Here is a 71,676-nt window from a genome sequence, read left to right on the forward strand (position 1 = left end):
TGTTACCTCATGTTGGCAATTTGTGTTTCTGCATGCTGCAGTGTGGCAGGAAATAATTAGTAGGGACTGGGCAGGAGACTTACCATAGCTATACCGTTGCTTCGCTGCACACTGGGCACGAGGGACAGCTCTGCTTGCCCTGCACCTGGCATTGCAGGGGCTGTCTAATGCTGCTGGAACGGGAGCGCCTGGCAGTGCAGGGTCTTACCAGCCCTGCTCCCAGACTGTTTTTTTCTTGGCAGGACAGACTTCGTATTGCATGACCCCATTTCACAGTGCAGCAGCTGACCACACCAGTACCAGAGCACTGGAGGAGTAAACCCTCCTGGTGCCCTACAAAGGGACATCCTGCCGTGCTGGAGAGCCTCCCTGCAGCATGGCACCCCGGGGGCTCCCAGTGTTTCAGGAGGTCCGTTCCAGCCCTGCAGCATCCCCTGCGCAAAGGGGCAAGGGCTTCTCTCGACTGAGGCGTGCTGGGGATGCCCATTGCCAGGCCAGGAGTCCTGTGGCTGGTGTGGAGCCATGAGGCTGCGTTACACGGCGCAGGGGGGATTGATGGCCATGTGTGGTTTCCCATGTTTCTTGAAGGATGTGGATGCCGCTGCAGCTCCATCTCCCTGGAGGCCCAGCTGGGAGGTGCTTTCCTGGGCAGGGGCATGGTGGGGGGCAGACAGGGCACAGCTTCTTCCCCTTGACATTGCTTTGCATCCTTTCTTTTCCAGGAGCCACGCAGAGGATCACTTTATTTACCAAGTCTTCTCTATGTGTTTCTGTCAAAACAGGCAAACAAAGATTTCATGAAACAGATGTGCAGTGCTGCTGTGTGTGCCGATGTCTCCTGCTCAGCCTCAGACCTGGCTGCTGCTCTGAGGGACATCCAGACATAGAATGAAAAAATCGCAGCCAAGAACCTGCAGGTAAAATTATACTTTGTCGTATTTGTGAGATGAAATTATCTGTCAGCTCTCGCTGATCTCTTGCCCCCATGCCCCCCTAATAAAACCTGTCACAAACATATTGAATATAGTTAGTAGTCCATCGCTAGATATAAATATACATAGGATAGTTGGATAAATTCCTTTTTTTTTTTTTACAAATAAATGCTTCTTCCAATCCACATGTTATAAATAGCATTTAAAATTATGGAAGGATGATGCACATTCAGGTTTTTTTCATAGGTCCTCCTCCACAATTCCAAATACAATATTTCCTTTAGCCCTTTCTCTTAGTTGCACACAAAAAATAGTCTCTACTAATACTCTCAGCTTTTTTACATGCTTACATATTCATCTAATAACTGAAAACAGTATGTATCTTCTCACAGATCTGACAGTAAGCATTCCTGTTTGCCCTCTTCTGTTTAATATCCCCTCAGGAAATCAATGAGTGGTACAAAACCAGATTTCCTGACTTTAATCAAGCTTCCACGAAACATGTCGAGAATGTGAGACATTTCAGGGAAGGAACGGGGAAAAGAAGTGTAAGTGGAATTGAAAACCCCTTCCAGCTTATGTTATGTCACTTCTAATGGAAGCCTTTGTTATGATTTCACTAAGTTAGGTAATGTGACAGTTGTCTGATATTTTTCCCAATAATGGTGGTCTTTTAGGCTACATTCTGCAATGAGGGAGGTGGATTGGAGGAGTGAGGACTCTGGATGTGACCCCATGTCAAACCAGTAGGAAGTATCCACAAATAATGTTTATCCACAAATAATGTTTATACATATGAAATAAAAATTCAGCTGCTCAGTAGCACATATCTGAACATAAGGATCCTGTTACTCTTGACTGACAATTTCAGGGGAAAATTATTTATATTGGAGAAATTTTTATTTGTAGCACCCTCACCCTTCAACGCACACACAGGAAAAAGACTCTTGCAAAGACAACCATTTAATATTTTACATAGAAGACATTTGGGATAATTTCATTAGGTGAGGGAAAGACTTTAGAATAATGATGGTTCGGTTTACAACACGAAGGTAAACGACAAGAGACAGAGGCGTTATTAAAACCAATCAGCTCTGTTGTGAGAATTCCTTGGCGAGGGTAGCTGGATCAGAAAGATGCTGTCAGCCACCTCCTACCCAACTGCACTTAAAATCATTTTAAAAATCGCCAGCATTCCTGCACAGTAGCCTGTTATTTCAAAGGATTTTCCTTTCTGGGTCACAGACACTCTGGCATTTAACCCCGCTTCCTCTCAGTGAAACATACACAGCAGGAACATATGCAGGACTGAGTATCAAATCAGTGTTATGTTGATTTGATTTTTTTTTTTCTGTGGTCGGCTGGAAACGCATCCTCCGCCCCGATGGCTCAGGGTTTCCGTGCAGGGGGTGGCCCCGGCGTGCGGGGCCGGATCGTGAGTAGCACACCCGGTCCAGGCTGAGACATGGGTTAAACCGTCCTTCAAGCCGCGGGAGCCATGTAGATCAACCTGCGCTCCAGGCACCGGGTGGACCTTCACTCACATGGGGCGTATGTCCCATCAGGGAAGACTTTCCCTCCTGGAAAGACCAAGTTCCCAGCGTGAAATGCAGCCCCCCTGAAAGAGTATTTTGCGGATTGCCCAGCGCTGAGCAGAGTCACGGCTTCTTTCCCTGTGTTGGTGCTGCAAAGGGAAGGTGGCTCGGCTGGGGACCTCCGCGGGAGGGGATTGAAGGTCTCTGAGGTAACCTGCACCTCGCAGAGAGAGTTTACCTCTCTCTCACCTCTTCGCAAACGGTCAGTTAAATAAATATTAAGCCGCTGTGGGCGGTGAAAGGCGTCCTGAGAAGTCAAGAGGCTGCCCAAGGTTGCCGCCTAGCTCAGGGCAGGAGCCCTCTCTACCTGCGCCCCTGGGTGCTTCAGGGGACCCACACACACCCTAAACACCTTCTGGAGAAAGCGAGTCTGTCCCGAAACTGTAGGGTTTTGTGCTGAGCTCTTGGCCCCTCCGGAGGAAAGGATGCTGCTGTAAAATGGAAACGGCCCTCGCTCCCCCACCCACCTGGGTGCCACCCCAGGCTTGCACAGGGCTTTCCCCACCTCCCCAGGACCTTTTTCGCTATTCCTCCAGGTTTTCACTCAAAAACCTGCGTTTGCCCCCCCCGAGAGCAGCTCCTCCGCCTTCAGCCCGAGCCTCCCACGTTTGCAAACTTGTTGTGTCGTTTTTCTTAACTCGAATAAAATTAGGAGCATGTATTTTCTTGCTCGACTCGTCCCCGTTGGACCTCGGGAGCCGGGTTTTCTGCACGACTTCGCGAAGGTATCGGGTAACCTTGAAGCAACCCGGCAGGCAGGAGGGGGGCTGCGGCTCCCCGGTGCGCACGGCGGAGCCTGGCCTGAGGAGAAAACACACACACACACACACATTCCTCGACAAGCCCCTGACATTACCGGAGAGAAATGAGCTGAAAACAGAGAAGCGAGTTAATTAGTTGCATCTTCACCGGATCACGCTTGAAAGACGCTTTTCCGAGGGGAGGCTTCGCTGCCTCGCTCTATGTGGTAGCAAACGGTTTCTCTCCAATACAGAAGCTCGGAGGGGGTTTCTGAAACTAAGTAAGTGAGGAAAAACTATATAACCGAGGAGAGAAAATATATCACTGCCGTGTTGTATATTTCCGTGTCTGTTTTCCCCCGGACAGGTTTCATATACGTGCACACACGTGCACATCTGTATGCACATCTTTTCCACCCAGTTTTGCGGGCTCCCAACGGGAGTTTGAGAAACTGCCGTCTTCCAGCCCCGGGTTTCAACCATCTCCAACAAATCCCCCCCATTCTGGGGCCAGCTCGACGGGGCAGCGGGCCGGGGATGCAGCAGCCCGCCAGCCGACGGCACCGCTCACAGGCTCCGCGCAAGCCTGCGCGGCCGCGCTGCGAGCCCGGCGGATCTCGGCCGGCTTCTCCTCCAGCGGGCAGACTGCGGGGGGAGCGCTGGTAATGTTGATATTTATAGGAATTGAGAGACACGGAGAGCGGGGGTCGCTGTGACCACTGGCACAACGGGGCGGGGTGACAGCTTCAGGTGTGCCGTGATGAAAATCCAGATATTTCCCCTCCTGGGAACTCATCCCAGGGGACAGGCGTATTTTTGCTCTCTTGGAATTAAAAAAAAAAAAAAAAGTTGTTTTTTTTTCTTTGCAAGGTAAAACACTAGTGGAAAATCTCATCACACCGGCTACGGGACGCCCAGGCTGTAGGACGGGGCCGCCTTTTCTCAAATAGAGGCTGTCCAGGGTTGCAGGGTCTTCCCACGGAGCGGGCAGGGCAGCGGGGCTCAGCCCGCAAGCCTGGGGGCGGGGGCAGCGGGTGCGGACAGCTTGGTGCAGCGTTGGGAGCCCAGTACCGGGGGGTGCGGGCACCTCGGGGACTGGCCTGGGTCTCACATTCCCGAGGAAAAGCCGCCTGGAAGGCTCATAGGGAATGTCTGAAAGCCAAGTATTCTCTCCGCATGGGGTTACGTTTGTAGAGGGTGCAATCCCGCATCCATCCGAGAGCAGTTTCTGTACCTGGGGTGAGCCCTAAAGCCCCGGGGGCTGCTCTGTTGAAAACCTCTTCGCAGCGGTAGCTGAATGTGCACGCTCCATTTTTTTCTTTAAATACGACATGGATTTAAACACAACGGTGGCAAGTAATCTTTCTCAGGCAGACGTACCTCTATGGTGGGCATCATAATTTAACTTTAAAACCAGTGACTCAAGTAGAAGGTAGTTTGATATTTTGGTCGCAGCTTAATTCAATCCCGATTTTAAGAAGGGTTCAAATAATTTAAAGACGTCAATTTATTAACAAGACGCGCCCCTCCCCAATACCAAGCCGTGATAGAAATAATAAAAGACAAATAGGATTTTTCCTCCTAGTTTTGGAAAAGCTAACCCTTCTGTATGTGTGTGCCCGAATTGTGCCCTTATTTTTCCTTGTGAGAGACATAGAGTGAGGCAGAAACTTTGAGGTTAATCTGTCTTCTTCTAAACACATATTTGAATATTTAGACTGAAAGATGATGACACTGGGGAAGCTGAGGGCAGCGGTCCACAGGCGATCGGGCAAAAATACTGAATAATTTTATTTAGATTTTATTTTAATAGCACAAACAATGAATAGAAAGAACAACATTAAATCTACAGGCTGTAACGAAAAATTATTTCCGACAGATGACACCTACAAGTTTCTTTGGTTTCATAACTCCGAAGCTGTCAAAAATGATGCATATTTCAGCATCAAAATATGCAATGCCGAAATGAAGAGAAGGGAAAGGGCTGTACTTCGTGGTGTACTTTAAGATAAGTCCTAGATAACGTGGGTTTAACCTCCGTTATTCTTCATATCTAAATCAAATTCTTTCTTCTTTCGAGTATCTTTACTGGGTTAAAAAAGGGAAGAAGAAGAAAAAAAAAGTCAAGTCACAGGAACCAGAGAACCAGAGGAAGACCTTTCAGTTTGTCAAATTCATTAATTAGAGAGCTGCACAGACTAGAAAAAGATGCGTTTTCTTGCCCTGCCTTCCTCCCCCACCAACAATTTCACCATGAGGGGATGTTTACCAGAGTGTAACGAACAGTTTCTGATGGCTGCAGTTGTGCTAAAGTTGGGGTTTTTTTCTTGCTGATAGTCGTATCTTGAAAAGCATAAAATGCTGAAACCCTTTACAACATTATTTGCGCTTATTAGGAAGTCAGCTCTCTTACAGCCCTTACTCCTTGCTGGCAAAACCTATCTCTTTCTCCATTTACATCATGACCAGCCAGCCAGCAAGCTCTGCCCTGCTCTCTGGTGCCACTGCAGAAAGAGATCTTCCTTCCAGCAGCTACCATTTTTTCATCCCTTTCTCTCTCTTCCGTGCCAATGTTTTATTTCCCTGCCTCTCCTCACATCAAGTGCTGGATTCACTGGGAGCTTAGCTGGCGAAATCACCATCGTTTTCACCTCCCGACTCCTGAACCGAGGGCATCCGCAGCGGGAGCGGGTCGGCGCCTTCCGTCCGCCGCGCTCCCGGCTCCCCACTCCCATCCCGGCACCGATGGCACTTGCTTCTCCCGAGGTCCTTGGCACCTACCCATGAACCGCCCTTCCATAAGAGCCAGCTATGTCGTTGCTGTTACTCTACTATAACGCTGTCCCTCGGGGAGATTTACAGAGATTAAGTGCCTGGTTTTACGGCTGCAACTCTTCTGCGAACACAGAGCTGGTTTTAAAAGAGATGAGCGCGTGTCCCGTTCGCCCCATCCCCCCGTAAGCTCTTGGGGAAAACACGATGTAAAAGATTTTTTTCCGCCTTGAGCCGAGCTGAGCACGGCAGAGGGGTCCGAGGAGGAGGAGGGGAGCTCTGCAGGATTTGCGCTGTGCCTCCTTCCTGTGTCGCTGCACGATTTCGTCCCTGGACGAGATTCAGGGTCGGGCTCGGATGCATCGAGCTCTCAGGACGGAGAGAGACAGTCCGTGGAAATGCTCAGAGAAGGGGACTCCCACTGTATTTTAAAAACCCAAACAATTAAAACACAGGCTGAAATAAAAATTCAGTGATAGCTTGCCTGCCTAGAGGTGGAAGGACCATGTGATTTAAGTGGTACAACCACTGTCTTTACAAAGCCCGACTCAGAGGGAGCTCAGATCAGAATATAGCTCTATGAATTGGATTCACGGAGATATTTTTGATGCTGGCGGACAGAGGGGGGAAGCACCCTCTGCTTCTTCACCCTGCTGCTTTCCGCAGTGCACGAACAACTCGGTTCCTCAGCGCCAAGCAGACCTTTGCAGATGCTTCCTAGCGCATTGGTCCGCTATATGTTCGGTAACCTTTGTCTCTGTATGTACAGTATGCTTTTCGGTAAGTCACACCCCTGTCTCTCAGGGATGGCCGGGAGGGAGAGGAAGGGCCTTTCTCCCTGAGCTCCTGTCATGAATCCCATGGAAAAAAAAGGATCGTAGTGACTTCAGCATACCGACTTACGAATAAATTTCTATGTGTGTGTATAGACACAGACGTACCCGGGTGCATATGTACGAACACAAAGGCAAACCCGCATCCCTCGTGCCTCTGAGGTGCCTGTGGATATAGGCGTGATAAAGTATGGATGCTGTAGCCGCAGTCTACGCAGCTCTGCCTGTAACCCGAGGAGCAGCGTCCGGGCAGCGGGGCCTCCCGGGCATCCCTTCCGCGGGCACCCCGGGAGCGGACAGCCGTGGGCCTGCCCCCACGCCCGGCCTCTGCGTGTCCCAGGACCACGCTTCTCTCCTTGGGCTGGGGCGGGAGATTTGGCTCCCAGAGGGGCAAACACGAATCGCCCCGGCTGAGCTCGGGCTGCGCTACCAAACCGGCCGCGTTCCCCCCTCCCGGAAAGCTGGGGCAGCGCTGCCGGCTGGCTCGGGGATGCTCTTTCCTTTTTTATTTAAATATCGCAGCCGTCTGGGGCGAAGGCATGTAAAGACTGCATTTCCCCCGGCCCGTAGCCAGCGCGGTTGAGGCGAAATTATGTCAGGGGCTCATCGGCGGCCACTCGGCGCGACCGCCGTGCCCCGACTCCCGCACACCGCCACGCACGACCGTGGCCGCCGCTCCTCTCGCCGCCGCTCCTTCCTGCTCTTTGTCTTGCAGAAATATGAACGTCGGGTACCCGGCGGTGCGGGAGGAGACGCGAAGGGCCCCGCTTCCCCCTGCCCTGCCCGGCCTGCGCAGCCGCGCCCCGCTCAGGGTCTGTCAGTCTCCTCTAAATCAGATCTTCTTCTTACTGGGGACGGGTTGCAGGGGCAAACCCACGCCAGAGAATGGACTTCAGTCCTTGATCTGAGACTTCAGCAACATTTGCTGTTAAGTCAAGCTCTTCCCAGGCCAGCCGGACTTTGCATGTCGCATCCTTAGCCCAGTTCAGTGCTGGAAAGAGATCACCGTGCCCGGGGCACTGGGCACGCTTCGGCTTGGGTCAGCCCCATGCCCTCTCTCCGACCGGCCAGACCCACGGGTAGGTACCCGCATAAGTGAGCGGCGTTACTGCCTAATCACGGGGCGCGGGCAGGACCCTTCCCACCGCTATGCACCAGCCTACAGATAGTGCCAGGGCGTTTCCCGTGCGGAGGGGACACAGCTCTGTATAGCCGAGGAAAGTTGTGTCCGTATCGCCCTGGGGTTGCCGAGCCCTCCCGGAGGCCCCGCCGGGGCTCTGGGTCCCGGAGCCCGCGGGAACGGCAGCGGGGCGCGGCCCGGGAACGGCCCGACCCTCCGGGACACGGGCTTGCCCGGGACGCGGGCACAAAACCGCCCCGTCGGGGCAATGGGCACTTTGCAGAGGAGCGTAGAGAGCGCAAAAGCAGCAGACGGTCACCAGCTCGCAGCCACCACGCTGGGACAAAGGCCCTGCTAGCAGTACAGGCTCTTCTCCGTCTGATTATGGTGGTTTCCACAGGGATTAAACATCATCTTGTTTGATAACCGAGCACAGAGTTTAAAACCCACTAACCTAAGTAACATTTTTCCCACCACGTTTTGGGCTGCCGCATCCAGATGACTTCACACTCGGATTAGTCACAGTGTGAAGGCCAGGCCTGAGCTTTGAACGTTGCCTCTTGCTACAGCTCCAGCAAGGGCAGACCCTGCAGCGCAGGGTGCTTCACCCTGCCAGGGCCACTTGTGCGGCACGCAGATGGACAGACGGGCAGACAGGGCAATGGATGGATATGGACGTGGAGCAGGTTTGGATTAAAAACATAGACTCATAGAGTAGTTTGTGTTGGAAGGGACCTTTAAAGATCATCTAGTCCAACCCTTGGCCGTGAGCATCTTTCACCGGATCAGGCAGGCCCGGCGCAGGGTCTACAGCCCCCGGCCAGCATCCCCTACCGCGGGGTTCCTTTTCCAAAAACCCCGTTTCCCTGATACCAGTGCTGGGCTGGGCAGGGAGAGGCATTTGCCTGTGACTCACATCTCCCCTCCCTCCCTGGCTCCCTCTCTCCCTGGCTCCCTCCTTCCTCCCCTAAGAGCCTGTTCCTTAGGCTAGAAACACCCGGGGAAAGTTTCTTCATGGGGTTTTTCATTCACATCCCGTATGACCCCCAACCTCGGGATTATGGTTTTGCATACGGTTCTAAGCCTGAATACAAGCCGGGTGTGAGAGTGCCGATGCTTGCTTCCCTCCGAAAGGAAACCCGGCGCCGGGTCCGCTGCCGACCCCGCCTGGCCCCGGCCCCGCCGCCTCGCCGGGTCCCGCCGCTGCCCGTTGCTGTCTCCGGCAGTTGCCGCGCTGGCAGCCCCGCAGAGGGACATTAGCCCGGTCGTTTTCTGCGTCTCCTTTATTTCCTCAGTTTCTCCCTGAAATCTTTATAAATCCCCCTTTTCCAGCGGGAGTGTCCAGGCGGGTGGAAGTCTGAGCACAATGAAACCTGAGAATTTCTGTCACTCTCTGCATATGGTCCGAAGTGCTTTAATCCCAATTAGGGGCGGCTGACACACGGTCCTATTCATCCCAATCAGCTCTTGAATACATTTGCCTAGAAATGAACTTCACAAATAGACTCTCTCCTAAATGTGCCCAACAGCAAGGAAAATCGAATTGAGGCAGGGGCTCATTCTGAGGCGATCGAGGGAGAAAAGGTATGAATTTATAAGGTACACCGAAACATTGCAATTCAGCAACAAGTTTACTGACTTTTATTTGCACCATGTCAACCGAAAGAACCAAGAGATACGGTGGGGGCTGCGGGAGGGGGAGAATCCGGTTAAAAGGCAACTTTAGACAGACTTTGAATACTTTATGCGGCAAGTTGCGCCTCCAATTGAAGCTGGGCTAAAAGAAAAAAAAATCTCAGCCCCTACACTGGAATTTTTAACGAGCACAAAACGTGTTTGAATCCGATCTGGGCTGACGCTCGCGATTAACAATACGAATACCAAATCGAGCTCCTGTCATCTGCCCGGGTTCCCATAGAACCTGAATTACTATTCAAAAGCTGCTTTAATATCCCACCCGCATCTCGTCTGCACCGCACAGCTGGTTGGGGGCCGCCGGCCCGGGCCGCGACCGCCCGGCCCCGCCAATCGGCACTGCCCGCCCGTAGCACCGGGCACCGGCAGCGCCGCGGCGGGGCGGCGGCTACTGCGGCCGCTGTGGGAGGCGTCGCGGGGAGGAATGGATGTGGTGGGAAGGAATGGAAAGGAGGAAAGAGTGGTAAAGGGAAGGGGGTTTAGGAGATAATGGCTGAAAGAGAGAAGGTGAGCGAAATCGAGGAAGAGATAGAAAGGAATTGCAACAGAGAAGGAAGGAAAGGAAGGGAAGGAGGGAATGGACAGAGGAGAGGAGAAGAGAAGAGAAGAGAAGAGAAGAGAAGAGAGAAGAGAGAAGAGAGAAGAGAGAAGAGAGAAGAGAGAAGAGAGAAGAGAGAAGAGAGAAGAGAGAAGAGAGGAGAAGAAGAGACGTTCAGACCGTGTCGATCTCTTCGGCCAGTTTAAAGGGGATTTCCATGTTTCAGGGTCTCAGCAAGCCTTCCCTCCCCCGCCCTCCGCTCGCTTCCTGGCATCCCCATCCCCTTGCAGCGGGGCCGTGGTGGCGGAGCCCTGGGCCGGAACCCCGGATCTGGGTCGGGAAGGGCAGGAAGCGCCGGGTCGTCCCGTCCCTCATCCCGAGGAAGGGCCGCCCCGGCGGGGCAAAGCCATTTCGGAAAAAGGTCACCCCGGGAGCCGCCGGCTGGGCTGCCCCGCCAGCGTATGGCCTGCTGAATGAACTTGCAGCATTTTGTTGAAGCCTCCGCTGCGGTGCTCCGCGGCATAATGAGCCGGGCCCTGTATACAGGCATTCATGCTGGTCTGAATGTGGTGTTGAACCTTCTCTGTGCCGGAGCGGTTTGATGGTTTGAATGGAGCTCCCTGGTGGGACATTGCTCTCTGCAACTGTGCCTCTTTGGATGACTGTTGTTCCTTAACATTCATGCCTCATTATGGGGCAACCTGTTAAATCAGGGAGAACAGTGTGCCAAAGTGTTACTCAGGGGCACCGGCAGTTCAGCGGTGGGCATAAATAAGGGCCGCCGAGGAAAATAACTTTCATCGCATCTCTGGGCAAAAGTGATCTCGCTTTAATGGTGCCTCTAGTAGCCCAGTTTAAGTATATAAAGAGCGATAGTGGAATGTTTTGATTGAGTCTAAACATTGTCTTTGAATAAAGCTGAAACCATGTAATTAATGTGTCTTTTTAATAAGGGACAATACGGTCGTTCAAGCTATTTAATTTCATTTAATTTTCCATCCCATTTGCTCCAAAGGCTGCTTTTACTTTTAACACCCGGCCTTTCATGCTGCATCTTGCTCCAGTGGGCACATTAGATCGGTTTCACCCTTCCTTTTTAGGGAAGGAAAAATAAAAGAAAATGTGGTTCCTTTCCTCTTTTGTGGACAATTTATTTCACTTGGGGAACTTCAACTTTGAGCCACAGGACAGAATAAAAATTGGAGAACTGGTGTGAATGCTTCCAGAGCAAGGGCTTTTCTTTTCTGAGTGGATGGGAACCAGCCACAATTGGCTATATTAATAAATAACTTTCCTCACAGTCGGCCTTTACATGGTCCTATTGATAAAATTGTTCGCGTGTCGTTCACGCTTTTTGACTCATTAAGGCCTGGGAGGGAGCGGCTCCCGAGGCGGAGCAGTAGGGTACCTTGGTCGCCTTAAAAGCCCTCTCTCTACCTCTGCGGCTCTCGGAATTTCAACCCGGTCTCATCCTCAAGTGGCCAGGCCAGAGGTTACAGGGACATGTTCATGGCTTAAATTTATTGCCTTCAACTTCTTGTTTATCCTTTTTTCCCCATTCAGGCCGCTGATCAAAGGGGTCATCTTCAGTTCCCCACATCCTCTCGCCCCCCCCCTTTCTCGTCCCTGAAGTGAAAAAGAACCACCCCACCCCCGCTCCCGGGACGGTCCCTGCCATTGCACCCCGGAGAGATGCGATCGATGATCATTGATGCTGCTGGGGGCAGGCGCGACATTTATCTCGTGTACGCGCCAATATGTATCATTACTAAAAATACATCCACGTCCCACGCGGACTCATTGCCGGCCAGCAGCCCGCGGAGCAGGCGGCGGCACCGCCCCGTCCCGGTCCCGCCCGGCCCGGGGAGCCCCGCGATTCCCGCCCAGCTCCGGCGGGCATCCCCGAGGGTGGAACGGGCGGTGCGGCCAGCCCTTCGCTGCCCGCTGGTCTCAGCAGAGATGCTGGCATTTCAGGACTCGCCCCGAGTGGACGCCGGTGCCTTGCGGAGCGCAGCCGGCTGGTAGCTGGCGGGCTGGCAGCGCTCTGCCGCGGTGGGGCCGGAGCAAACAGCGACCGGCGTGGGCAAATGTCATCGCAGCAGCAGCGGTAACTTGCCAGGCTGAGCTTTAATTGCTCTCTCGGCGCGGTGCCGGGCAGGGAGAGGGGAAAGAGCATCTTTGCGACTGCCAACCCGTGCGACGCGCCGGTTCAAAATCGCTCTCGTACCCCGTGCGCATCCTTGTGGCCTTTGCTCCCACGGTGCCACGCGTGACGGCGGCAAAGAAATTCAGATTAATGTCCACGCTAACGATCACATCGAAAGCGACGTGCCAAGGTTTAGCTTGCATAAAACAGGGTTACCTGAGAAGAGCCCGCTCAGTTACCTGACACCTCTCGGCAAATACACCTCTAAACGTAGCTTTTTGCTTTTCTTTTGAAATGTATTAGGTCTGACTATTAGGAAAAAAGCAGGGGGGAAGAAAACCCTCCATACCTGCAATTGCTTCTGAAAGCAATGGATAAAATCTGCATGTGCAACTTCTCCGCTGGAGAAAGGTTCAGAATTCTTTTTTCTTTTTTTTTTTTTTTTTTTTTTTGGTAGAGTTATGAGATACGGAGCAGTGAAAACCTGCTAGCGGGAATTACACAGGATTATAAAAGCGAAAATGGAAAAGTGAATTTGTTACTGTACTCTTAGGTCTGACAGGCATATCTGGACTGTTGCATGTGAGTAAGAAAAAAGTCGCACACCTTTGTTTTTCAACTCCTGGAAAATTCTTGGGATATTTACCCAGCCCGAATTATAAACTGACTTAATCCTAGCGCCTAGTTGTATCTTAATTGAAATATTTATGCGAAGAGGAGGGACGTAGATGCACTCTGCTCGAATCTCTTCGTTCTCGCTTTATTTACAGTCGCTTTTTGCAGGTTCCACCTCCGAAAGCAGTCTCGGTGAAAGAGATTTTGCGTGTGGGAGAGGAACCTGTGGATGTATTAAACGAGGAATCCAGCTGCACGCTGTTCGCTAGACATCTGTGTTATCTGCTGGCCGTGCCTCCCTGTTTCCTGGTGGCTGTATGTCTCTATTTCCTCCTGTCTCTATTTCTTAATGGCACGAACTACAGACACAGCTTCCCCAGCGCTCGCAGATGCAGCGATTTGTGTTTTACAGGGGCTGCGGCGGCTGATATTTTGTGCTATTCACCCTCCTTAAGGATCAAAGCTCTTCTGAAGAGATTACTGGCCTGAAATCAAGCCACTGAAATGGTAATATGGTCGTTCTTAAAAAAAAAAAAAAAGAAAGAAAAAAAAGTGTAGGTATTTTCTGGTGTTTTCCCATCAAGTACCTGCCCAATTTCTGTATGGCACACGCCGGGAATCAATAGAAGTTAACAAGTCCTCAAAACATTCCCCATCTCTTTGTTTAATCTCCTTTACAATAAAGCCAAGGGGAGAGAATTAAAAATCTTTGAAGTATATTAAACCTCAAAAGGCTCAGCCAAGTAGACTTAAAATAGTCACTTATTTTCCAAAACTGGTTTGTCGAGGAACAATAAAAGGAAGTAAAATTTATGGAGAAATTATACAGTGGATTTGTCACTTAAAATATCGTAACTGTCTCGGGGACAATACCCCATGCTGAGGATTAATGGTCCCTCCAGACCTTTGATTCACCAGCGCCTTTTCTTTGCCCTTGACAAATTGGATTTTTAGGAATGGGAAGGTCGCCTGGCCCATTGTCTGCCAGCCATTCACTCCGCCTGATTATGCAGGAGGGTTAGGGAAAGGCTCCATGTGACCCTCTTGGATGGGACTCCGCAGCTGCTCGAGGAGCCAAACTCTCTCACCAAACTCTGCGCCCCAGAGCATCCCCCTGCCAAGGGGTACCCCTCCTGCTCCCGTTGAAAAGCCGGCGTCCACACCGCGCCGCGTCACTCTGCGGGCGGAGATACGCCTGTGCTCATCCTCCCCGCTGCCTGCCGCTGTCACTCCGGCCCCCTTAAGTAGTTGGGGTTCCCGAGCGCTCACACCCAGAGGCAGCGATGCAAACCAGCAGGGCTCCGGCCATCAGCGTGAGCGCAGAGAGCTGCATCCCGGCTGGGCTGCGGCTGGGTCCTGTGCCGGGCATCTTCAAACTGGGCAAGTACCTGTCAGACCGCAGGGAGCCAGGACCCAAAAAAAAGGTATTTTCCTACGGTCTCTCCTGCACCGCTGGACCTCGCTCTTTCGTTGACTCGGGGGAAGCCGACTTGGGAGAAGAGCCTGCTCTTCCTCCCTCTCTCTTCGATCCTCCCTTCTTAGAGCGAGCCAGGAAAGGAAAGGGAAGCGTTTCCAGAGCGTCCCCAGATGTCTCCTCGCGGCTTTGCCAGGAGAGCCTGCCCGCCGGTCCCCTCTCCCTCTCCTCCCCAGCGCCGGGGCCCCGCTAGCCCGGCCGGCCTCCGCGGCGAGGCCAGGGGACCCCGGGGCTCTCTCGGAGGAGCGGACGCGTCCCCGCCTTGGACATAGACGTGCTGAAAGCGCCGCCGCAGCCCCGTGCCCGGTGCCCGGTGCCGGAGGGCGCTAGTCCCTCCGCCTGGCCCCCGCCCCGCGGGGCTCCGCTTACTCGGGCATTGCCCGTTCCCCGGTAAGGCCAGGACGTGCAACGGCTGGCTCCTCGCCCTTGGAGCCCCGGCGAGACGGGGGCATGCGGCTTTCACAACCCCCGGGTTTTGTCCGGGGAAGGAGCAGGGGGGAGACGCAGAAGAAGGAGAGTTATTTCTGCGTTTGGCTGTGTTTGTGTCCCCCCATCCCTTTCCTCGGCCGCGGGTACAGCGGGTCCTTTGGTTGGGGCCGGAGGGGAGCGCTGGGTGAGGGGGCCGGGGCTCCCCCGGGGGCGGCGGCGGGGTGCGTGTCGCAGGTGTCGGGTCAGCCCAGCGCCCGGCGGAGCACAGCTCGGCCTCCTCGCAAACCAGCTCCTAGCCCCGGAGCCGCAAACAACCCGCACGGCCGGAGCGGGCGGGAGGAGGTGACGGCTACTGGCTCCGGGGTCAGTCGATGTCCGAGCTGGGAAGGAGCGAGGAAGAGGCGGTGAAGGGGTACTCGCCCCGTCCATCAGGCTCTTCAGGGGGCTGCGGATGAGAGCCCTCCTTCCACCCCCCGGGCAACCGCGGCTCACGCGTTCCGCTCGGATTTTTAATGCCCTTTAATTGTTTTTAAACGCTCTGCCAGCCCACTCAAATTTATTTCTCATCTGGCTCCCTTGGTTTCTCGCTTTAGACTGCTTTGTTTCGATGACTTTTATTGCACGGTCATTCAGGGAACGGGCACTTAATTTTCTCTTTGTATGGGCAAACAGATTATGAAGTATGGGGCTACAGAGACTTTGTAGCTAACCAGAATCCTCTCCCCTTGTCCTTTCCCCGTTTCCCGACAAGTCGTGTGTGTCGCAATTGTTTTGCACAGACTCAGAGGCTGCACAAACCCTTCCAAAAAATCACATCTTACCTAGGCATTTAATATAGCCTTAAGCTAAATGCGGCATCTGAGACTGCGCAAGGTGCATTTGGGCCAGTGCGACCCAAGGGAAAAATCCCTTTTCCCTTCCTAGCGCTGCAGGTCCCCGACGGGCCAGGGCTCTTCCGTCCTTACCCCCGCAGGGCAGCGTCTCCCTCCGGGCCAGCACAGCTCTCCCAAGGCGCCTGCGAGTCGAAAAAGGTGGGTGAGGATGGAAGAGTCAAACAGGTGGCGAAACGAGACGCTGTCGCCGCTGCTTCCGAGCTGCGATGCCCAGACACCTGCTCGGTGTGTGAAAGCAGGCTCGCCGGGCGAGGCAGAGCAGGCAGACAGGCAGGGGGACGGGTAAGCTTTTTGCTTTCTTTCTGTTTCATCTCGCGTGGAAGTGACAGCCGTGCCGTCTGTCTTCCAGGTGCGGATGGTGAGAGGGGAATTAGTGGATGAAGCTGGGAGCTCAGCTCTGGAGTGGATAGGGTTAATCCGGGCTGCCCGAAACTCCCAAGAGCAGACGCTGGAGGCTGTTGCGGATCTGCCAGGAGGACAGGTACCCCACTCGCGGCTCCGGGCCGGCCTGACACAGCTCTTTGCTACCTGCATCCCCTCTCAAGCCTCCTGAAGAAGTTTCCTTTCTCCCCCTCCCAGATTTTCTACCGGGCGCTGCGAGATGTCCAGCCGGGAGAGGAGCTCACCGTGTGGTACTCCAACCCCCTGGCGCAGTGGTTTGACATCCCCGTCACGGCCACACCGACGCACGACGAGAAAGGTACAGATGCGGGCATTCATTTCAGAGCAACCAAATTAAATGAAACAAAACAAATCCTCTTTAATCGACACCTTTGACGGGAGCTCAAACTGCGGTAGGCAAATGTGGGCCCTTCAAATCCGCGCCCTCGGAAAAATTAATGCCAGCACAGCTGCAGTGACTTTTAACCCTCCACCCTTTAAACTAAGACTCCATCTGCTTATATTTAAAGGGTGATCTATTAACTCGGTAGCGTATGGAAAGGCCCCTCGAGTCGTTCCGTCATCGGCACAATTTAATGATCTTTTGATAGGCAAATGGGATTTCTATGAAACAACGCTAGTGTTGTTATGCGAGACAGTAATTTGGCTCGGTAGGTTTTCAAAACATCGTTTTCACGTTGCGTGTTCCTCTGTCAGACCTTCAGAGCCTCTTACCAGGTTATCTTGTGGGCAGATTCACAAACGAGTACTAGGCAGTCCCTGTAAATTAGGATGCGTTAGGTAAAAAATTAAGTCGGCGTGAAATCACAGTCGGATAAGGATATCCGAGGATATCGGGAAGGGGAAGATACCCGTCTGGGACGGCTTGTTTCAATCTGCAAGCTGATTCTTAGCTGGAATTACACCGATGTTAACAAAAATGATAAGGTGGCAGCGCATTAAACGGGGGAAAAGAAGATGAAACCCCTCGGTGTTCACCCATCGGGCTGCTCCGGTGGCGGGGACGCCCTCCCGCTGATCCCGGCCGGCGGAGATCGGGTCCCGGCGCTCCCCGGGGCGGCGGCGGCTAGGCGCGACCTGCGGGCACTCGCTCACCTCGGGCACTCGCCCGCTCAGCTGGTGGCCAGGGGAACCCCACCTGCTCCTGCCCTACGCAGAAGTTCCTTCAGCCTGACGGTGTCCCTGAGAAGCGAGCAAGGGCACGATCCTGCAAGGGGCTGAGCCCTCCCCACCCCCCAAGGCTGGCTACTCCGCAGGGTAATCAGGATCCGGCGTGGAGGGATGATTGCCGAAACGCCGGGCGCTGGCTGCTCACGTCCCAAATCCCTCCTTGTACTAAAACTGTACCCGGAAAAGAAACTCTTGGTCGCGTCTCTGTTCCCCCACCCCAAGCACAGTGAGGCCATGGCTCTGCGGAGGGTCACTTGCTCTAAAAGACCGGGCTCTGGCGAAGATTCGGCTGCAGGAAGGACACGGTGATGGGTTCTGTCCCCACCCGCCCCCCCCCCGCCAGCAGCGCCTGCCTGTGGATGGGTACCGGTGCTGCTCGAAGGAAGTAAAGGGAACAAAGCTCAGATCTGCGAGAGGCACCCAGCGTGTGGCATCTTCCTCGTCCCGTCGAAGCGAGGCTTAGTTGTAGACTGACCCCGCGGATCTGCTGTGTCTCCGGCCCCACAGTTTCCAGACTAATTAATACGGACTCAGAATAGGTGCATCAAAATGCTGAAGCGCTCTTCTTTTAAGGATAGTACGATGAAAAAGAACAAAACAAAAAAAACCCCCAAAACCCGACAAGCAACCCAGGGCGGAAGAAATTCAGAGAGGTTTGGTTTTTGGTTTTTTTTTTTTTTTAAAGCAAACTAAAACTTCGGAAATCTTCTGCGTTTGACCCCATTTATTTGGGTTTATCGTGATGAGAAAGGGATGCTTTTCGTTTCTTTTTTTTTAATTTTATATACATATTTTTATATATATTATATATATATAATTTTTTTTTAACCTGACCGATCGTTGCTGGGCTGGGGCTGACCCGGGCAAAGCGCCGGGCCGGGCTCCGTGGCTCTCGGGAGGCAGCCGGTCCCTCCGATCCCGCCACGCTTTTGCCGAGAGCAACCAGGGCCGAACCGCGCCGCTGGGAACACCCGCAAAGGCAAATGAAGGCAACAGGAGAGAGCCCACGGACGCGTGTGGCCGCATGCCTTTCGGTCCGTACCGCTCCTTTACCCGTTTTCAGTCGGTGGGATCGCGGCCGTGGTTCCGCCTCCCGCGGCTGCTGCCCCACCCGCGGCCGGGCAGACGCGCTCCCACCTCCCTCGCTCCTCGACGGGGCGAAAAACCACGTCCGTCGACTTCGTATCGCTGCACAGCCTGGGACCGCCGCTCCACGGCAAGCGAGGAAGGGCTGCGCACGGCGGCAGGGACACGGGCGACGAGACACAGGCACCAGCGCTGGATCTTTCCACGCGAGTTCGCGCCCGTTTCCCACGGAAAGTGAAGACTTCGCGTTTCATTCGCACCAGCCCTGGGTGCACCGACTGCCACCGGCTGATCCCCGACCCAAACGCTGCATTAAAAGCCCTCTCGGGAGGCTGTTTGAGGCCAGCGTGCCCGCCTCGGTGACCCGCCATGCCACGGGTGCCCCGGCTGCCGCGGAGCGCAGCGCACGGCCGAAGCCTCCCCTATCCCCGGTCGCTTGTGCCTCACCTCATCCCCCATCCCCCTAAGGAACTCCCCCGAAACGTTAGGAGCTGTCCCCAGGCCTCGAGCGGCCTCTCGTTTCGGTGTGGCACTTGGCCTCACCTGTGGCGTGTCGGAGTGAGGGTCAGCTGGGGACGGGCACGGTGGGCAGCTCGGGGGAGGTCCGGGGGCTTCTGAAACGTCTTATCAGTGTGTTGTAGGGACTGGGATGAACGTGTGAGAGAGATATGGATACATACAGACAAAAAAAGAGAGAGAAGAAAGGAGAGGAGACAAGGGAAAGGGAAAGGGAAAGGGAAAGGGAAAGGGGAAAGAAAGAGAAGGAAGGAGGGAAGGAAGGAAGGAGAGAGAGAGAGAGGGAGAGAGAAAGAGAAAGAGAGAAAGAAAGGAAGAGAGAGGAAGGGAGGAAGGGAGGAAGGGAGGAAGGAAGGAAGGAAGAAAAAGGAAAGATGAAGTTAAGATAAAGACATCCAGAAAGGTTGCCCGCAGAGGCATCGTTTCACTGTCGGGGCTGGGGAGAGGCTCGTCCGTGGGAGGACACTGCTGGCAAGAAGGGCCGGGAGGGGGAAAGCGAAGCCCGTGCCTCCGCGGTGCCGGGCAGTCACCACAGTCGCGGCCACCAAGGTCTGTTCCGCTTGAGAGAAGCCGAAATGTTTAGGGGACGGGGCACAAAGGGCATTGTCCTCTGAAAGGGAATGATTACATATGGCCCATACATATCGGATATTGTCTCGCCGCGTAATGAGGGGCTCACGATCATTAGATTGGCCTTTGTTCGGTGCAGCCGACTCCCTGACATACGCTACCTCCTCTGCAAACTCCAACAGATGGGCCCACCGACAGACGACTCGCGGCAGCAGCTGCTCCCCCCCGGCGCCACGGCGCTCCGACCGGGGAGCGCAGCCCGGACCGCACAGCACCCGCACCGCGGCACGGCGGGGGCGGGCCGGGGCAGCGGGGGCGCGGGGAGGCGCGGGGATGTGCGGGGATGCGCGGCCGCCCCTGACGGGCCCCTCCGCTTGCCTCCGCAGGGGAGGAGCGGTACATCTGCTGGTACTGCTGGAGGACCTTCAAGTACCCCAACAGCCTCAAGGCCCACGTCCACTTCCACTGCGCGCTGAGCCACGGCCGGCCCTTCCTCCACCACGACCACGGCCGGCCCGCCGCCGCCTTCGGCCTCCCTCCCAAGGAGCCGCCGGCCGCCTCGCTGCGTGGCCACCCGCCCCCCGGCTGCGGCCCGCGGGAGGCCGTCAAGCGAGAGGCCGCCGCCGCCTCCCCGCCGCTCGCCAAGCCGGGACTGCCCAAGCGGGCGGCGGGCAAGGAGGAGCAGGAGCGCGCCCTGGACATGAGCGTGGGGGCCGCCCGCGGGCCGGGGCCGCTGCTGGGGCCGGCGGGCGGCAACGGGCTGGCGCTCTGTCCCGGGGCGCGTTCGGCCTTCCGCCCCGCCGGGCCGCTGCGGGAGGAGGCGCGGGGGGCTGCCGCCCTCGGCTTCTCCAAGCTGCTGGGGGGGCTGAAGGCGGGACGCGCCTCCGCCGAGGCGCCGCCCAAGTGCGGGGCGCTGCCGGGCGAGGCCGCCCCCCCGGCGGCGGCAGCGGCGGCGGGGCTGGCGTGCGGCGGCGGACTGCGCGCCTTCCCGCTGCTCTCGCCCCTGGAGGAGGCCTCGGCCTTCCGGCAGGTGGAACGGGGTCTGCCCGCCGCCGCGCTGCCGCCCGCCCGCTACCCGCCGCTGCCCGGCGGCGCGCTGGAGCGCTTCGCGCTGCCGCCCTTCGAGGGGCTGAAGGCGTACGCGGGGGAGTGCGGGCTGCCGGTGATGCCGCTCACCGTCTACAACGGGGAGCTGCTCTACGGCGCCGCGCCCTACTACCCGCTGAAGCTGCACCTCGGCGGCCTCCTCAAGTACCCCGAGACGATGTCGTACTTCGGGGGGCCTGCGGCGGGGCTGCACGCCGCCGAGCTGGGCTCTCTGGCCAGCATCGACCGGGAGATCGCCATGCACACGCAGCAGCTCTCGGAGCTGGCGGCCGAGAAGGGCCGCGGGCGGCTGGAGGCGCTGCCGGCGGGGTCGGCGGGTGCGGCCGGCGGGAAGCCCAAGACCGGTCACCTGTGCCTCTACTGCGGGAAGCTGTACTCCCGCAAGTACGGGCTGAAGATCCACATGCGGACTCACACCGGCTACAAGCCGCTCAAGTGCAAGGTCTGCCTGCGGCCCTTCGGGGACCCCAGCAACCTCAACAAGCACATCCGCCTGCACGCCGAGGGCAACACGCCCTACCGCTGCGAGTACTGCGGCAAGGTGCTGGTGCGGCGCCGCGACCTGGAGCGGCACGTCAAGTCCCGGCACCCGGGGCAGAGCCTCGGCAAGGCGGCCGAGGACAAGAGTGACTCTGGCTACGCGCACCCCGAGCAGGAGCAAAAGACTGACAACGAGAGCGACGTGGACGTCTGCTTCACCGACGACCAGAGCGACCCGGAGAGCGGCAGCAGGAACCGCGAGCAGTGATGCAGGAGCCGGCCGGGGCGGGGCGGGGGGCGGGGGGCGCGCTGCAGTCCCCCCTACCACTTACTCTGAGCTCCCGGCCTCCCGGGGCGGTCCCACGGGAGGCCGTGTCGTGGAGGAGCGCGGGCTGGCAGGCCCCCGCTGGCGGAGGGGTGGTCAGGAGTACGAGCTCGTCGCGGGCGTCCCCGGGCTCCCGCCGCGGCATCGCCGCCGGGCGCCTCCAGAGTTGCAGCCGTGGTGCCGGGAGAGGGCCGGGGCGGGGGAGGTGTGTGGGTGTAGGCGAAACCCTGGCAGGCCCGGGATCCCATCGGACAGGCACCGCTTCCTCATAGGCGCCCGTATTTCAGTGGCCATATATTTTTATTGTACCTTTGTGTCAAGGAAATTGTGCCTTTTAGAAACGATTTTTTTCTATGTGCTCTCCCGTCACTTGTTCCAGCGGTCCGAGCCGTGGGGCTCAGCAGCAGTCCCGGGTCTGCAAGCGCCTCTGGCATCTGTACACTTTATTTGACACCTCAGATGTGCTTTCTCGGGTCCTAATAAAGCAATACCAACAGCTTTTGGGAAAAGAAAGAAAAAAAGGCAACAAAAAGCCACACTTGCAGCACTGAAGAGGTTCGTATATGATAACAGGTGCACCATTTGATCAAGTTGCAATTATTTATAACAGATAATATTTGAGTAACAAATGTAAAATAAATATTGAAAAGCATGAATCTAAAAGCACGCACTATATAATTTTAAAGGAAATACATTCTCTGTTTGGTAGAATACAAATGTGGTGTATGTTTGTTTTCTAATGAATGATGTACAGTGGATACCGTATTTTGGTCTTGGTTCCAGTTTGTCATGCGATTTTTTAAAAAAAAATAAAGTTACTGACAAACTACCGTTTGTCTAGCTGTTCACTGAAGTGCTGTCAGCAGGATCTTGTTTTTCTCCATAACGCTTCTGATGATCGGGAGTTCGGCCCAGATCCCGCTGTATTCAGCGTCTTTGGACCAAGCTCTAATTTGTCCCTGAATATTTCGGCTATTTTCCTTCTCTCACTCGGCAAAGCAAACCAGCAATCCCCAAACAAATTCCAATCCGTTCTTCCCTATGCTTACAACTTTTTGAAAACATTTTTTTTGCACATGACCAGCGCGAAGATATTAAAGGCAGCGCATTATTAGTTTGCTTTATCTGTTTGTGTTCTGACATACGTGCCCCTTCTGCGAACACTCCTCTTTAGAATTGTTGTTACGTTTATCTGAGGGAACAATCCTTATACTGTCGGTATGAAACCCTGAAACGCGTTCAACTTAAAAAAGACCGTCAGAAAAATATCTGTTTCCCCTGGAAAAACCTGCAGGTCACTCCGCGAAATGATGCAAGGCTGCCGGTAGCGACCTGCTAGCTGTGCGGCTTTGCCCACTGATGTCCGAGCTGGTGCTTTCGGGGGGACCTTGCATTCGGGCAGGTGGAGGAGACAGAAGGGAGCCCCGCTTTTTGATTTTGCCTAGCTCACAGCTCTCAAGCAGATGGTAAATCTTTTCGATTGATGCGGATAGTCAGAAGGCTGTGAGTTTCCAGGATCGGGCCCTATTTCAGTCCAGGGTGTAGATGACGCAATGTAAAATACGAACAAATTACTTTCAGCATCTGAAAGAATCTCAAATACAAAACTGAAAGAATTTCAGATACAAAAGTGATCCTCCTTTTGCTCACATAAGGCTAAACGTGCTTGACAGTAACAGGAAATGGCAATTCAAATGTCAGGCTTGGATTTCCTTTAAAGGCTTGATTTAGATTCAAAAGCTGTAGGACTTAGGATTTGGGGGGTTCTTTTTGGTGGGTTTATGAATTGTGGTTTTTTTTTTTTTTTTTTCCCCTACTGCACTAAATACACTAAATACCCACGTACTCGATTTGCTTTTATCCCAGGACACAAGTTGTGCTCCTGTCATGAAAGTAAATGGAAAAGATCTCTCTTGTGGAGAGTGGGATCTCGTTCATCTTCGGTGGAGTCGACAATCCTATTGTCATTTATAGCACCGGCAGCGGGACCTGAAATTTAGCCAGCCAGTTTTTTTTATTTCAACATGTATCTGTTGCCTTCTCAGAGGACGGCACCGTCCACGGAGCTGCTGCCGGGGAGAGATGCCTCCTGTACGCTACGAGATCGTGGCAAAGGGTGGAATAAAAAACCTGTATCCCGCAATTATTTATATGTCAGTGGAGTTTGTGTGTTTTATAGAAGTGTCCCATCAAATCGTAACACTTGGCCTACTTTTTTTTTTTTTTTTTTTAAAAAAAAGGTACTCCGGGCAGTCAACTTGTATGAATTAACGGTCTGTGTATCTAAAATCTAATGTAGTCTTTGAATTGACAAACAAAACACAAACAGAACTAAATAGAACCAACCGCAAACAACCAAAGTCGAGAACAAAAAAAACCCACCCAAACAAACCCCCCCATGTTTTGCCTTTTTTTTTTTTTTTTTTCCTTGCACCGCTATGCAGCGGCTACATCGAAATACAAAGTACAGGGGGAGATACAGGGACAAATTCTTCCACATTTCATTTTTAGGGCCTCATCCCTGCGACGTCCCTAGCGGAGATGCGCACACCAGCACCGAGCCCACCGGGTCCTTGTGCGGGGGCAGAGGGCGAGCTCCGGTGACCCCTCTGGGATGCGCACCGGTGCGGTTGCGGCCGCTGCACAAGCCCGACGGAGCTCTTCCGCCGGCGCTGCCCGCCGCCCCGGGCTGCCGGCCTCACTGCCCGCCAACCCGGACAGCTCTGTCGGGCACAGCGGGGCTGGGCAGGCGGGAGCACGGCGCGGTTCCTGCGCAGGGCCACCGCGCTCGAGTGCCATCTGTCAACGGTACGATGCGCCGCGGCAGTCCTGACGTCAGAAGAGCTGGTTGATTATTATTATTATTTTTTTATTTTCTTGTGCTATTTTATTTTATTTATTTTATTTTTCAATTTTATTTTTCAATTTTATTTTATTTTGTTTTATTGTCCCCCTCGGGCCAGGGATGAGGCGACGACGTTCTCCCGAAACCTCTGTGATTTAGGCAGCGTCGGAAGCCCGGGCTGCAGCCAGGGCCAGGGAAAGCAGCAGCTCGGGGGAAAAGCAGGCGCGGATCATCAGCCGCCGCCCCGGGGCTCCGGCACGCCCCTCGCACCGCGCAGCCGGGCGCGGGGCGGAGCTCGGGGCTCGCCCTTTGCCCGGCCGCGGGTCCCGGGCGGGCGGTGGGTCCCGGGCGCCGCTGGTCGCTCCCGCGCCCTTCCGCAGCACCGCCGGCGCGGACGCTGATTGGCTGAGCTCTCCCGCGGCCCGCGCCCCTATTGGTCAGCCCGCGATCCGCGCCGCCGCTCCGAGGTGCCGGCGGGGCCGGGGCGGTGCGGGGCGCAGCGAGGCGGGGTGGCGGCCCCGGCGGGGCGGTCGCGGGGGAAAGGCGAGGAGCACCCTCCCGTGGGCTCGGCGGGTTTGCCTGTGGCCTGGTGGATTGCAGCTCGTGGGGTCATTAAGTCACACGCCAGTCATGGCGGTTCCTGCGTCCTTCGGTTTCCCTGGAGGCAAATTTGGGTCTGAAAGGAGATGAAAAACCTGCAGGTCATAGGTTACGTGCTGAGCTGATTGCAGACCGAGCCTTGGCACAATATGCTCTGGATTTTGCGTTCTTAGCGTCTCTAGGTCTACCATTGCTGCTGGCTGGCTGCCATAGTGACTACCATTTGCAACTGGGAAAAAAAAAAAAACCAACAACAACTGGGTTTAGTTTCTGAATTTGTGATTATTGATAGCTGGAGTAAAGCAACTATGTCCTCTGCATTTTATACTACATAGAAAATAATTAACTGCATTTACAGGAAAAATAAAAAAGAGCTTTCTAGATGAGCAAAACATACTGTTTTGATCCATTCAAAGTGGAAACCATAGGCAGAAAGAATGGTGGTGAGGCTGAAGACAAATTACCTCCTTTAAGTACTACTCATTGAGAGGTTTGTTTGCTAAGGGCCGTGGAGATTAAATAGCAAGATTTCCCTATTTTATTTTCTACGGGAGAACTCAGATTTTCTGAGTAAAGTTGAACAGAGAATAATGAAAAACTGCATTTTTTGATTGAAGAATAGAGCATTATTTGCTTGCTGGAAGTCAAGAGCGAAGAAGAAGATGTACACTGGGATGACTTTTGGACCTTATTAGAAACTAGTCTAAACATTTTGGAAACTGGTCTTTCAGTTTCCAAAAATTCATGCTCAGCCTCAGGTATTCTTGTAAAAACAATTGATTTGAGTAACCTCCTATTTTTTTAATATGAGGAACAGTTTTGATGATTTTTTCACTTGCTCTATATTAGCCTGTTCATAGAAACAGCATCAAGAAGTCTGGGTGCATCTGGCAGGAGATGCAAAGCATTACCAAGAAGCAGATTGTAAGGATCTTGGGGTGATTTTGGTTTCCAACCAATCTTGGTTTTGATATGAAACTCTGCCATACATCTTACTAGTTAATGCTGTAATTACTGTTGTTTCCATAGTCCGAGGATGCACATGGGAGATCAATGGCACTGTGAATAACCAAACTGTAGTAGGGCAGGGTCTTACAGACCAAGGATCTAGGTTTTACTCCTCTAAACTTGTTGAATGGATTTAAACACAAGACTTGAGTTTACAGCTTTAAACAACCCATCAAATTACCTGATTTTGCAAAGGTGTTGCATACCTGCTCTTCCCAGGGAAGCTAGTGGGACTGATTTAAAATTTGCCAAGTTCTTTGACATACAGGTGAGATAGATGTAGTCTGCTGTAACGCAAATGAGTTTAAGTTTTGGACTGGTTGCTAGTACAATACTCAGAGAGGACTTGATCAATTCTGCACAAGGCAATGGCTCTATATACTTAAAGGCATATAGTTTCAAGGCTTTTTGCATTAAGCTCATATTTTAAATTCACACACACACAGATGTGATCTGATCAGAAAGCTTTGCTACAGGTATGAAAACATGCATGTTCTTAAGGGTTCCTTTCTACGGCCGCAACTCTAATGTGGCAAAGAAATGATTTATTGATTCAGAAAAGCCTTTGAATTCATTTGGGTGCATTCATGCTGAAAATATTTTCAGGGAACTGCTTTTCTATTTTCACTAGAAGTTATGTGCTTGAAAGTACATTTTGAAATAGTTGCTGTATTTGTAAGCTGTGTTTTCAGCACAAAAAAGAATCCCCAGACCTGCACCTGATGAAGTGAGCAGCAAGCCTTGGATTCAAACCTCATATGTGACAGGGAGACATGAGGATGGGAGAAAATCTAACTACACTTGGCTTCAGGTCAGGGAATGGTGAAGGTCAAGGATTGGTTTTGATCTTTTTGTTTTCCTCAAAACTGTCTGAAAAAAATGATTTTAAACTTGACTGTGAGCAGTTACTTTCTGAATTATCACCTGAAGGTAAAGAGCAACATGTCAAGGTCGGGTTCAAGCTCACTGGAGTTCATTGGACCATAGCAGATAAAATCGAGGAGCAACAAAATGCTTTCAGGTATATTCAAAGTCAATCCAATGAGGAATGATTCCCTACAGCATGTCGGATGTTATAAACTTGTATTTTACAAGAAACAGGAGAAAGAAGTTTCTTAGCAACTGAAAAAAATGTAGCTGAAGAAATGGATCACTGCATCTGAGGTATATGTTTGGCTGTGTTTAGAGCTGATATTCTGAAAAATTATGGAAAACTATGAGCAAAGTTCACAAGGTTTTTCTGTAGACTTGCAGCAGGGTGTGGTTTTTTGATGTTTAATGTTTCATAATTTTTTACCTGTTCTGCTTTGGAATGTACTATCCTGTTTCAAGGACAACGGAAGGGCTTGTATTTATATTATTGTTTAGAAATTGTAGACCACTTGCTCCTGAGTAGAGTGATTCGGTACCAGGTAATTTGAAGTCCTGATCTGAAATGGAGAAAACGTGGCAAGATCGGTAAACAAAGATTCCGAGTGCTAAGGAATAATTCTTTGCTTTTTTGCTGTTTGCATCACTTTAGCCTCATTGCAGATGAGTAAACAGTTGCATGGGGAAAACATTAGGAAGAATGGGCAGAGGTGAAGTCTTTATACTCCTTTGTAGTTTGTCAAACCTGCCGGTGAGTCAGAGCAGCTGGAGCCTGTCTTTAACTTCAGAGTGTATGCCTGGTTCTTACAGCATGAGCAATTTTTTTAGCTCTATTCAGAAAATTGGAGTACTAAAAATACATTTCAGCTCTGCGTCCTATTTATCTGTGTAGAACTTCCGCTCTTCCATTTTCCAGCACTATAAACTATGCAGTAGCTCATGAAAAGAAATGATCAAAAAAAGCAGACAGTGTATTTTTTTAGTATATTTACTGAAAAATCAAAGAGGCTGGATACTCTGGGGTTTTCAGAGGTATTTCAAGAAAGATCCTGCTAGCCACAGCACAGGGCTAAAGCATCCTGTTGAGAATGCACGTTTGCAGCTAAGCAGCAACTTAAAAATTGCGTCCAAATAGCTATGTGACTGATGGTTGGCCTACAGTTTGTGCTTTTTATCTGTTGAGAGAGCCCCTCCTTGTAGAAATAAGCAAACCAGACATTTTTGACTGAAACAAAGGAGTCTGGGGACCCTCTTCACCCTCTGGTTTGAGTTCAGGCAGGATTCTGGTTGGGGCTTGCAGCACCCTGTGGCCATGCAGTCTATTTTTATTTTTTTTTCCTTTCTGTTTTTAAAGCAGAAACTTAATTTAACATCCCTCGCTTTGTGTTGCTGACAGCCGGCTTGCTAGGAATAATGCCTTTTGGACAAAGCAGAAGAAGGAAGTGAAATAATTTTTCAATGCTGTAGTGTGAGAGACTTAAGCCACTATAAACAAGTTTGTTATATTAAATTATTTCAGTGGTTCCATAACAGATTGTGTGTTCAAGTTAAATGAGGCAGCTTAGCTGTTGAAGAAATAAAGGGAAGTTCCTGCATGAGTTAATTTTAGTGTTATGTGGGGCAACTAAGTTGCTTAAGCTTAATTTTTTTAGGCTGTTAAAGGAGTAGCTGCTGCTCGAGCATTCACACGCCATTCATGGTGTCACATGTGTGCGCGCGCACACACACACACACAGAGGCACACACGGACACACTTATTCTTGGGCACGCTTCCTCTTTCTTCAGGCTTGACCCTAGTTTTCCCGCAGCAGAGTCTCAGACGTCGGATTTTATAAAATAATTAATTTAATTGAAAGGTGCAGCAGCAGGATCAGTCCGGGCTGGGCGCCTCCAAAGAGAGGGACCCAGAACAAAGCAATCCCGGGGCAATTACACCCTTGGGTCCCACACACCCGCCCCTCACGCGTCCTTGACGCGCTGTCCACGCGTCCTTTAGTCCACTGGTGGGTTTTGGTCTGGGGTCTTCTGACGTCTAATTGGATTCTTCTTCTGTGTCCAGGCAGGCAGGCTCTTATCTTGTTGACTTTCAGTTTCCGCAGATTTCCCCCGAAGGTTGGAGCCTCCTTATCTTCTGGTTTACACTCTTTGTGCATCTGCCCTTGCTGGTGGAACATGGTGAACTGAAGAGTTCCAGGCTTGGAAAAACACTACTGAGACATTAGTGTGATATCAAAATACTTTCCCATACTAAAAGACTAAACACGGTACTGTACTAGCTGTTAGGAAAACCACTAGGAAAATTACTGAGAAAAATACCTCTATCGTAGCCTAAAGGCTTCAGCAAATCTAGCTACTCATGGTAAGTAAAGCTAAGCAAACAGCACAAATCACACTCTGTTATAATCCTGAGTAATTTATTCTAATTAAAACCTACTTATTTACATTAAACAACTAACATCCCTCAACAAGGCCGCCAGTATTAATTTTAGAATATGCCTCTATGCTTTGTCATGATCTTCCAAAAACTCCAGAAAGAGACATTTAGAATTTCGGGAATTTATATATTTTAAATTGGATAATAAATAGGAAGGAGATGTGTAATTTTTGCTCCTGAATTAAAGCTGTTGAAAATACTATCTCATGCTTTTGTCATAGCTAATAAAAAAAAACAAAGACATGTTGTAAGGGTACCTATAAAACATCTGAAAAATATAATTAACAAATTAAAACAATATACGATGATGTAGATGTTTCAATTAGTAAATCCAATGTTTATCTTAAATTAGAAGAATTTATGTAGAAAACATAACTCTTATCTCTGATTATATGCCTCTCTTCCACAAAGGTCTGAATCATCACACTTCAAACTAGACCTTCCTGCTTCTTGTTCTCAGCTTAGTATTTTGGAAAAAAATGAATTTTAATGCAGTGCAGAAACTAGTAGTAAACGAGAATCCGTAGTTAGAAGGATTTCCATAAAAAGGTTCTTTTCAAATGCTGGTTATAGTTAAAATCAAGCTAAACGTTCGTAAAACCAGAAATACATGTCACTGATTAAGATATATGATGTAAGAAAAGGAACAGATCCTTTTTTGCTTTTAAAATGCCTGCCTTATATACGCAGCAGATGGTGCTAGATTGTGAATATATGTCAATTTGATTTATTTATAGTCTGAAGAATATATGGTGAAAGACATGGCATGTACAATGCTCAGATAGACTACATAGCAAAGGGATCTTTATAAACTCATTTGTTTTGGCACAGTCTTCTGTGGTGTGCATGCTTTCCCTGATGTCTCCTCTGCACCCTTCCAAGACTTTCAGAATTGCTTCTATCTATCACGCTTGTGAAAGATGCCAAAACTAACAAGGAATTGAGTGGCAGAATTACAGTAAATTCTAAAAGGTACCTTTTATCTAAAGAATATGTATAGCAGAGGTAATAGGAGTTTACACAAATTTAATTTATCTTTTGTACTAGAGCCTCTGTGAACAGCGTCCCAAAAGCCTGGCAGTTTTCCTGATCCAAGTCTGGGTGTCGACACTGCTGGACTTAGCTTTGGCAGGTACAGCCTTGCTACTAAAAAGACAAGTGAGACTCCAGCTGCCTACAGATCCCGTCTACCCTTTTGGCATGTGACAGGGCCCTTTCTGGAGTGGACTCAGGTGAATATTTCTGCCATATGCTGGCTGTATGATGCGTTTCTACAAAAACAAGGTTTTTGGGCATCCACAGAAGGATGCGTGTTTGGACCTGCACCCAGATTGCCTCTCAGTAGGTCTCTGGGCTCACCTAAAGTGCCTATTTGTGGTCTGGCACCTAAAGTTGCTAGAGAGGTAAAAGAGCCGCAGGAGCGACCATACACAACTATCAAAGCAGAGGATGCCACATGACTTCTAACGTTATCCTGCCCTTGTGCTCTCCTGCTGACATCCAGCGCGAGACATTGTTAGAGTACGGTCAGCTCTAGTCACATCACCTGTACCTCAACCTAATTGGATTTGCTGGCCGAAGCATTACTCAAGGAGCTCAGTGTCTGACTCTTGAGGAATTACAGTGGACATTTGGTGCATTAGCGTTTTGGGGCTCTTTAGGAACTTCCAGATGCAATAGTTTGCAAAAGAGGCTGATTTGTCCCTTGACTGTAAGAACCTTTGTTAAAGTCCTCTAGCGTAGATCCTGGAAAGACACTTCTGCTTTTAGGAAGGCATAGCTCAAGAGAGATGCAAGGTTATAGCTCATTTGCCTTATCCAAGACCTGGAGGATGAAAGAGGCAGTGTCACCGCAGCCTTTCCAGAGGCCCTTTCTGGAATGGAGAAACACCCTTTTGGGATCCTTTGTCAGGTGCTGATTAGATATTCAGCAGAGAAAAAAGCCTTCTCAAACTCTGAGGAAAACTAGGATATATTTGTAAAGAGATTCTCAAATATCACCCTAGAAGGCATTTCCTGCGACTAGTGCTGCTTTCTGGTGGCCAGTGCATTGGTAAGTAGGAAGAACTAAATTAGTGGGTTAGTAAAGTAGAGACTAGTGGGGTTTCTGAGAGAGTGACAGAATTGTTTAATCTTATCAAAGAAGTGGTTACTAAAGCAACTGCAGGAAGTTTAATGACCGAACCACAGTTAATGTCAGTATATCCAGGTGTTGCTGAAATTCCTCAGAAGTGAGGCCTCAATCACAATAATGGCATAATCATTTAGTGACTTCACAGATGGGGAAAGCAATATGAAGAATGATCCTCAGGGTTAGATCACCTGAGTCATTCTCTCAGAAAGACAATTAAAGTGTTACCAAAATTTGTATCTTATTAAGGCTTTTAAATATCATTCCCTCGGTGTGAATGTTTATGGAGAAATATCTTGTATTTTAGCTTTCCACGTACAGTTCAGGCTCCTTGTTCTTTCCTTCAAGGTCTTGTGCAAATTAGCTCCCATCTGTCTTTCTAATTTGCCATCTTCTAGCCCATTTCTTGCCTGTCTTGCCTGGCTCAAACTGCCCCTTTTTCTTACTCCCCACCTCTGATTTATTTTCTGGCAATCTTTTTCTTTTTAAATTTTGCAAGTTGCTAGTTAAAAGCCTTATGGGACCACAAGCGTCTTGTTTTCCCTACTGGAGAAGACTAACGTGTAAAAATAAAGGAATCATACAAGAATAATGTGCCTGTTCTGTGTGTTCTGTATGGACCTGAGAATGAACTGTATGTAAGTAACAACTCTCTACGTGGTAAAATAAAAAATGCTCAACTGTGCAACATACTCATGTTGGACTATATTATATTGTTAATAATGGAAATGCATCTTACCCCCTGCTAGACCAAGTTGTTGTTAGGGGCTTGGTCTTTGGGGACAGGGAAGATGTCACAGAAGCTGAATCAAGCAGAAGAAAACAAAAGTTATGAGAAAAATGGTAAGCAGTAATGATTTTGAGCTAAAGCTAGTTGGTGGAGATGTTGTAGAGGAGTTACAGCACCATTTGATTAGACCCTTGATGTCATATGTGAAAGATTTCTTAAATCTTAAATGGAAATCACTGATAGCTTGTTTCAGTGCTCTTTAGCAGAATTAGCTCTTTCGAGCTCTCAACTTGAGTTAGTTCTTTAGCAGAGTTTAACTTCAGTTTTAGCTCTTTAGTAGAGTTTGAGTTAGCTCTTCAGTAAAGTTAGCTCTTTTGAAGAAGCCAAGACAGTTTGTAGTCCTTACTTAAGTTTTAAGTCCTGAGGAGCAGGATGTATTAATTTGGGTCCTTTGTGTTGCTAATATACAAACCTTCTTAACCAAAGTCAACTTGCACTTGCCCCCTTTCATCTATTTCCAAATCATTTTTTAAACTGTCTTTTTCATGCCAGATGATCTCTTTCTACATTTTGTATTGAAAAACACTGCAGAATGTCCGATGACATCAGCATCAAGCATTTTGCTCTGGCCTTGGATAGGGTTGAGGAGGACTCTCCAGCTTTTCTAAATATTGTTTAAACAATTTTAACACTATTTCTACAAAATTGTTGTATGCCCAGAAGAATTTCACTGCAAACATAACTGCAATATCCACTTTTTTGTCACAATTCTGGTTTTCTCAGATGCCTTCAAAATTAGCCCACTCAGGTAGATGTCTTAAGGTGTCAGACACTAAATGTGCACAATAACGAAGATTTTACTGCTTGAATGACTTATTTTCAGTTCTGCCCTTCTGCAGCTCCAAGCTTTGCTTTACCCCATTCCTGCTCCTCCCTGTAAGAGATGCCCATTCTTCTTTGGAGGTTCAGTTATAAAAAAACAGCCCAAAGTTCTTAGGAAAAGTTTGAGGAAAATAATTTGTTCAGGATTTTTGTGTAAGAGGGCAGCTTGACTGAGGTTGGTCCAACAGGGTTTTTTTGTGTTTGTTTGTTTTGTTTTTTTCTGGCTGTCTAGGCAATTAGTCTTCAGTTTTAATGGCTCAGAAGGAGAGAGCTGGGTTTTGTGGGGTCTGTTTCCTTTGAGAGACATCTCCAGACAGTGCTGTCTTTCCTCAAGTCTCCTGTCCTCGGCTTAGTGGATTAAGCCTGACTCTGTAAGTGGCCGACTTCAGGGTGTTTGAAACTGAGGGGCAGATCGCTCTCTATGAAATGAGTTAGATAATCGTGGGGTATTAAGGGGGTGTTAAAAGGGCCTGATCTTTGCCCATGATCTCTTTGAGCAGGAATTATGGTATCAGACTGCAGCAGAGGCTTCTGGCAAAAATAAAATATGTCTTATTCATTGACATGTGTCTTGTCTCTTGAATTGGTGCCCTGGGGAAGGACCTTAGCTTCAGCATTCAACCGAACATACACTAATCAGAGAAGGCCCCTGATTCCCCACCAGCCTTGGCCATGTCCCTGGGTAACAGCGAGCACTGCTGATGCTGAGCTAGGCTTATGGGCTCCCTCCAAGGAGAGGGAGCCCAGGCTTGAGGACACATGCTGGGGAGATGACAAATGAACACCATGAGATGTGACAGTGTGCCGCATCCCTGCAGGAGCCTCCTGCATGGGGGTGAGCCGGTCCTACAGAGTAGATGTTTACTGCTCTGTATATCTTGTCAATAATTCAAAGCATGGGAAGAGCACAGAAAAGGCTGATAACCCACTAACTGTCCTGTTTCCCATGGTCCTCTTTCCTAGCCCCTGGTTTATAACAGGAAGTAATAACATGTCTGTTATAAAGGCTGTGAAGGATGCACACGGTACAGCAATGACTATGGAAAGTCCAGGAGAAGGCAGCTTGCCAAGCGTGCAGTGAGACCTCACAGGACAGGTGAGACACGTTTGGGGCAGTATGGATGTGGCTGGGAGCCTCCACAAGTGCCATGTGGTGTGGATGGAGAAGGATGACTTAGTCCTGGATGCGCTCACAGGGACAACTCAAATTAACAACCTCATAACAATATTCAAGTAACCAACAAGATTTAACATCTGGTATACTTTCAGCCTGCAAGCAAGCACTCCATTTCCCAAAACTCTTACAAATGTTATCTTTCTGAGATTTTATTTTACCTTACCACATGACTTCTCCATTATCTCAGTATTATTTGTCTACGTTCAACATAGCTTATTCATGTTTACACAGACTTTGCCCCTAATGTCAGATACTGTCTTAATTTGTGCACCAGATATATAGTTTTGCAATTTATGGACACCTCAGGGCAACTTTTTCTCTGCCTTTGCCTTTCAGTTCCCTGTACCTTTATTTATATTCCCTTTAAAACTTACTGCAACCTTTAGAAATCTAGATGAGAATCATCTAACAGTTACTTTTTCAATTTTGCGTTTCTGATCCTTACTATAAGGGGATTTTGAGTTAATGTTGCCACAGGCATTACAATACTGCATGTCTGACTCAACAATCTCAGGTGTGTCAAATGATAAAAAGAAATCACCAGTTTGAGATTTTTTAAAAAATAAAATCATATCTTTTAGAAGTATCTTTTTTCTAGGATCTCGTATTCTTTGAGTTTCTTTAGCACAATCTAATAACTGCATTCCTTCCCCACAGCACTGTAGGCTATTGAAAGTCTAGCATCTCTAAGCAAACAATAGAAAAATATTAGGACACCCCCCCCGCTTTGCACACTGCTGAGTCTGCATCATCACCTGTTCTTTTCTTGTTATTCACCTCTTTCTGCTGTTTTTCTTCTAGATTTAATCCTCTGGCTTTACCTTCACTCCTGCAACCAGGAAATGTTCTTTGGTAGTCGTAAGCCAGAGCTCATAATTATCAGGTGGGCTCACCCAGAGCAGGCAGCTGCCCCTCACAGCAGACTGCCAAGGCTGACTTCGGGGGCTCCCACACTTGGTGTAGCGGGTCCTGGGCTGTGGGAAGCTGGGCTGGTGCAGTACCTTAGTGCTGAGTGTGGGAAATGACCCTCCCAGCAGCAGCATTTACTGCCCTCCTCTCTCCTGTCCTCCTTCTCTCCAGCGGGAGAAGCAAGCTTGATCCTTCATGGTGGTTCCCTGGCTCTCCCATCCTAGCTCCTTTCCATAGCAGGAAGAACCTAGTCCTGGGACCTGTTCTTCATGGGGTGCAATTCATCTGTCTTTGCTGTAATGAATCATGGGATCATTCAGGAGGCCATCCAGCCCAGTCTCCTGGATTGGGGTCTTTCAGGCTGGGTTGCTATGGACTTGGGAGACCTGGTAAATGCAGTGAAGCCGTGACTAATTATAGGTAAAAGAATAAGAACAGAATGTCTTGCATAGTTGTTTATCTTGACATTAGCAAGGCATCTGACACTGTCTTCTGCAACACTCTCACTGACAAACTGATGAAGTATGAGCTAGATAAATGGATAGTGAAGTGGACAGAAAACCATCTGAACTGATCTTGAAAGGCTGTGATCAGCAGCTTGAAGTCCAGCTGGAGGCCAGTCACCAGTAGTGTGCTCTGGATGTCAACACTGGGGCCAATAATGTTCAACATCTTCATTAATGACTAAGATGATGGGGTAGAGCACACCCTCAGCAAGTTTGCAGATGATGCAAAACTGGGAGAAGTGATTTATAGACTAGGTGATGGTGCTGCAATTCAGAAGGACCTTGGCAGGCTGAAGAAATGGTCTGAGAGGAGTCTTTTGACGTTCAACAAAATGAAATGCCAAGTCCTGCTGCTGGGAAGGAATAATTCCACGCACCACTGCATGCTGGGGACCAACTGTCTGGAAAGCAGTTTTACAGAAAAATGACTTGGGAGTCCTGGCAGACAACAAGTTGAACATGATCCAGCAATGTGCCCCCACAGCAAAGATAGCCAACAGTCTTCTGGGCTGGATTAGACAGAGCTTCACTATCAGGGAGGTGATCCTTCCTCTCTACACAGCCCTGGTGAGACACATCTGGCGTGCTGGGTCCAGGTCAGGGCTTCTCAGTACAAGAGAGACAGGGACTTACTGGAGGGAGTCCAGAGAAGAGCTATGAAGATGATTAAGGAGCTGGAGCACCTGACATACAAGGAAAAGCTAAAAGAGCTGGGGTTATTCAGCACAGAGAAGAAAAGGCGTAGGAGGATCTGATCAATGTGTACATATGTCTGATGGGAGTGAGTAAACGCGGAAAAGCCAGGGTCCTCGCAGTGGTGCCCAGGGACAGGTCAAGAGGCAGTGGGCACAAACTGAAACAGAAAATGGAATGATCATGCAAAGGTGCACTCTGAACACTCATTGGAAAACTGCAGTTTGGCAGTTAAGCTCAAGAGCAAGAATTAGCGTTTTTCAGAGATAGTCATCACCCCATGTTTCATATTCACATACTCATTCTTTTGTTTGTGATTTGCCACTTTCATGTTTCATTTTTTCTTGACTTATTTATTGTATCCAGGCTCCACTTTCATAATACTTCCCTCTCTCCCTCTTTCTCTCTCCCTGAATTTGATTCAAGGCTGTACTCACTGATAAGTGTCATGTGTCACGTAGCAAGTACGAGGTATTGCTTATGTTGCTCATACCAGCTAAAGGAAAACGGTAAATACTTCAGGACAAAGTCAGACATGTAAATGAGGTGCATTTTGTAATCAAAGGTATTAATTTGTAAATTAATGTTGTGTTTGATGTGAACCCAGTGAAAGGGCCTTACTGAAGAACCTATGAGCTCCATAGAAACCCATAAATACTTTTCCAGGTACTCAGATATTTGTACTATTTAGTACATATAGCACATAATTTCGTCAATAAGCTGTGATTTATTTCCTACTAGCAGACTGAAAATCTATAAAAAACTGACTTCTATTCACTACAGCAAATACTGGGGACATAGTCACAGGCAAATTTAAGCTGAGTTTTACTCTGAGTTTTAAAATACGAGATTAAAACTATTCTGATAAATCACTAAGATGTACATAATTTTACTCCAAGCTTTTTGGTGACATTACAAATCAGCAACAGTATCACAGAAGGTATTCAAAGACTATATTTAATCACAAAAGAAAGAGCAAGGTAACAAAATTATGCTAAAACAGGATGTTTAACAATTAGTCAGGAAGAAGCCACTTCAATAGTCTGAGTCAGCTAAGGCCAAACCCGCTTCGAGTGGGAGATGTGAAATTTTCAAGGAGTCAGACGAATTATAATGTGTTGAAAACATTTTTCTGCTATAATTACCCCCCCCCCCCATTCTTTTAGAAAAGTAAAAAAGACCTTGTCTTGAAAATTAGGTATCTTGCTCGCCCCCTCACCCCAGTAGTGAAGCCTTCATTGCTTATCATCAGCTCAGACCGAACCTGCAGCTTAGTGCTGGCAGAGGAACAGCTTCCACCCCTGGGAGGGAGCCCTCACCAGGCAGAAGCATCTGGTGGGCCAGAGCATGGGCTGAGGGAAAGGAAATACAAGTTTGATGGACTGCCATGGGGCCCAAGCAATGGGTTTCTGTCCACTCTCCCACATTTTGAGTTATTTTTTTTGTTTGGAGCCTTCTGCTGCTGTTTGTAGCCCAGGGTAGCTCCGGACAGCAGGAATCTGCTGGAAATGGCGACCCCAGAGCCCCAGGGCTATTGCAGAGATGTGAGTGGTTTCACCTTCTGCCAACAGAAAATGTCCTGGAGGACTGGATATTTACTTCTGCATTTCTTGTGCTTTCTGACCATTTTTATCCATTTAGAGAAACACTACCAATAATAAAAAATAATTTGCCTTAAAATTAATTGTCTGGTGGACTGGGCGGTGACGTGATATCAATGCATCTGATTTCAATCCTCCTTCTCCATCTAAACAAGTCTTCTTCTCCTCTTTGTTCTCTGTATCACTCCTTTTGTTCCTCTATATTAATAATATTTAGTATGGATTTTCAGCCTCCAAGACATCTGAAGTTGCTCAGTGTAGTGAGGTGTATCATCTAATTTAACTGTCTAAAAGCTATCTAGGCTGTAGTTCATGGAGATATAAATATCTCCTAAGAGATGGTTATTCTTTATTTTTATATTCTTTCACTAAGACTTTGCTTACTGTTGCTTACATCAAACATTTTGGAGTTGCTCATGTGAATGAGTGCTTGACTGAATGTCATGAATAGCATTTATTTCATGGTGGACTGACATTTTCTGGAAAAGGAGAGTAGTGGCAGCAGGGAGCTGTTCCTGTTCTTTTAGGAATTTTTTGTGATCTTTCTTTGATTTTAGGTTTGCTGCTGCAGGTCAGTAGTCGTTAGACATTTTCTGAACAAATGAGAAACTGAGAAGAATGGAGAGCTTGAAATAATGCGTTGGAGATAATAGGGATAATTTATTTCTTGATGGTGGAAAGATAGAAATTGATCCTTTTTCAACACTGAAAAAAGTTCAGTTGCAGTTTTCAAGAAAAGATTTTTTCCTGCCACTTGCTTCATGCTGAACAACCGGTTCTAATAAGGAACTTTCAGTATTTGCATCTTTATGTTTATTTCAGAAACACTAGCTCATTTGTTCTTAATAATGTTACTGAAAAATACCAGTAATTATATAATGGCTGTAGAAATCACATTTTAGGTAAATGAAGAGAGAAATTATTTTTTTTTTATTATAACTCTCCAATTTATATGTAATTACCAGCTATAAAAGAACCTTCCTGGTATGCATAATGACCACCTTTTGTCCTTGCATGAAAAGTCGAGGTGTTTTCATTCAAGGTTTTGTTCTCTTCAGCTTATTCCTGGCTGGTTGGGGAGACAGAGGCAGCTGTTTTTATGGCAAGTCGCACAGCCCTTCCCCAGACTATTGAAAGTGTTGGTTTGAAAACCAGCTGGGTGTATTCTCAGTCTGTCAAGCCCAGGCCATAGAAACAAGAATCCTGGGCAAGCTAGTTGAAATGTGCCATTGTTGAAAAGGAGCTGTTCTTGATGTTGTTTTTTAATGTTAATAGAAACTAGCAATTATTAATTACCTGTAACTGCTATGATTTAAGAGTAATACAATAGAAAACATGCAGACAACATAAAGCGACACGCGTTGTTTTTCCAGTTACTTTGGTCTCCACTGGAGATTTGATGCTCTACCGTCTTTTGTGTACATCTATATAAAATTCTATAGGAAAAGGAGGCAGGGCTACTCCTGCTGTCTCAGTTGTTATGATTATTAACTCTAAGCCGCAGTAGAATTTGTAATCAGAATGAAATATACTTCTGTTTTTTGGACAGAAGGAAAAAGTTTACTGCCTGTGTATCACCACAGCTACCTTTCTAATAGAAGTGTGGCAGTTAATTGACAGGGGAGGATGATACTTTTGGCCTTTGTATTTTGTTTGGACTAGAGGAGTATTGCCAGAGATGGAAAATGCAGAAAAGATATGGTTGCTGTAGGTGATACGGTTATGGACTGCACCAGGACTGTAATTAGTGGGACAGAAGGAAAATGCTGGACATAAATCTTGTGGAGACATGAGAGCTGGTGCTTGACAGCAGCCTGGATATGCAGTCCCAAGGTGGAAGATCATCAGGTGATTGAACCTGAATGACAGGTAGGAGAGGTGCTGAATAGCAGTCTTCATAGCCTACAGCAATTTTATATACTTGACCCATATCATGTGAGAGTGCTCAGAAACAGCAATCTCTTTATCATTACTTTTGTGAAGGCATGAAATTATAGGTACAGCGAATGACTGGTACAAAAGAGACACCTGCATCTGTCGGCCTGTCGTGAATCTAACGGCAACTGAGATGAAGTGGCTGCAGAATTTAGTACATGTAGAGCCGGATGAAACATCGCTGTCAAAAATGCCCATACTGTCCTTCAAAAAATAAGGAACTGGACAGACATTTTCCATGCTTCAGTGTCTATCACAGGTTTGATTCTGTTTTGGCAGAAATGTTCCCAAAAAGTTTGCCAATAGGAAAAAAAAGTCTTGCTGCAGTGTTATTTTTTTCACATTTTAAATAACTCATGTTTTTAATTAGGAACATGGGTGAGCAAATAATTCTGGAGCTTGACTTGGCTGTTCTGCTGCTCTCATGAAAATTTCCCCAGACTGGGCTATGAAAATTGCCCTTTGAACCGCATAATCTTTGTTTTGTACAGTGTGTTTTTTTCAACCAGTAAGCAATCTGGACAGTGGTAGGTCTGTGCTTCTCTGCAAATTTCTTGTATCATGGCTGGCCAGACAAATGAAACAAGTAGGTACAAGAAAGTGGAATTTCAGTTGCGTAAGCAGCAATAGATTCTGACTGTTGTAATATCGAACATTCGATTTCGGGTCCTGAACTGCCTTCATATGGGTATGGATTTATAGATTTTCAACTTATGTTTCAAGGCATTTTTCCAAAGATTAAATCTAGTCCCAGATCTGAAACATTATGGTCTGAAAGGTGGAATGAAACATTTTGTGAGCAACACAACAGGTAAGAGTCTGGTTCCCCATGGATTTGTACGTTCTTCCTTTCTCTGAACATCCCCATGCTCTCAATTCCCCTGCAATATTTTTACTTTCACTTTTATTCCCTAAACTTCTTTATGATATCTTCTGCATGTCCCCCATTGTTCCCCTTCACACTGAAGCCTTTTCTTCAGTGGAGGCACGCTGCCCATGCAGAGGTGTCTGTCCTGAAGGAGCCAAGTCACATTCTGGTCCTCCCTGACTGTCTTGCCTAAACCTCTGCTGACAGTAGTGAGAACCAGGGCATAAGTACACACCCATGTGAAGGTGTCTCCATGTATGTCTCTCAGTCTGGAGCTGAGTCTTTCCAGCAGCTAAAATGAGCTAATGTTAGAGGAAAAGTTAAACCAGTGATCACATGAGTGGAATGGTGGTTCCTCCTAACCATGGGTCCATATTTACATTTTGCTGCAAAAGCAGTCCCTGGTTCAGGCAGCAACTTTTATCTCTGAAATGGGTTCAGTGAGGAAACGCAAGTTAGTGCAATGGTTTGACATGTACTTGGCAAAGGCATTTCATGTGGAATCAAATTTGTAAGATATGGAAATACATCAGCTGATGGTAGAGGGTTGCTTGTTTGGCTACTGATGAAATCACCTTTGTTCAGGTTAGAGTTAAAAATCTATTCATCTGTTCACCAAACTTTATGGGCAAACAAGCCTGCCATATCAGATATTGTAATAAGAATCACTAAATTGTTAACAATTCTACTTCATATCTAATTAAAAGTCCCTCTTGTTTTCAACAATCCACGTGTTTTATTCAGTTATTGCTTAAGAAAGTTGACTATGTAGTGATCAGGGGATTTACAGGACATAATTGATTTCTAGTGATAATGTATATTTATCTAGCAAGTAGCAGAATTTTCTCCTTACAAATGAACTACATTTATTATCTTGATAAATGTGTAAAGACAATTATTTGAGGCAACAATGCTTTGATATGACTGAACTTATGACGCAACTTCAACTGGAAGAAACCCTCTTAACATTTCCATTTACTTGATTCCAAAAGTCATAGAATCATAGAATGGTTTGGGTTGGAAGGGACCTCAAAGATCATCTAATTCCAACCCCCCTGCCACAGGCAGGGACACCCTCCACTAGACCAGGTTGCCCAAAACCTCATCCAACCTGGCCTTGAACACTTCCAGGGATGGGGCATCCACGACCTCTCTGGGCAACCTGTGCCAGTGCCTCACCACCCTCACAGGGAAGAATTTCTTTCTAATATCTAATCTAAATCTACCCTCCTTCAGCTTAAACCCATTACCCCTTGTCCAATCACTACACTCCCTGATAAACAGTCCCTTACCATCTTTCCTGTAGGCCCCCTTTACATACTGGAAGGCCACAATTAGATCTCCCCGGGGCCTTCTTTTCTCCAGGCTGAACAAGCCCAACTCTCTCAGCCTGTCTCATAGGAGAGGTGCTCCAGCCCTCTGATCATCATTGTGGCCCTCCTCTGGACTCTCCCCAACAGCTCCATGTCTTTCTTGTACTGGGGCCCCCAGTGTAAACCCAATTGTCTCTAGCTCATTCTTGAAAAGATCTGGCAATATTTTAGAAACTTTTGAAGCAATCACAATGTAATGGTTCAAACTTAAAGGGTATTTATACCAAGAGGAGTTACATTTTTTACTTTCTTTTGAGAAAAGCTGACAATTGCACCAAGTACTGTCAGATGTGTTGTGCTATGGTGATCTTCTAACTCTATGGACAAAGGCTTTTATGTGCTCAAGGGAAATCATACCACATTTCATCTCAATCTTTTCCACCCGCTTTAGACAAGACTGATTGTGTTGGGTTTGCATGGCAAGGTTTTGGTAGCTGGGGGGCTACAGGGGTGGCTTCTGTGAGAAGCTGCTAGGAGCTTCCCCTGTGTCTGATAGAGCCAATGCCAGCCGGCTCTAAGAAGGGCCCGCCGCTGGCCAAGGCCAAGCCAATCAGCGCCTCTGTGATAACATATTTAAGAAGGGAAAAAAAAACAAGTTAGAGAGAGCTTTTGCAGCCGGAGAGAGGAGTGAGAAGATGTAAGAAACTCTGCAGACACCAAGGTCAGTAAGAAGGAGAGGGAGGAGGCGCTCCAGGCACCGGAGCAGAGATCCCCCTGCAGCCCGTGGTGAAGACCATGGTGAAGCAGGCTGTCCCCTGCAGCCCATGGAGGCAGGATGAGGGGGTGTAGAGATTCCACCTGCAGCCCGTGGAGGACCCCACGCCGGAGCAGGTGGAGGCACCTGAAGGAGGCTGTGGCCCATGGGAAGCCCACACTGGAGCAAGTTCCTGGCCGGACCGGTGGACCCGTGCAGAGGGGAGCCCACGCCAGGGCAGGTTTGCTGGCAGGACTTGTGACCCTGTGGGGGACCCCATGCTGGAGCAGTTTGTTCCTGAAGGTCTGCACCCCGTGAGAGGGACTCCATGCTGGAGCAGGGGAACGATGAGAGGAGTCCTCCCCCTGAGGATGAAGAAGCGGCAGAAACACCGTGAGATGAACTGACCGTAACCCCCACTCCCCGTCCCCCTGTGCCGCTGAGGGGGGGAAGGTTGAAGCCGGGAGTGAAGTTGAGCCCGGGAAGATGGGAGGGGTGGGGGGAGGTGTTTTAGGAGTTGATTTTATTTCTCATTGCTCTACTCTGTTTTGCTTGGTAATAAATTAGATGAATTCCCTCTCTAAGTTCGGTCTGTTTTGCTCGTGACGATAATTAGTGAGTGATCTCTCCCTGTCCTTATCTCGACCCACAAACGTTTCGTTATACCTTTTCTCCCCTGTTTAGTGAATGAGGGGAGTGAGAGAGCGGCTCTGGTGGGCACCTGGTCTCCAGCCAGGGTCAACCCACCACACTGATGCCAGGTTATCCCACAGAAACATGCATCAATTTCTGTCAGGTTTTTTTTTTGTTTTTTTTTTTTTAAGTCTAGGAAGACTTATAGCATATTGCAAAATCATTCTGGATAAATCTGACACTTCTGTGACATCTCTATATATGTTACCAAGCACATTATCTATTCATTGACTCCTTAAGTTCTACTTCTTAAAAATAGAAAGACATTTCTCTTTGTTGCTTTCTTTTAGCCTCTCTCCCATCTCTTTGTAGAAATTTTTTTTTACCTTAAAGGACTTGTGGCCATTTTTGTTAATAAGCACATGTGTGTATATTTTTGTGAAGAATCTTAAGGAGAGAAAACCAATGAAGAGAGCCAAAGAATCTTAAGTATTATTCTTGTCTTTTCAGTGCTGAGTTATAGGAGTTCTTTCTCTTGTACTACAAACTTCATGCTCAGAGTTGAAAGTTTCAGTATTTAGAAAATATACAGAAAAATTTCTTTCTGAAGTAAGAAGCTATATATGTGAGGCTAGGTTTGGTTTTATGGTAGGTCTCAGATAGCATGAGGAAGATTTTTGTTCTTAAAAGCATGCAGTGGTCAGTTTGGGAGACGATGGTTGAGTGGATCACAGTTTGGCTTTGTGGAGTCCAAAAAAATGCTGGATTCCCAGAGGATGCATCATACTGTTGTGATGGATGATCCAGACAAGACAAGGTTTCCATAGTGCTTTTCTGTTCTTAGCACTGTCAGCTCTATCTTGCTTATATTTATACCCTCTGCTTTAAAATTACCTGCAAGGTATTGAGAAAGCTGTGGAATGGTGTGATTAACACACAATATAAAAGTGATAATGTGTAAATGCATATGTTTGCCTACTGTTACAGGCTCTTATCTCACCATCACCCTCAAAGGCTTTGGATCGATGCTGCTGCATATGAAGGAGAGAGACCTGTCCTGAAGGAACCTGCAGGTGCTGCCACCATAGCCTGTGATGACCCTCTGTGCTGGATGTGAGCGGGAAACAGGACAACTTCTTTATTCCACCCTGAAGTCTGTGGAGATGGGACAGAAATGTTTGGTTATCACCAAACACCGAAAACACCAGAACATAACACATCTATATAGGGTTCAAATAATACTTTCTTTTTATCCCACAGAGACACTTGCATTACTGACCCTCAATAGCGAGTGAATGGTGAATTTAATACACAGTAACCCATGCTAAAGCCTACAGGTAAATGACTGTCTTATTTGTAATAAACAGCTTTCTATTTAATATACTGGAGTTGTTCCAAGGACATCTTTTCATAGGAGAAGCAGATGTAGATGAAGTTTTGCACAATTTAGGCTTTATTTTTTTTTAATAAAACATTTAATTAGCAGGCATGAACACAGCCAGACACTCGAAATGGCGCTAAAACAATTGTTTAATATTAAACAGCACACACATTCAACTTGTGAATGCAGCTATACTGAAAAGCTTGAAAATATCAACAAATTGTGGTGTGTTTAAAAAAGAAGTTTTAATCTTCTTCCAAGGTTTTTTCTTACAGAAGTTGAAAGCTGGGGGAAAAAAAAGTTCAAATGAACACAAAAAAATAAAAGGAAAGGAAAGAAAGAGAAAAGATTGTTTCCTTAAATGCCAAGAGCTTATTAATGCTTCTTTCACAGATCAGAAAAAGAATTGTGACCCATATTCTAAATACCGTATTGAACTGCTGTGCTCTTACCTGGAAAAGTTTGCTCACATCATTGTGGGAGAGTAGGACTCTGGATCATCTTGTTAAAAATTTAAACACAACAAAAGAACTTAAATAGTATTTAAAGTGAGAGGTTGGTAAAAAGAAGAAGAAACTCATCTTTACAGTCATTTTTGTAAGTGGTTGGGTGCTTAGGACCAGTTCCAACAGAGGATTGCAAAAGCGACTGCTAGCTTTTCTGGACTATTGATTTCATTGACAGCACCTGAATGATTAAGACATGAGCATGTCCCAAAAAGTCTTGATGCTCTGGGCTAAAGCTCAAAGTGTCCCTTGAAGATATTTTTTAGTAGTGCACTAAGGTATAGCTTTCTGGATAAATCAGGGCATACATAATTCAGAAGAAAACCTTGATTGCATCACCTAAAAATATTGACTTCACAGTTTTCTACCATCAGTTAGCCATCATTTCATCAGTCTTTGTCTGGAGTACTCTTATATCCACATACCCTTTATAGACATCATTCATCATCGAGAAAATGATAACATACAGATGACTACATACAAAAAAACCACAAGCCTACTCCCATCAAATCAAAGTTTTTCCAAACCTGCTGAAAAATTTGTAATTTGCTGCTGAGATTTCATGTGACATTGTGGGGACCTTAGATTTGCTCTGGAAAACTTTTCATCTTACCAAACTAAAGAGCACTAGTCGCCCTTACAGAATACCTCTGGATGAATAAGTTGGGTCTCTAACTGTGCCACCTGTTTACAACATAAAAAGCACCCTTCCCTAAAGTCATATATTCCTAGTAATCATGTACCATTATATATGGGATTTCTATAGAAAGTCTTTTACACAATTACAACCTGTACTATGAGAAGACTATGTCCCAAAATATATTTTCCCAACTCCTCCTCTGTCATCTTTGGCACATCTCCTAATCTCACCAGACTCATAATCAAGAACAAGCTTCTTGCAAACCAACAAGTACTGAATGAATCGGTCCGTGGCAGAACCATGCGGTCCAAAACAAGAAATATGTGTGTACAAGATTTCCATAACTACCATGGTAAATGTATCTCACAAGGGAATCACCAGAATCCAGGAGTGTATTACTTATATAACATTCCGATCCAATTTGTCAAATACTTTTACAGAAATTAATCACAACAAACAGGAATTAATTAATAGAGAGACCTGAGAAACCACTAGTTACTGAGAGAGCACTTTCATGAAACAGCAATTGCATCTTTGACATTTTAGTTCTGATTTTCAAGGAACAATTCCTTCGAAACATAAGTCTGGAAAATATTTTTTTTTCCTGGATTCTGGACATCATAGACATTGTAGAACCAAGAATTATAGGATAAGTTAATATTGCAACTTACAGAGTTGGAAAGAATGAAAAAGCTGGAAGGAACAACAACTGTTGGTGTGCATGTAATTCTAGAAACACGAAGAGCAAAGACTGCTAGAGAACAATTTGTCTGAGTTTAACATAATCCTTTTCACCAGTTAGGCAATGGGAGTTGTTACCTGTGGAGGAGGGTGAGGATGTTACCAAGAGGAGAGAAAATGAACTTGGTAGCCTCTGGGTGACAGTCTTATGGACGTGGAAGTGGACAGTTGTTTGCCACTTGTAAAAGACTGGTGTTGGGCAATTATTATGGGTAAAATTATAAATGCTCTATAAAACATGACTCTTTCCTTGTATCTGTTTAAATAACCACACAATAGAAAGAGGAAGCAGACAAAAAAGAATCCCATATACCCCATCTAATAGCTGAACTATGTTTTAGACCAAGTGAATAACATAATTAGTATTTTAGGTAGTACAGATAAAAATTCGAGGTAAAAACAAATAAGGAAAGCAAGACCTTCAATTTTAACTACATATTCTTAAAAACTGCTAGTGAACTGTGCTTTCCAGGTTCTACTTTTACAGTGTGCACCTATACAGCTGTGCATGGAAGAGGCGGTGGGAGGCACCAGCTCTGAATCACAGCATGGAGGAGAGTACAGCAGAGCCTGTGTGAAACCACACAGCGTGGGATTTTCAAAACAAAGCACTCATGTGGCAAAATAAAGGATTTAGAAGAGAATAGTTCATGCACATATTATAGTGAGAAATTAGCATATGTAGTACCATTTTCACACTCAACCCATGAGTTTTAGAAAGAGCCAATTATTGCCAGCACCTGCTTTGGATAGCAGTCTTGTTTCAGCTGGCCAAGAGGTCATGCGAATGAGTCAGAAAACTTATGATTCCCTTTATGCAGCCTGGCCCAATGAGATGGTGGTTGCCTGCTGGCTAAGGTGAGGGATGAAGCAGAAGAGTTTTGGAGAGGCCATTAGGGATGCTTGGGAATGCATTGCGTAGGGGAATGAGGAAGCATCAGTTCGATCTGCTGAGCCTGGAGAAGGCAGCTTCAGCCATGGTCAGGGTCGTGTGTTCACTTGCAGGTGGAGGGAGCAATACCCCACTCAGTTTCCAGTTGAAGATTCTTCCACATCTCTTATTTGCTAATTTGGAATGTAGCTGTACAGGGGGCATTTATGCAGCTTAGTTCCAGACACTGTCAGAGCGCCGCTTTTACCCACCTTAATCCCACTTAAGCTGCTGACTCACATTTGGACTGTTCATTTCTTGCAACGCAGTAGGTCAGTGTTACATAGAAGCTGTCCCTGAAACGGTGCCTGCTGTTGACTCTACCAAGAGTGGGGCTGCTTATCAAAAGTGACCTTCGCAAACGGGCAGTGAGGGAATAACAACATCCTGATTGCAGGAGAAATGTCTTTTGAAATTATAAAGTGGAAAAGATTGGGTATGTCTGCACCGGTAAATCAAATAGGACCAGGGTACGTGGCCAGCTGCTGTGTTGAAACCATCTATACTGTATATTTAGTGTGGCCTGTGGCATGGCTGCTTTCTTGTTCCAGACACTCGGAGAGGGGCTAAGAAGTTTCATGCTGAGCAGCCTGCTGCGAATTGCCCAGGCAGCCTCGCTCAGTCTGAGCAGACCCCAACAGCCATTGCCACACCGGGCTACCGTGGAGACACAGGGAACACCAGGAACCACCGAATTTGGGAGAGTTCCTCTACCTGCAAGGAAGAAAGAGGCAAAACACGCAAGGTGATGTCTGAAGGCTGGCACACCTTATAATGTCACAACATATATTTGTTCATTTTCAAATACATACCAGCTCACTAGTTACCTTGAATATTTCCTGCATATTGTGGCTAAGTTTTGGACAAATACTGCCATTTAAAAGTTGCTATGCTGCTTAGCCCCCTTCATTACCCAACCTTGCTCTGTTCTACCTGAGGTCAATAACTCCATATTGCACAGGAAAGTTGATTTGTCAAATAATTTAATCACCTCTTCGTATAATGGTAGAGTAAAATTGGCAGAGGAAGCTTGCTATCAATCTGGGGTACTGGTAAGCAGTAATTATGTGTAATGAGGCTTTTGTCTTGCAGCATCTGAAGATCATCTTGAACTCCTCCTTGTGCTTTAGCAAAGGGACTGTCATGCTGTATTTTCCTGTAACATTTTCCCCACTCCCCGAAGAGAAATTATAGGTTGTTAGATGGAAGCTCATTTGAAGCCTCAATTTTCTTGAGTATCCTGCTCTTGTGGGGAGTACCAGGTGTGCTCAGAGACTGTGGCCTTCAGGTTCAAACTCAACTGGCATTCTGCAAGTCTTTGATTTTTTTCCTCTTCTGCTGAAGAGGCAGTGGTTGTCTTGACAGCAGGAACAAAGCTTCATCCTTGTACTTTGATATGTAGCAAGGTTAAAATAAAACCAAAATAGGCTTTCGAGAAACTGAGTATTTTTTAAGACAAAGGTTGTAGTAAAGGCTCTTGTGCTAATAAGATATATTAAAAATTATTTATTGTATTCAGGGCATTTTATTACACTGCTCACTGTAGCATAGGAAGATGCCACCCATAAAAATGTATGCTCTGCAAGGTGATTTGTGAGGTGTCACATACCCTGAACTCCAAATGATGTTATGTTCTCAGAATCATATCCCAAAGGAAGATAGAAAAGCACTCAACAAATTAGTTTTGCTGAAGAGGTACAAATATTGAAAAACAACATGATTGTATTAAAACCACTAAAAGGAGTCCTGGAGTGCTGAAGAGACAAAACAAGCTATTGAAAGAGAAAATAAGCATTTTGCCGTTCATTGTTTCTTAGAAATTCCTACATCAATGATTTCTATAATGTTGACCAGATTTGCAGGGACTCGTGTTCAGCAATTCTGTATTGATAAGAAGGTCAACATAACATTGTAGGAAGCTGTTGTGGTTTAACCCCAGCTGGGAATTAAGCCCCACACAGCCACTTGCTCATTCCCCCCGCAGGGTGGGTGGGAGAATTGAAAGAGTAAAAGTGAGAAAACTCGTGGGTTGAGATGAAGACAGTTTAATAGGTAAAGCAAAAGCCGTGTGCACAAGCAAAGCAAACCAAGGAATTCATTCACTGCTTCCCATGGGCAGGCAGGTGTTCAGCCATCTCCAGGAAAGCAGGGCTCCATCACGCCTAACGGTTACTGGGGAAGACAAACACCATCACTCCAAACGTCCCCCCACTTCCTTCCTTCTTCCCCCAGCTTTATATGCTGAGCATGATGTCATATGGTGCGGAATATCCCTGTGGACAGTTGGGGTCAGATGTCCCAGCTGTGTCCCCTCCCAACTTCTGGTGCACCCCCAGCCTACTCGCTGGTGGGGTGGTGTGAGAAGCAGAAAAGGTCTCGGCTCTGTGTGAGCACTGCTCAGCAGTAACTAAAACATCCCTGAATTATCAACACTGTTTTCAGCACAAATTCAAAACATAGCCCCATACTAGATACTGTGAAGAAAATTAACTCTATCCCAGCTGAAACCAGCCGAGAAGCACTAAAAAACCCTGTTTATGACACTGGAGTTTTTAGCTTTTAACAAAATTGTAACATGACCTATTGTTTTCTCAAATTAAATCATATTTGTCTCTACAGTGAAGTTATATTTGTGTATAAAAACTTTTAGTGAAGGCAGAAGTTAGATATTCATCAAATTCATTTGGTACTATGAATTCTTGTTGCCACGTTGTATATAAATTATAATTTCCTACTCAGCATAGTTGTATACCTATCTGAGTAACTCTTTTGGTAACTATATGTTTTTTTTTTCCCTTTATTTTTTCCCATACTATTGTAGGCACTTCAGCAAAATAAAAATACAATAAATGAAACAATATTGAAGAGAACTAGCCAAGAAGCTCATAGACCTCTCAGCTGAACTACTGTGAGAATAAAATAATATGTCTGTATTAGACTAATTTGTCTATCATGTAACTGAAAAGGAAATCCAAGAGGCAAAAGTCCATATTCACATTCACATCTGCGTCTGTTAGTATTCAATGAATAGCTTTTTTATTATTTATTTATTTCTATTATATATACAGTGACTGTACCAAGTCATATCTAGATTTAGGCACCTGATCATCTTTATATTACATCAGTTTCAATTGCTGTGACCTGTATGTGTTCTGCAAAAAGATATTTGCTTTAGAAGAAAGAATATTAACATTCGTTTCTAGTGCAAGAGACTTGCATTTAATATTAGTTCCTCTAAAAATAGCAAAAATGATATAATGGAGTCACAAATACTGAGAGTTGATGGAATATTGGCAGAGGTTAGTAACTAAATGTTGGAGAAAACCAGTTGTGTTTTGCAAAAAGTCTGTAAGCAGATGAGGTAAAACAGAGGTAAAAGCTTTGTTCCAAGCTGAAAATAAAAAATAACCACAGTAGTGTCAAGTTGCTGAACTTGTTGGTCCCTCCATTTGAGACGACCGTGGGAGGTCAGTGCACTGCCGCAGGGGAGGTCCGTGGCAGCCAGTCTCCAAACCTCCTCTTGGCCATGGTGAGGTGCTGGTGTTCGCCGAAGCAGTGTGTGGTGGGAGAGGTGGCCCTGGCAAGAGTGGCCAGCGATGGTGAAATGAGGGAGGAACGACTAACACTACACTGAATGCTGTCCAGCTGCATGTGCCAAAACATAATGACAGAGAGCTCAGAAGCCTCAAATTTGAATTTCCACCAACTTTCTAATGAAATAGAAAAATATTTTCTAACCTTACTGACAACCACAGGGAAATAAAAAAACCCAACTGACTTCTGTCAGAAACACGAACACAATGCCGTCATCTTGCCATGTCTGTATCTTTGGATTGCTCTTCTTGTAATAGGGGGAATCGTTATTAATAGGCAAAAATGAATGTGTTCCAAGGCTGTGCCAGGGAACTGCCAGTTTAAGAACATGACTCCAACCAAATTGCCCTCTTTGTAATGACCAATTGTCAAGATGTAGGTCCAAGATGCTACCTCTAAATGGAACAAAACCAAAAACCACTGTGAAAGATTATTTTTTTACCTTTCAATGGAATATTATGCTAGCAGATTAATTATGACAAAACATGAGAAAATGCTTCTGCAAATGTGAGTTTAATAATCTAAGTGGAAGCAGAAGCTGAAAGTCAGCAGGCACAATGTAACCAAAAGGAAGAATGATTTTTAATGACTGTTAGAGAATAAGTAAAGAAGTTATGAGTTGCAAAAGAGCATCTGACATTTCTGAGTGGATGATGTCAGAGAAGTTTTGGGTAGGGAGGCAAAGAGTCTTTAAATTCATAGATGCTATTTCTGGTTCACCTGTTTTAACATAAGATTTATCTAATTCCTATTGTGGTTTTAGTGGTCACAGAATGGTACTGAAAATGACTTGAATCTGATGCTTATATAAAACATTACTATCTCTACAGTCACATGAATAAAACTTGTAAGTGGTGTTGCTGGTAGCACAGAGTTCTTGGTTCTTGGAAATTCAGTGACTGGCTACTGGAGATTTACATTCTTGCTGTGTAAGAAGAGATTTGCAACGTGTTATACTGTGAAATGTAAATCCACACATACCTACATGCAACTCTGTGTTTGTATAGGAAAATTTGCGGTCACTGGCAGTTTTCTGCTCATTTGCAAATTGCTCAAAGAAGCTGGCACTTGACTTTATGAACCCACAGTTGGGAGGAATGGGGAGAAGAGCCCACCAAGCAACGTCACTCATTGTTTCAGTTATACCTCCTTTTTATACTTACTGAAAGACTTGTCTCATGCTTACAAATTATTTTTAATAGTACATTTAAATGTGAAATGAAAACGAAAGACTTACCAGTGTTATCCTGAGCCTCTATAGAGCAGAGTTTTCCCATGCATACCTCTGTGCTGAAGGGGCTCTGTTCTACCTTGCACATTAGAAAACTTGCCAGCCAAATTCAGGGCCTTTCTTCATTTATTTGCCACACAGGCCAAAGTAAAAGAACAAATAGGAAAGGTGACTCTTTAGTTCCTTTGCTGATATTCCGTTAAGATAAAATGAGCGTGCTGGCAAATACAAACTTTAAACTGTATTTAGAAATTAGCATACTGGATGTGCAATACCTTAGAAAGAAGATTGTATCTTAGAATCCCATCCATTTATCACCTGCTGAAGCGAGTATAACTGCTTAGTAGAAGCTAGATTATTTTCCATTAAATGGAAGTTCAGTTAATAACTGCAGCTTAATCAGTGCAGTATATAATTTATTTTCATTAGACTCTATCAGTCTCCTGGGAGACTAGGGCTTAAGGAAATTCAGCAGTTGTAGGATCAGCCATCATTTTTTCTTCCAACCTGTATTTTTAGACTTGTAATTTATATTATTTCAAGCAGTTTCTCTTTATATGCCCTCTTTCTAACTGCATATAACTAAATTATAGAACATTAAGAGGAAATATCAAAAATCAGAACATATTATGAGTCTCTTGCATGGTCCAGACAGAATTGGGTCACAATACTATAGGACAACTTTTTCTTGTAGATGGCCTTGTATATTTTTCATGCAATTATTTGGAAACCCACAACACTAATTTAATGTATTAGTAACCAAAAGCTAATTTGTTTTACACTAATGTGTAATTAACTTCTAAAGATCAAGAGCAAATATACTGCTTAGAGATGTACAATTACACCAAAAAAATTCTATACATAAGAACATGTCTGTGGATACTCTTCATACAGTAACAAAATGTACTAGGGCTTTGGATTCAGGTATAATGCAGCCAGAATCTGGAATTATTGTCGTATGCTTCATCAAAATAGCAAAATGGTGCAGGTATTCATACAAGGTTTATAACTAAGATTTTTGTTTCCTCTGAAGAAGCACTCACTATAGGAAAAAGTGCACTGCCTGTTTCCATGAAAGATGCTTTTTTCTTTCCTGGCATCTTTGAAAGATGCCGACCACGGGACACTGACCTGCAGGGACTCATCAGCCCCGATGCTTACAGAAAGAGTTATCTCCACAGCCCCGAGGTGGGAGGGCAGTGGGTGCAGCTTGCAGAGCTTGGAGCGTGAGCCTCCCACTTGGCTGGATGGTGGCAGTTGTCAGCCAGCTGTGCTGCGTGGGGCTGGGCTGGGAGGCCAGCTGTGCCTGTGCCACCAGCTGTGCCCGTGCCACCAGCTATGCCTGTGCTCTAGGGCAGCGGGTGGCTGAAACCACAACTCTTTCCCTCTGTTAGCCTCATGGGCTGCCTGTCCCTGGGATGTTGGGATGAGGGCTGGTTTTAACTCTAACTTTTACGGAGTTCCTCTTATTCCCTTCTAGGGTCAGACCCTTGAAGTTTCTATTTTCACTTCCTCCACCTGGCCTTTTTGCTTGGGCATTGCCTGCTGTTAAATACCCAGTGTTACCTTACTGTCCTCCTCCTTTAATAGTCTCAAGCCGTATGAGCTTAACTCCTGTGGTGGTAACTTGTTCAGCATTGGCTGAGTTGTAGAATGACTTCTAAAGCTCTTGCCAGCAGCTAGACACCACATTGAATGAGGCTGCTGCCATCATGCTGGCTAGCAGCACGTCAGAGCCTTAGTCCATCTCTCCATCTGCTTGTCGGACCTCTCCTCAGGCAAAAGCGTGCCAAACACAGCTCTTTCTGTAGCTCAGCAGTAGATGGCTCAGCCATTGCTGTTACTTCCACCACTTGGCACTGAGTTATGCCACAACTGCAGCACTCCCACGACAGGTTTAATTGCTTCCAGTGCAGTATAATAAGCACGTATGTGAATAAGTGAACAGTTGCCATTTGGCATCAATCTCTATTTTAACTTTTTTTGTCTGTATTCTCTTGCTAGACGCCAGAACAGGCAGGCAGACATCTTCTCTGCTCCTCTGTGACTGCCACCGGAGGCTAGCTCACCTATGAAAGATATTTTCACTGAAGTTCTGATAAAGTAGTAATGGGCCAAATTGTCTCCTCTTTCCCACTTGTATGAAGTGATGAGAACTCCACTGGAAACAAAATACTTATTGTGGCTGCAGATGGATGTAAGAGGAGGGATGTTGAGGCTCTTCATCTGTCCATATGGAAGCACTGATGCATGTTTGATTTCTTCAAACAAGGAAAGACAAAATGAGGGGAAATGCTTTACATTGATTGCTGTTTTGCATGTATATTAGTGATACAGCATACAACACAGGTTTTCCTTAGGAGTGAATGTGCCTTCCATCCACACTTGGGGGCAAGTGGAGCACACGTGGGGGAATCAAGGACGAAGCTGTGTGTAGGATGCTACCCCAAGTACCCCGTTGCGGACTGAATGCAGAGTACCTTTGGAAGAAAGACAGCAAATAATTTCCAAGACCGTTTAAGTATGTGCTTTCAATGCATGTGCAAGGTGTTGTATGATGCAGTCCATAATGGCTTGGCAGGCTCACTTCTGAGCAATTGAAGAAGAGGTCCTTGTCAGACAGTGTCATGGAGGACTCCTGCTTGTCACCAGCAGAGAGACCAGGTGTGGCAGGCCTTCCCTCTGGCAAGGAAGGGGAAGATACATTTATACACAGCCAATAGACTGGTTAACCTTCACAGGGGATGGGTGGAAAGTTTTGCCAGAGGTCATCCTACTTTGTGGCAGCATGTGGAGATCACCTGCCAGCTGGTTCCTCAGACAGTGGGGATATAATGCTGGGGGCAGTGTGGGGGCAACATCTATCTAGGTACCTCTGCCTGAGGTAGTTGCAATAGGCTCCCGTTGTAACTGATGGAGAAATAGGCATTCTTAGCAATCATCTAACCTGTTGCCTATTTTACATAGGCATACATGAGACATAACTTAGAGGGGCCCATTCATTGCCGTGGGTTATACAGTTTGGATGACTAGGATGTGGATGTTTAGAGATGTAGAGGTCTCAGGCTAGAGGATGTGAAACCATACCAAGGTGCCTAATTGCATTCCTCAATTTTAAGTCCCTCTATAATTTTAATTCATTTTTAGTCCCCCTGTAAATTCTAGCTCTATAGTATGGGAGCTAAAGTTAACTTGCCTTCTATATGTAATCAGTACTTTTGGGGGACACCAGTAACATTGTAGCCTCTCTAAACCTACTTCTTAGCTGACCCCCGCCAGGTTCTCGAAGTGCTGAGGAACAAACCAGCAAACCTATCCACCCTGCCCAATTTGCAGAAGGGAAAACTCTGCTCGTTCTCATCCATACCTTCCCCACCACCCCAAAAGGCTGTCAGCATGCAGTGCCCATGGGAGATTATAAATCCAAGAGCTTCTGCTATCAATCTCAGCAAATGAAACTGCACAAGGAAAAGCCCCAGCTGGTTAAGAAGAGGCTTATGTACCATTCCCTATATCTGTAGGGACTTCACCAGAGCCTCACTGAGCAGTCACAAGTATACACATAGTTTCTTCCTGCTACTTGTTTCTCTTCTCACCACCCTATACGGTCGCGTGGGGAAAAAAAGGCGCGAGGCGGAGGGGGATCTTTTTCTGCAGAAAGACACTCCCCCTGTCCTGGTTTTAGCTGAGAGGGTTGATTTTCTTCATAGTAGCTAGTGTGAGGATATGTTTTGGATTTGTGCTGGAGACAGTGTTGATAATATAGAGATGTTTTTGTTCTATGGACTTATTGTTGAGCAGTGTTTACACAGGGCCAAGGCCTTTTCTGCTTCTTGCACTGCCCTGCCAGCGGGATGGCTGGGAGTGCACAAGAAGTTGGGAGGAGACAGACAGGACAGGTGACCCAAACTGACCAAAGGGATATTCCATACCATATGACGTCATGCTCAGTTTATAAGGAGCTTGGGGGGAAGAGAAGGGGGGGGCGGCGGCGTTCGGAGTGATGGCGTTTGTCTTCCCAAGTAACCGTTATGCGTGACAGGGCCCTGCTTCCCTGGAGATGGCTGAACACCTGCCTGCCCATGGGGAGTGGTGAATGAATTCCTTGCTTTGCTTTGCTTGTGCGCGCGGCTTTTGCTTTACCTATTAAAATGTCTTTATCTCAACCCACGAGTTTTCTCACTTTAACTTTTCCAATTCTCTCCCCCATCCCGATGGGGGGGGGGAGCGAGTGAGCGGCTGCGTGGTGCTTAGCTGCCGGCTGGGGTAAAACCACGACAGTCCTTTTTTGGCGCCCAACGTGGGGCACGAAGGGTTCGAGATAATGACAGATTTGATTGGAATGTGCTAGATGATTGAATTTATAGTTGCTATTAGCTATTAATTGGCAGGCTCCTGTGCTTGCCATGGGGCTTGCTTGCCTTACTGTATATTAGAGGCTAGTGCTCGTTAGTGGCTGCTTTTTGCTTTCGCTGCTCGCTGTACTGCTGTACTGCTTATCATCTTACTGTGCTGTGCCTGGGAACGTTTTGATAACAGCAATGGCGATGTGCCTGGCCTGGCAGATGGCCAGGGCACCGCTGCTGTTTCTGTGCTGCTGTCCTGGACAGGCTGGAACTCCTGTGTGCACTCGAGTCAAAGGGACTGTGACCTGTGGATGAGTCCACGTCGGAGCAGGACACCCCAAAGCGTCTGTGGCTGTGGTTGTGTCTGTGCCGCAGCAGGTATATCTCGAAGTGTCTGGGGCCGCGGTTGCATCTGTGCCGCAGCAGGTATATCTCGAGGTGTCTGGGGCCGTGGTTGCGTCTGTGCCGCAGCAGGTATATCTCGAAGTGTCTGGGGCCATGGTTGCGTCTGTGCCGCAGCAGGTATATCTCGAAGTGTCTGGGGCCATGGTTGTGTCTGTGCCGCAGCAGGTATACCTCTGGAAGGATTGTGAGCCAAGGATAAGTCCATGTTGGAGAAGGTACACCTCGAAGCATCTGTGGCAAGGATAAGTCCATGCTGCAGCAGGTACACCTTGAAGCATCAGTGGCTGTGCATGGGGTCATGCTGGAACATTTCAAAGTGTGTGGCTATGGACGAGCCCATGACAGGGCAGGTTTATTTCTGAGAGGACTGAAGTGACTGTGACTGTGGACAAGGCCACGCTGGAGCAAGTATATCTATGAAGGTATTGTGGCCCATGGAGAAGGCCATGCTGGAACAGGTGCACCTCGAAGTGACTGTGGCTGTGGATAAGTCTATGCCACAGCAGGTATACCCCTGGAGAGACTGTGGCTCGTGGATAAGGCTCCACTTGGAGCAGGTACACCCCTAAGGGACTGCAGTCTGTGGATAAGTTCAAGCCGGAGCAGGGGCAAGGGGAGGTGTTCATTGCAATGGTAAACTTGATGGTCTGACTCGAAGGGACCAGGGGTGGAGATTGTAATGGAAATACCTTTAAATTGTTGTAACCCATGATTTGAGTTGCATGTTACAGGAATTACTATAGCAGAAATCACCTGAACCAATGGAGAACAAGCCTTACAAGAAGCAGCGCAAGTGCAGCAGTGGACCTGACCTGAGCTGGTTTTGGTGCCCAGTAACTCCACACGTCAACCACCTCTCCTTTTCTGAGTGACCACCATGGTGGATGGAGCCCAAGGTTGTGGACCAAGTCAACCCAATGGACATTTTGTGGACATTTATGGACATTTTAAAAGGGTGGTCCACAGACTAAGGGAATGATATCAGCATATTATATCAAGGGATGAGAAGGGTGGTGGTGCTTAATGAGGATGTATTGAATTGTGTGGGACCTGAGCATGACGTAAATAGTATGGAATAAGGGGTGGATAATGTCCTGGTTTTAGCTGAGAGGGTTGATTTTCTTCATAGTAGCTAGTGTGAGGATATGTTTTGGATTTGTGCTGGAGACAGTGTTGATAATATAGAGATGTTTTTGTTCTATGGACTTATTGTTGAGCAGTGTTTACACAGGGCCAAGGCCTTTTCTGCTTCTTGCACTGCCCTGCCAGCGGGATGGCTGGGAGTGCACAAGAAGTTGGGAGGAGACAGACAGGACAGGTGACCCAAACTGACCAAAGGGATATTCCATACCATATGACGTCATGCTCAGTTTATAAGGAGCTTGGGGGGAAGAGAAGGGGGGGGCGGCGGTGTTCGGAGTGATGGCGTTTGTCTTCCCAAGTAACCGTTATGCGTGACAGGGCCCTGCTTCCCTGGAGATGGCTGAACACCTGCCTGCCCATGGGGAGTGGTGAATGAATTCCTTGCTTTGCTTTGCTTGTGCGCGCGGCTTTTGCTTTACCTATTAAAATGTCTTTATCTCAACCCACGAGTTTTCTCACTTTAACTTTTCCAATTCTCTCCCCCATCCCGATGGGGGGGGGGAGCGAGTGAGCGGCTGCGTGGTGCTTAGCTGCCGGCTGGGGTAAAACCACGACACCCCCACACCTTGAGGTCTCAGGATGTGAATATGACCAGCCTAATTTTCCTTTGTGCTGTTAAAGATTACCGTGTTGCTCAAAAATTGTGGCTTGTAAAAATGAATGTGTTCACTGTGAACTACACCAGACACATATTCCTTTAATCATTGCATCTCCCATATCTGTATGAAAACTGTTAATAGTAAAAGGCTTTGCAATTATGTAGCTACTTTCGCTGTGAGTGTTCTTGTGGTCTTGAAAAACTTTGCTAATTTCTCAGTGGTATATTCATAAGAAAGATAATAGAACAGAAGACTTTTAGCTGGAGCCTATTATGTGTTTTTCCATCTGTTTGTGGTGAACCAGAAAGAGCTATGTGTTAGGTCTTGCCTTATGGCAAATCCTGATCTGCAGTTGCTGTTTTCCCACACTTACTTAAGCTTCTCTGCACATCCCCGCACACAAAGCAGATGCCGGTGCCACAACAGGCCTGAGAGCCTCCTCCTGAGCGCGAGATGCTGTTATAGAGCCAGGTCCTTAGGACTAGCCTCCAGCAAAGCCAACCAACCAACCAAAAAAAAAAAGCTGCTTACAGTTGACATCAGATGATCTGAAACCGGTTTATCGATTGAAAAAGACAAAAAAAAAAAAAAAAGCATATGAGATCATCAGTTGTCTGCTGCAGTCCTCCTGGGCTCAGTAGCCTCTTTGGTGAAAGGTTTCAGGAAAGGAAAAGAACTGCAGAAAGCGCACAATATTTTTCTTATTTTCACGTTCCTAGTTTTCAAGAATGTAGCAAAAAGCAGTGGTGCTGAGGATACCTGACAAGGAATAAAAAATATTTTCTCTTTTAAAAAGGATGAGAGGATAAAACAAGCAGTAAAGTGTATCTTTCCCTGCATTGATGGTGATTGTTCCCTCTCCCCAGGATTGAAATCTTGCCATATTAAAATAATTGGGAAGATGCCATTAATGTCAATAGGGCCAGGATTTCATCCCTTTTATTCAGACCTGGACTCTCTTGTTGGCAATTGGCCCCATCTCAAACTTTCCTCCAGGGAGCCATTCTCTTTGCATTATATCCCAATCCCCACCCAGTCCTACAAACTGTCTATTAGAACTAGGCAGAGTACTGACCAGAAACAATGAAGCTGATAAATATGTTGTTAAAAGACTAAAATCATCTTAGACTGCTTTTTCTCTCTCTTTTTTTTTTTTTAATTTTTTCTTTTTCCTACAGTATTTGAAAATTTTCTGTAGCCATTTGGTAGCTTTTCAGTCTGAGGTGGTTGAACTTATTTTCACGTACAACATCATAAAGATAAAATGATTCATTTATGGAATTATTCTTACTTATAGAACAAGTACACTACAATTGTTCATAAATGGTGCTTTTTTATAGCAATCAAATAATCTACCATACCAGATTAATTACTGTGGTTTAATAACAGGTGTGATACTTGTTTTTCTTACCTGTTGTAATTATGAAGTAAATTGCAGACTGTATATTCATACTGACAGAATACTCACAAATATACGTGAATTTAAAAAGTAATTGATTTTGCTTCTTATCTTTCCCACGCAGATTTTTGGGTCAAATTCTGCTTCCATTGTCTCAGCAATTAAATTAAAACTAACTTCTGCTTTTGTATCTATCTTTTGTAAAAAAAACCCCAAACCCAAAAAACTAAAAACCCAAACCCCGTCTATATTACTATACATTTTTTGGCATTTTATATTTCAGGTAACTAAATCAGTAGTTGCTAAAAAGATTTTTACCAAAACGAGGTTAAGCTATTTTGTGTCTATCAATTAATCTACAGAATGCACTCTTTAAGGACTGAATTTTGGCCCCAATGTAACCTGCAGCAAAATCTGTATTTATTTATTTCCGTGGTGCAGGATCATGTATGGATATTTACACTCACCCTTGCAAGAGTCTACTGAAAGGGCTTTGTGGGTCAGCTTTTCATTTTGGCTACCCATATTCATGAATGGATGTTGATGTAATCTGGCAATTTAATCTTCTCTTTCCCTTTTTAGAGGCCTATTCTTAGGCTTAGAAATCCACTGAGTCAAAAATACGCAACCCAAATGACAATTTTTTATACCTATAGATTCTTGAGTATTTGTTTTTCAAATTTATCGATTGTTTAGCACTGTTGTTGTTAAAGACAGTATAAAATCTTTCCAGCCTCTCCTTTAAAATATACATATAAGAAGAAAACCATGACAAACACCTTGCCTTTGTGGTAACATTATTAAAAGTCTAGCAGGCGTCTGGATCTACAGCCCTGGGAATTTATTTTGTACCGAAAGCTCTTTGAATACATAATGAATACTCACAAATGAGCACCTATTCAGACGGTGCGCTATTGAGTCAAGTTCGTCGAAGTTAAAGTAGCATATATTTTCTGAAAGCTGTAGATGATTACACACTGGTCTAACTTCAATGAGTTCTGATAATCATAATTCCCTGCAATAGAGTTAATTAAATTATGTTCTGCCTTGGAGTTCCTTTTTTATACCAGTATGATTGTAAAATACTCTATTATGTCGCATTTCTGCCCGGCAGAATTCTACTTAAAAGAAACCAACCCGATGACCGTATTTGTTAGATAGAAATAACCTCCTGTTTTGTGTCTACCGATTCCTTTAACGTGTTCCTCCTAAATCGCACCTGCCAAAACCGGTTGAGAGCAGGCGTCTCCTGACCTAAAAGGAGCAGGGCCAGGCAGTGACTGACAAGCAGCCTGCCTTATCTCTTGGGGGATCTTCTGGGGAACCAGCTCCCCAGCGCGCGAGCCGCTGCAGCGAGCGCCGCCCGGGAGGCAATACGGAGGGACGTCGCTCCTGCCCAGGCTGGTGGGAACCCGTCCCTGCCGCAAGCGAAGGGCACGGGGCAGCACAGCAGCGCTGGCAAGGGCACAGAGGCTCAGCACCTCGCTCTCCAGCGTCATGAACTGCCAGGGATTAAGCTGCCAGCTCAGGTTTAGTGCAGGGACTGAGGCCGTTCGCTGCTTTTTGCGTGGCAGTCTTCAGACCGCCGTCATATCTGCAGCAAAGCTAGGGCGCTCCTACTTTTGAGGATTCAAATATCTCATTTATGAACAGTGCTGCACCCCACATTTTCATGGTCTGAGGGAAGAACGTTCAGAAAAATATTCTATTTATCCTTATCTCTAGGCTAATGGAAAGAGTTCTTAACCGAACTCACGTGGCCGGGGAAAGTCAGCACAGTGATTTAATGGAGAAATCGATTTCACGAGGTTGCTGTAATTGTATTCAATGTATTACTTGACAATTATTTAATCTCATTCTCCAAGCCTGGTGAAATATGATGCTTTTTAGATTTTAGTTAATGGGAATAACGCAAAAGAATCTCTGAGTGTATGTTTGAAGCTATTTTCAATCTCACAGTCCAGGAAAAAAACTGAGCTCAGATTTTAGGTAAAAGCTTGCTATATTTTTTGTCCCAGATTGATCCCTATTAATTTAAAAAAAAGTCTTGAAGACATTTTTTTGCACCTTTGTGGTTCTAACACAAAACCTCAAGCAGGTGGGGAGGCCAGATTTCCTCGAGTACATTTGTCTGTAGGGTTTCTGCTGTTACCAGAGCTTCACTGGAAATTAAAGTTACTTGTCTGTAATTGTGTTATTCTTTTGTTACAATGATAAGGAACATGCACTGTTAGGGTTTTTTTAATCAAAAGCTGAGTCTATCTCCTTTTTACATAGTTTTCAGGAAACAATGAACAAATCACATCATTGGTATTTGCTGTGATAACAGAAAGTAATCTTGATGTTCCAGTGGGGGCTGAGACCTGTGGAGTTTTGTGGTAGCAATAATGACCGATCTTTCATCAGCCAAATACTACTTTTGAAACATGCTTATAACATGTAATTAAACAAAATCATGTACCAGCGGAATTATACTAATACTATAAAGAAAACAATGGATAAGGTCAGATGCATAGCAAGATCGGAGTAAATCTCAGCTTCTGATCTTGTTCAAACACTTGATCTTTGAACTTATGGTTTATGATATCCTTTGTCAAAGCCCTTTGATAGATTTATAGTTCATCTTTCCCCATCCGTTACACTTCAGAAGCCAATAAAGTTCTCAGACTCAAGTGTCGGTGGAATACAGTAAAATATTTTTTAATTTACTAACTCTGTGCATAGCTCACCTGAAATTATTTAGTGCTGAAAATCACATGCAAATACATTAGATGCATACATGTAGTCTAGTTGCTGCAATACAGAGAGAAGAGCTGATGTAATTTCTGGGGTACTCAATTTAGCTATAAGTGAGCGTACGACTGATTTCTGAACCGTCCAGCCCTCAGAAACTCCACCGCTTCCCCCCCCCCAACAAAAATGTATATATTGTAATATTTGTTTTAAAATTTATATATTGGCGGACCATATGAACATGTTCTCATTGCCTACTCAGGCCTTTGAGCAATTTGCAGCCTTTTGTTAGCAAATAAAGGCGCTCCGAGCCTCCTACTTGAGCACCGAGTTTACCAGCTGCTCTCCACTCCTAGACCTCATTAGGGGCCTGCTGTTCTGCTGAGAACCACACCACATGCTACGCCCCGCGCTGGCGGCGGATTAGCCTGTTGCTGCTCCTTAAATTACCAGGTACAAAAGGTTGCTCTGTTTCTCCATAGAGAACTACCACTCTTATTCGCTTTGAAGAGGCTCTACATCATGATCTCTCTAACTAATTACCGTCTGCAGACAAGCCACAGGTTGTTACAGAGGATTCGTCCCTATGGTTGATATCAGTAGGGCTTTTTGGGGGGTTTTGTTTGTGAAGGATTAAAGCTGCTGTTTCTCAGAAGCAAGTCCTAGAAAAATACAATGAAAAATATACATAGTCATGCAAACATTTAAAAATGCTTCTTAACGTCAAGTCTCATCAAGGAGATTTAATGTTATTTTACTTCAGTTTCAGAACATGGTTTGGGAGAAATATTTTATAAATTTAAATAATGATTTTAAATATGAGGAATAAATTGAATGCATTTCTGTGTGTCTAGGAATAAGTCCATTCTAGTTGCAGTCACAAGTAGTTTCATATAACTCTATTTCAGCTCTGTTCCGCATTTAAAAAAAGAGAAAGTTGACCAGGATAGGTCAATTGGGAAATACTCTTTTGTTTATCTGAACTACAGTTCTGATGGATTTATGTGAACACGTGGATAATTTAGAGTGCCGCGTGGGAGAGAGGCTGTAATTTAGTGATGTGCTTCGAGGTCTGTGCAGAGCAGACCTCTGCTCCCGTGGCCCCCGTTCAGGGTTCCCAGCAAGTTATCGGTCCTCACGTACTGGACCGCATTTGTGGCATTTAGTGGGATTTTTCTAGTTTGTTTTTGTTTATTGTGTGGTGGATTATGTCCTATCTGTAACATAGTGGCATTAGGTATTTTTTGTTTTCCTTCCCAGATGTATGATGCCCATGAAAGAATAAGAATTAGCTGCATCTCTAATAAGGTAGCATGTGTTCCACAGATATCGCATATTGATCTGAGACCTTGTTCAGCAACTGAAGCACTCGGCGTTGAGTCTGGTCTTTTGTGCAAACATCATTATATGCTGGTGCCGGTAAAAAGTTGCTACTTGCCTGTGATGGTGGAATTGTTTATATATAGAAAACATCAATCTGTGCATTCTTCAGAGAGGTTCAAACAATGAACACGGAAAGAAGAAATGAATATATCAGTTAAGGAAATAGGTTAAGGACCCTTTTGTGAAAAAATATTGATTATGCAGCTTGTGGTTTTTCCTGCTATTCAGTATGCAGAGGTGTACCAATACTGTATGGATCTGATCTACAAATGCATTTTGGCATGTGCTAGAATAGTCTTTTAATTTAGAACAGGAGAAAAACAGTGCTGGAATCTTTTGGGAAAGTCCATTTATATGATCCAGTGGCAGTCGACGGCTCTGTTATGTGTTCTGCCATCTGTTCAAAAAACAAGCAAACTTAGCCATCCTAGCTATCCTTTCCTCCAGGATCTCACAGCAGATTCATAAGGTGTTCTAGCAACTCTATAGTACACGCGAGTATAAATACACAATGTATAAATGGTCAAGAAATTTCAATTACAAGGAAATGTCTTCATTCTATGTGCTTAGTTGTGTAGATCACTAGCATCAGAGTTCCTGGTGGTCCTAAATATCTATTAATGATAGTGGAGTCTGGCATCTTGTGTACCACATGCAAAGACCCTCATCCAGTAATCTGTAATTAAGCCTATAACACTTGCTTGAGCAATGTTGTATTTCTGAGAAAGAAATACTGTTGTAATTTGAGGACTTCAAATGGTGAAATGTCACCATGTCCATGGCTATTTCAGGGCTCGGCATCTGTCACTGTTGAAAATTTGTTCCATGAAGGAGATGATACTCACTGCCAGAAATTTCTTCCCTGAATATGTACTTTAGTTACTAGCAAAAATATTTTTTTTTCCTTTCTAAGGCTGAATAAGCCTTGAAAACCCACAGATTACTTAATACAGGAATAACATAAAAAACAATTTCTTCATAATAACAGGTGTTTTGGGGATTTTAAAGTTTTTGTTTGTAATTTCTATATTTAAAGAATTGCCCTTAGCTCTTTGGCCACTCACAGATGTACTGATTTTACTGTTAGCTTTCCTTATAAAATATGTGCAGTTATAGAAAGTTATGGGAGGTTTAGTGACGTCAGAATGTGACTGCCACTCCGTGTATACGCAGCCTCACCTGTAGACTGGACTGCCTTAACCTTCCTTGCCTCCCAGATGTCAACTTTCCCATTTTTCATTCACTATAAATAACTCTGAAGGATAACATTGCTATTACCTTGGCATCTCTTCTTAACCAGGACTGGTTTTTAACAAAAAAACCCCCCAACCCCCTAACCCTGGACTGGACATCTCCTAAAGCAAAGACAAGTGCAGTTTCAGAAATGATGAAAAGGAGATTGGTTGTATCTTCTCCAAGACCCTGCAGGTACCACAGCCTGAATCTCAGCTGTACCAAAGAGGTGCAGAGGCTGAGTCTGTGCTTATGGATTTGGGAAAACAGAGACTCCCAGGATGGGGAATGCTGGGAGCTTGTGAGCTCTGGCACCAGAGGATGGCTCCTGCCCCACTTGTGGATCTGCTGCTCCAGAATAGGTTCAATGCCCTGGCAGTAGATGAGGGCAGGGATGAGTGGAAATCTGCGTAGAGATGGATGATGAAACAGCCTAGTGCTTATGGGTCAGTACTAGCAGGCATACAAATATGGACGATGTTGTGGTGTGAGTCTGCTGTAGACCGCCTGATTAGGAAGAGGTAGATGAAGCCTCCTCCAGACAACTGGAAAGGTCCTCACATTTACAAGCCACATTGTTCTCATGGAGACCTTAAATCCCCCTGAGATCTGCAGGAGGGACAACACAGCAGGGCACAAGCAATACAGCAGGTTTCTGGAGTGCATTGATAAGTTCCTGACACAGATGATCAAGGAGCCAGTGAAGGGAGATGCTCTGCGGGACCTCATCTTTGCAAACAAGGAGGCTTGCATGGATGAACAAGGAGCCCCCGGCTAAGCTAAATGTAAGGAGAACGAGAGGTGGAAGAAAGGACAGGTGACTTGGAAGGAATATACAGACACTGTCTGAACATGCAGGGATGAGGTTAGGAAAGCCAAGTCCATGTGGAGTTGAATCTGGCAAGGGACACGAAGGGGTTCTACAAGTACGTTGCAGCAAAAAGAAGACAGGGAAATTGGGGCTTGCTGCTGAATGGACCAGGGGACCTGGTGACAAAGGAGATTGACATGGCCCTTGAGTTACTCAGTGCCTGCTTTGCTTTGGCCTTGGTGGGTAAGATTTGCCTTCAACTGAGATGATACACAGTGCCATGTGGAAACAACACAAATGTATGCACAAATGATTGCATTACTGAGCATCATTAATCTAAAAAGAGTTTTAAAATACAGTAGTCAATCCCATTAAGGGGACAAATGTTTCAGGGAGATAGGGACAAGGCTTATTTACAAGCACAGTTCCTGCGATATGTGCAAAGAGGGGCATTGCATACACAAATGTCTGTCGACAACCATTTGTGCGTACATTTGTGTTGTTTCCGCATGGCACTGTACACCTACTTTGTGTAAATGTCATGGCTTGGAACTAACAGTGCTGGTGATGCAGCTTTTTGAATGGCAGCGCTGTGAGAAAGAGCTCCTTGATATGTGTACTTAGTTAAAAGTCACAGTGACAGAAGCAACTGGGCCATGATTGCTGTGGGCACGGCTACAGCACAAATCTGCCAGCCAAAGTTGCTCTGTAAATTCAGTTCTGTTACACGCTAACTTATTGTTACAGATCCAACCCAACACAATCAAGTAATTATATGGTTGCAGCTGCTAAAGCAGACTGACATTTATTTGACCGCGGAACAAAAATGTGTGAAGCTGGTCTAACTACTCAGGACAATGTGGATGGCTTTAAATAAAAATCACAAGGATAAATACTAAAAAGCAAAATTTGAAGGAATGTGTAAAGTTCAGTTGATATACTGTGGCCAGTGGGTCTTAATGGGATTTTGTCAAAATCTAAATGGGTCGAAGTTGCATATCCATGCATCAGAAGTCTTTCTGAGCGAACTATATACTCCAGGGTTGTTAATTTTTTTCTTGCTAATACCTTTGCTTTCAGTTGTACAAGCTGGGAATTACATCACTGAAACATATTGCAGCCGGAAAAATGCTGATGTTAGGTTGCAATTTTTTCAACTTTAAAATATTCCTTTTGGAGCCTCATAGATGTGCAGTTAGGGATGTTCAGGTTTATTTCTTATGGATCCGTTTTAGAATTTTCAAGTAAGTGGTGATTCTGGTGAGATTGCTTTGCAGGAGACACAGACAGAGCAACTGAGAAGGGAGGAATCTGGGACTGCAAATTGTTGTGGCTGGGACTTCATGCTAGAGAAGTGAAAGTTTAGGGCTGCATTATCATTTTTCGGAGACTTGAGAAAATGCTGTGTGTAAAAGAAATGTGTGAATGCATTTGGAAAATATCACCAAAGAAGAAAATCTAATGATGTTTATTCAGTCAAGGAATTGTCATTTCAGATAATCTTTGCCCTTCCACCCAACCCAGGAGCTGCTGGGCTCATCTGATATGCTGATTTTCCAAAGCAGTGTCTCCGTATAATGTAGGAATTGGAACTCTAAAAATAAATCTTTTTTGGTGGGAGTAGGAGCTCAGATGTCCACAGTACTCAGCTGAAAGCCATTTATCACAAAAATAGCTAATACTGACTATTTGAATCTGTAGTTTTCCATTTGGAAAAAAATAGGAAAAAAAAGGAAGAAAAGAAAAAAAAAAAAGAAAAAATGGCCGGGAGGAGAGAATACAGAAATATGAGAAATACACTTACCATGGTGGATGCAGAAGATAAAGCAAATGAAGAAGTGAAAATAAGAGGATGAGTTTAAAGAGGAAACATCACACATTTATACTCTGGTTTAATTTTTTAGTCCTCGTAGAGGAAATTTTTTTCAGGGATGCTTTCATTCATTAGTTACTTGGATCCAGGTGGTAAAGTGCGAGCCACTTAATGATCTGACTCCTGTCTTGGATATAACGAAGAATTCATGAGGAGTCTGGCAGAAAATCTGATTTGGGAAGAAAGTAACATGGATTAGTATTTATGATTACCTTTGGATACACAAAATGTTAAGTCATTTAATGGGATATTTGGTCTTTTTTATGTATAATATTGTGGCACAGATTTTTGCACTGTCAGCTTAGGAGCACTTCTATCTCAAAAATAAATTAATTCGGTATTGTGGGGATGAGAACAGATTTGAAGATGACAGCAAAGATGAGAAAAGGGATTAAAGTAATGAAGACCTACAGATTGTTTCAGATCTGTGAAATAAAAGAAAATGGGAATATACATTCTGATCAGGAAGATTCTCTTGTACTGCAGTCCTCTTAATTAGTTCAGCTGGGTTTAGTGGAAGATAGAACCTATTGTCCAGCAAATCAACTTTTCCAGTGGTACTTTCTTTTCTAAACTGGTAAATGCCTTAGCCAGTTCTACTCTGTGTGGGCTCTTAAAGAGGCTGGTTGCACTCAAATTCCTACTACAAAGAATTTTTTGTTTTGGCTAGCGTTGCACTTTACTACTAAAAGAAAGTCTTTTCAATTAAAACCCAGCAAACTGCGCTGCCTTATGTTAGCATCTCATTGCTGCTGCTGGAGAGCCTCTCTCTGATCTGCATCATTAGGTCTCCTCAGGAGGAGCCTTTATTCTGATTTGTTCCCAGGACCTGCCACATGGCAGTAAGTGGGCACGGTTCAAACCCCAGAGGTGGAAAGGCAGGCCAGGGCTCCAGCGCATTCGCAGACCCCACAGCATCCACTGTGGTGGAGGGGCGACAGCAATCAGCTACTGCAGCCGTATGAAGATTGGCCACTTCAAGGTGTCAGTCACAAAGTCCTGGCCATAGTCCTAATGACACAGCGTTCCTTGTTTATCGGCCAGTGTGGGTAGATCTTCTCTAAATAAACACTGCATAGTGGGTATAGCACACTCTCTCTTCTTTAAGGGCACACAGTCTGAAAAAGTGTATATAAATTGATGGGATGCATCAGGCTTCAGCTCGATAATCATCAATGAGCTCATTTGTGGTGCCTCCCCTTCTCCGTCCCATGGTTAAACAATATTAACTTCTCAACCTCCATCCACTGTTCAGCATCGCATCACTCCCACAGTCATGTTTCCATTGTACTAGAGTCCCTCCCAGCACTCCTCTCCTTTCAATACTTCTCTCTCTCCTAATATGAACAAAATAGCTGAAAGTGAGTGTCAGGAAAGAAATTAAGTTTGAGCAGATGTTAGAATAGGGCAATATCACTGACCGGGCCATTCTGCCACCGATGCACAGGATGGGACAGAGGGTGGGAAAACAGCCGCCACGCTCAGGCTTTCTTCACCGGTGTCATTAAGGAAACAGGCATGAGGAGGCAAGGCTGCGAGAAGTAAAATTATCTTGGCCCTTGAAACCAAGAATGAAAGGCTAAGTATGAAGTTTCATGTGGCAGAAGGCATACCAACAATGAGTTAACACATAGGAATGACAGTCAAAATTATAATCTCAGGACTAATCTCAGTCGCATAGTTTTTCACAGATTGAGGGCATTTAGTATAGACATTAGAAAGTTGCAAGGACCATGCTGTGAAATCATTAGAGCCTGAATGAGATTATGTATGCATTGTTGTATTGCAGTCCAGAATTTGAGTCCAAGAATCCAGCTCTGGTTGTGTTAAACTTAGGACAAAGATTAAATATTTCAGACACGATGCCATAGCGGCAGGCTAAGATATTGTATTGGCTGGAAGAAGACAGATGCAGAGATTGAGGCTGTACTTTCAGTTAGGATTAACATAAGAAAGGCCATACCGAGTCAGACCTAGCCAAGTATATTGGTCGTAACAATGGCCAAAAGAAGATGTCACTTGGGGAAAGCGAATTGCAATAGAGCAAGCATATGGTGATAATTTCCTGGAGAAAAGTGAAAAACAATAGAGAAAAAAGATCAATAAAACCTGGAGGGGAATCTCATGGATTGAGGGAGAAATAAGGGGATACAGCAGATGAGATGCTCCAATAACAGCTACTCTGTAATGTGGTGAAGTAAGAGACGATGTGTTTGAAAGTTTGAGGGAAATCTGATATTGAGGAGGTGAAAGTGCTGGTAAGTGCAGGAGAGAGTATGGGTGTCCAGAGAAAAGAACACTAGATGATAAAGAGATGATGTTTTTCTTTCACAAATAATTATTCACTGAAAAATGAAGTCATGGGATGGCTAACGTGTTCATGAATTTATAGTCATTTCAGCCAAAAGAAACATGAAAAGGTATTTAGAACATATTAAAAACTGCTTTGAAATTTCTTGAGTGCTTCATGCTCTGACACTTGTCAGGAAGGAAATAAGCCAGTCCCAGGAAGCTGAAGGGGGAGGTCGATCTTGCTCTTTTTTTCCTAGTTCAGAAGCCAAAATAATCCATCTAATTTGAAAGCATGATTTCTTATTCGAGGGAGCAGAAATAAGAGAGGAAGAAAGATAGTGACTATATGCGTGCAGCTATGTGTGCAGTGGCTATGTGTAAGAGGAATACAGGTGAAGTGTTGGTGTCATAGACATATATTGTTGATATTTTGGGAAATTGGAGAGTGACTGAGGAACAAAACCAAGACAGATGAAGGAAGAAGGGCATAAGAATGGGAGTGAGAACTGATATCAGTAGGACAGCTGGAGGGGTTGGAAGTTGGAAAATCTTGGAAACAGAGGTGGCAGGAGTAAGATAGTTGCAGAGGGGGCGTTACGGGAATAGTAAGTGTTCTCTCAGAGGTGGTAGGGTATGTTCTCTCAGACATAAAGAGGTATGAACTGATGGAGAAGGGACCTATTTTTGTACAGCATCATGAATATCCAGAGTGTGGAAAATGAAAATAGCATTGCAGTGGGATCCACAGGTGTGCTCTTTTTTAGAAGAGAAACTCAAAATGATGCTGTTGCTGAGCGAGTGCAGGCAGTGTGGCTTATCACCCCATCCCCCTTGATCTTCCCCTCTTGGTAAGTCACATAGCAAACCCAAGGCTGGATAAAGAGGTTACCAGCTATCATGATTGTTCCTGACAAACAGCAGCTTCTCACTGCGTGAGGCTGATTAATAAATGCATGACTCATAAAACTGAACAGCAGAGATTCACCCAGAGGTGAATTTGGCCCCTGAGGCCATGCCGTGCTCTGACTTACAACTCTGATGTTCTGGGGTCAGCCGGGAGTAAGGAGACAATTTGGTCCGTTGCCGTTTATGACATCTATTTTGAGAC

The 71,676-nt window shown here is 46.2% G+C and overlaps 1 protein-coding gene and 1 long non-coding RNA gene across 2 annotated transcripts; both read left to right on the forward strand.

The window, feature by feature from the left end:
• Positions 1 to 14,269: 14,269 nt before the first annotated feature.
• On the forward strand, positions 14,270 to 21,381 carry PRDM13 (PR/SET domain 13). The gene is made up of 4 exons (XM_054822187.1): positions 14,270 to 14,410; positions 16,132 to 16,263; positions 16,362 to 16,482; positions 19,913 to 21,381. Exons 1-4 carry the CDS (start codon positions 14,270 to 14,272, stop codon positions 21,379 to 21,381), a joined length of 1,863 nt encoding a protein of 620 aa, XP_054678162.1.
• A 34,647-nt stretch (positions 21,382 to 56,028) lies between these two features.
• LOC129205225 (uncharacterized) lies at positions 56,029 to 58,687 on the forward strand. The gene is made up of 2 exons (XR_008576661.1): positions 56,029 to 57,317; positions 57,365 to 58,687. It is a non-coding gene; the product is annotated as an uncharacterized LOC129205225 (long non-coding RNA).
• The last annotated feature ends 12,989 nt before the right edge of the window (positions 58,688 to 71,676 follow it).

The sequence above is a fragment of the Grus americana genome, chromosome 3 (genome assembly GCF_028858705.1).
Source record: "Grus americana isolate bGruAme1 chromosome 3, bGruAme1.mat, whole genome shotgun sequence".
Lineage (NCBI taxonomy): Eukaryota > Metazoa > Chordata > Aves > Gruiformes > Gruidae > Grus > Grus americana.

What these genes read in the sequence shown, in the direction of transcription:
- PRDM13 (XM_054822187.1), top strand. Translation starts at nt 14,270, where the DNA reads ATGCAAACCAGCAGGGCTCCGGCCATCAGCGTGAGCGCAGAGAGCTGC. An exon ending in CGGATCTGCCAGGAGGACAG is followed by an intron (nt 16,264 to 16,361) that starts GTACCCCACTCG and finishes TCCCCCTCCCAG; the next exon opens with ATTTTCTACCGGGCGCTGCG. An exon ending in ACCGACGCACGACGAGAAAG is followed by an intron (nt 16,483 to 19,912) that starts GTACAGATGCGG and finishes TTGCCTCCGCAG; the next exon opens with GGGAGGAGCGGTACATCTGC.